The 63,327-nt window shown below is 34.7% G+C and overlaps 5 protein-coding genes and 1 long non-coding RNA gene across 13 annotated transcripts in view; 4 read left to right on the top strand and 2 right to left on the bottom strand.

The window, feature by feature from the left end:
- Window positions 1-7,066: 7,066 nt before the first annotated feature.
- ccpg1 (cell cycle progression 1) lies at window positions 7,067-23,397 on the top strand. Of its 5 annotated transcripts, none has more exons than XM_058751205.1 (12): window positions 7,067-7,219; window positions 8,656-8,743; window positions 9,252-9,336; window positions 9,503-9,591; window positions 9,679-9,874; window positions 12,544-12,624; window positions 14,362-14,528; window positions 15,871-16,006; window positions 17,079-17,176; window positions 18,207-18,332; window positions 19,905-21,199; window positions 22,455-23,397. In XM_058751205.1, exons 2-12 carry the CDS (start codon window positions 8,684-8,686, stop codon window positions 22,645-22,647), a joined length of 2,526 nt encoding a protein of 841 aa, XP_058607188.1. In that variant the 5' UTR covers window positions 7,067-7,219; window positions 8,656-8,683; the 3' UTR covers window positions 22,648-23,397. The 5 variants fall into 5 exon arrangements, with proteins under 5 accessions (XP_058607188.1, XP_058607189.1, XP_058607187.1 ...); XM_058751206.1 differs by having other exon boundaries at window positions 12,541-12,624; window positions 17,079-17,167; XM_058751204.1 differs by having other exon boundaries at window positions 12,541-12,624.
- A 65-nt stretch (window positions 23,398-23,462) lies between these two features.
- pigb (phosphatidylinositol glycan anchor biosynthesis, class B) lies at window positions 23,463-31,460 on the bottom strand. The gene is made up of 12 exons (XM_058751209.1): window positions 31,190-31,460; window positions 30,135-30,264; window positions 29,931-30,048; window positions 29,757-29,861; window positions 28,913-29,043; window positions 28,147-28,287; window positions 27,993-28,044; window positions 26,606-26,817; window positions 26,031-26,095; window positions 25,741-25,957; window positions 23,802-23,982; window positions 23,463-23,646 (listed from the first exon to the last, which is right to left on the bottom strand). Exons 1-12 carry the CDS (start codon window positions 31,302-31,304, stop codon window positions 23,515-23,517), a joined length of 1,599 nt encoding a protein of 532 aa, XP_058607192.1. The 5' UTR covers window positions 31,305-31,460; the 3' UTR covers window positions 23,463-23,514.
- LOC131524260 (uncharacterized) lies at window positions 30,147-32,379 on the top strand. Of its 3 annotated transcripts, none has more exons than XM_058751212.1 (2): window positions 30,147-30,280; window positions 32,007-32,379. In XM_058751212.1, the coding sequence occupies exon 2, from the start codon at window positions 32,039-32,041 to the stop codon at window positions 32,243-32,245; it is 207 nt and encodes a 68-aa protein (XP_058607195.1). In that variant the 5' UTR covers window positions 30,147-30,280; window positions 32,007-32,038; the 3' UTR covers window positions 32,246-32,379. The 3 variants fall into 3 exon arrangements, with proteins under 3 accessions (XP_058607195.1, XP_058607193.1, XP_058607194.1); XM_058751210.1 differs by lacking the exon at window positions 30,147-30,280 and adding an exon at window positions 31,609-31,723; XM_058751211.1 differs by lacking the exon at window positions 30,147-30,280 and adding an exon at window positions 31,735-31,908.
- A 1,129-nt stretch (window positions 32,380-33,508) lies between these two features.
- On the top strand, window positions 33,509-49,195 carry rab27a (RAB27A, member RAS oncogene family). Its single transcript, XM_058752433.1, has 6 exons — window positions 33,509-33,666; window positions 42,003-42,175; window positions 44,249-44,334; window positions 44,687-44,790; window positions 45,776-45,899; window positions 48,033-49,195. Exons 2-6 carry the CDS (start codon window positions 42,023-42,025, stop codon window positions 48,232-48,234), a joined length of 669 nt encoding a protein of 222 aa, XP_058608416.1. The 5' UTR covers window positions 33,509-33,666; window positions 42,003-42,022; the 3' UTR covers window positions 48,235-49,195.
- Window positions 49,196-50,944: 1,749 nt separating this feature from the next.
- Window positions 50,945-55,957, bottom strand: LOC131523938 (potassium/sodium hyperpolarization-activated cyclic nucleotide-gated channel 1). 2 transcript variants are annotated; one of them, XM_058750599.1, is made up of 11 exons: window positions 55,539-55,957; window positions 54,783-54,978; window positions 54,568-54,669; window positions 54,332-54,469; window positions 53,804-53,965; window positions 53,626-53,719; window positions 53,167-53,294; window positions 52,923-53,054; window positions 52,488-52,725; window positions 51,490-51,657; window positions 50,945-51,277 (listed from the first exon to the last, which is right to left on the bottom strand). In XM_058750599.1, exons 1-11 carry the CDS (start codon window positions 55,742-55,744, stop codon window positions 51,195-51,197), a joined length of 1,647 nt encoding a protein of 548 aa, XP_058606582.1. In that variant the 5' UTR covers window positions 55,745-55,957; the 3' UTR covers window positions 50,945-51,194. The 2 variants fall into 2 exon arrangements, with proteins under 2 accessions (XP_058606582.1, XP_058606583.1); XM_058750600.1 differs by having other exon boundaries at window positions 53,167-53,207.
- The window catches only part of LOC131523939 (uncharacterized), a 65,690-nt gene continuing 58,220 nt past the window's right edge, over window positions 55,858-63,327 (top strand). The window contains exons 1-3 of the long non-coding RNA XR_009266885.1: window positions 55,858-55,993; window positions 58,235-58,411; window positions 59,055-59,173. This is a non-coding gene — a long non-coding RNA (uncharacterized LOC131523939). The remainder of the gene's footprint in view (window positions 55,994-58,234; window positions 58,412-59,054; window positions 59,174-63,327) is intronic.

Below are 63,327 nucleotides of genomic sequence, written 5' to 3'. Positions count from 1 at the left end.
TGGAAATTTGCAAAGGGGTTGGATTGTAAATTGATATACAAACTATTAAAGTTTCTTAGGACACTAATATGTTTCATAGGTATCGACATGCAATATTCACTCTCAATTAGATCATCCGAAGACGAATTGATAGAGACCAGACATGGCATGAGTTAAAGTGATATTAATAAGTGATCTATCATAAGCATGCATAAAAATATACAAGAACAGTAATAATATACACAATGACCTGAATGATATGTGTCTTCGTTCAAAGAAAGGTTTTTCTATGAATTAATTAGAGAAGAGTCCATTTTTATGGCATAATGTCTTTCCTATAGGAAAACGTTAGTGAGTTGCTCTGCATTTGCATTCCTTTGAGCAATAAAGCTGGTGTCATCTGATGGGTTGCCATGGAACCAGGGGCCTGAAGTCCTTGACATACCTACTGGCACCGAGTATGTGTATTGGGTGAGGGGTCTGTGACTATTTGTTAATCTAATAACTAATTGATTTGTTAAATCAAATGCAAAATTGTGTGTCTGATTGGTCCAAATGCTACATGTGCCTGTAATTCTTCTTGTTTGTCAAGACCTCTATTCTCACGGCTTCTGCAAACGCAGAATAATCATTGACCAGTGACAGGGTCAACCTGACATTTCCATCCCGTAACTGTCCCATTACAGAGGACAACACCACTGATGAGACTTGAAATAATGCAGTTTGCATAGTCAAATATGTGTTTTTGTTTAAATAACAGTCCGTGTGGTTCTGTTGTGTAGTTATTTCTGTCCTGTAGCTGTTTGAGAGATGTCCGACAGCTCCAGTGACACGGAGTCGTCCTGCGGATGGACAGTCATTAGTAATGAGGTGATCATGTTTGATTGCTTGATGTATATTTTTGCTGTTCAAATTCAGTCTTGCCAAAGGCAGTTAACACATTTTATTTATGCCATACAGCAGAACAAAAATGTTCATTACAGTATAAAAATAAATTATTTTTTAATAAAAGTTTATCAAAAATAATTCAAGACAACAGCTTTAAAGCATTCTGGGTTATTTGGCCGTTGTTTGTAATCTAAAATTTACACATTAATCGATTCTGCATTCTTGTTGCTACAAATGTAATTCAAATTCAGGATTTAAATAGGAATTTTAAAGACATTGTCATTTGATTTCTGAATGCCACACAACTCTGGTTCTCTTTGTAACTTCCTGAAATACAGGAATTATTTCACAATATCAGTCTGATGATTTTTTTTTAGGTCTTCACGACTATCAGGCGGCTCCAGAAATCGACCCACACAACGCAGCCCTGCGAGCTGATGCAGACAAGATTCGTGAGATCATACAAGGCACAGCATGACCATATATCTCCTGAAAAGCTATGATCACGGTTGCACCTGTAATCAGTGCAGAAATGTACACGAGCGCACATGAACATGTTGTGTTTAACACTGGTTCCTAATATGAAACCACACATAAAGACTGGTTACGCTGGAGAAATGTTTTGATCATATTCTTCTTAACAGTATTTATTTTCCCAATAAAACCACATTTGCCTTTTTGAATGGATGTTTATTGCGGTCACATGCACAATACTGGAAGTACATCAGTTGCCTCATGTAATTGCAGATACAACAAAACAAGTCCTTGATCTTGAGTTAATGATGAGAATTGATCATTATATGGACTCAGTTCTATGTTGCAGAACATTTACTCAGTCTGAAGACTCAAACGGGACAAACACTTTTGAAAGCATTCAATAGTCTCTAATAGATGCAAATGAGAATGTAAATGATTAACTATAAATGATTAATTGATGGATATAGTAATATGAATAATAAAAGGAAAAGTCATAATAAAAACACCCATCCCATTCTGTAGAGGTTCTTTCAAAGTTATGAACAAACGTTCTTTCAGTAACATTATCATTAATATTGTTCAGCCTCTATTGAATGGTTTAGGGCTGCCGTCCTCGTTATATATCAGGTCAGTAATCTGGTTTATAGCGCCCTTGTCATGCCGGTTCAGATCCTCAGGTTCAGTATCAGAACTAGTCCCACGTAACTTCTTCCAATCACCCCACTCCATACACCTGTTTCTTGAAATCACCACCAAAATTGCCTTTTTAGAAACACCACGGAATATCCCAGTTGGAGGAACATGTGTTTCACAGCTGAATCCATAATCATTCCATGTATTGCCACTCAGATAGTTAGCAACATTATTCATAGTCGTTCTCATTGGATTGCTTTCAAGAAACAGTTTATATGCCAACTCCCACCACGCTTCATCCACTTTATCCAGGGTCCCCCAACTTGACATCTGTTGAGAAAACAAAAATTAAAATAAGTGTGTTCCGTTAAAGGTGGGGCTGTTTTTCTCAAGATGCCTTAAGGCCTTAAGGAGTATGGAAGCATATGGATAGCAAAATTCAATTTGAAATGTAATATGCAAAACGGCAATGCAATATGTAAAATGGCAATGTATTTCTGTATTTAAATTTACATTTTCCCATACATATGTACAACATTTAGTGCAAAATGAAAATTCAATTATATAATTTAAATTTGCCATTTTTTTATATTGCAATTTTCATTGTTTTAATATGCAAATTAGAAACCTATTTTAATGCTTTATAAATTGCTAAATTAAAATGTATCACCCAAATTGATTAGATATGTTTAACATGTCCAATGTTAAAAAGTAACTAAGTAATTTTTACTCTTGAGTAAATTTTAAATGAGCTACTTTTTACTTTTACTTGAGTAGATTTTTAGACTGGTGCATTTACTTGTACTTCAGTAAAATTTCAATAATTTAATGGTACTTTTACTTGAGTAAAATATTTTCGTACTCTTTCCACCTCTGCCTATAGCACGTCAATACCATGGTATAAAAATTAACTAGGCCTACATGGTTCTAGGTATTTGTATGAAGAACAGTGGTCTAATACGTTTAATAAAACTCTGTAGTAAAGTCAAGTTTTTAATCAGTTAAGGCTTTTATCTAAAGTTAAGACTTTTTGTCATTTAATTGTTTTTGAAAGGCTTATAAAGTACATGTTTTTATTTAATCTCGTTTAGACTATTGTAACGCCCTCTATGTTGATGTGAACCAGGCCTCTCTCTCACGCTTTCAGTTAGTGCTAATGTGAATGCTGCAGCTCAACTTTTAACTCGAATGCGTAAACGGGAACATATTTCCCCCATATTGGCTCCCGGTCTGTTTAAGAATTGATTTTAAGGTTTTAGTGCTTGCTTATAAATCCTTAAATGGCCTAGCCCCAACCTACATTTCTGATCTTATACAACTCCACGTTCCATCCAGGTCTCTGAGGTCTGCTGACCTTATGTTGCTGGCAGTCCCAAGAGTACGACTGAAACACAGGGGAGATCGTGCCTAAACTGTCCCAGCGAGGATGGCCCAACTCTGTCTGCTTTTAAAACTAGTCTTAAAATGCATTTTTTTTTCATTGGCATTTAATTCAGTTTGAGAGCTGTGGTTTTTCTTTTTGTCTTTGCTGTTTTTAAAAAAAAAAATGTATCTGTAATGTACAATACTATGTACAGTACCTTATTGTTGTTTGTTTTAAAACCCTTTATGTACAGCACTTTGGTCAACTACTGTAGTTTTTAAATGTGCTCTAGACATAAATTAAACTTGAAACTTTGGAAGGAAAATTAGAGTCAGTTATCAAAAGTTGCTAAACGTTGCCAAATACATTTTTTTTAAAAATTGCTAAATTTGTTGCTAGGTGCTTTTGGAAGAAAAAGTTGCTAGGGTAGTCTGAAAAGCAACAAAATTGCTAAGTTGGCAACACTGAGTCATTGAATATTGATCTACTGTGCATCCTGTTGCTGAGCCCCGCCTGAATTTTGCTACCCATATGCTTCCATAAAAGGAGATACCAATGATGATCATAACGGATGTCTATCACATATGCAGACTGATATGTAAAACTGATGATACACAGGGCAACTTTTTGAGCAATGTTGCCGGGCAACTTTGGTTAATGTTGCCATCAACGGGCAACCAGGTGAGACACAGGCCCACAACCAATTTAAAGCAGTGGTTTCAATCCTGGTCCTGGGGACCCACTGCTCTGCACATTTTGTGTGTCTCCCTTATTTAACACACATGATTCAGATCATTAGGAGGGAGATCCATGTAGCTACTGATTGTGTCAGATAACAGAGACATACAAAATGTGCAGAGCAGTGGGTCCCCAGGACCAGGATTGAAAACCACTGATCTAAAGTATCCAGATAGAAATGTGTTACTCATTCTCAGTGAGGAATGTGCTCAAAACGGTGCCCCGTGTATCATCAGCCTTAACATTTGAATATTAAAACTGAATAAAACGCCAACAATAACAACAACTAGCTAGGTTAGCTGATTACCTTAAAAGTCAACCCTATTTCTGTTTTCTCTAGTTGTGTAAACGAGATTTAACCAAAAAAATAAAAAATACCATGTAGGCTATTAAAACTCCATCTTATCAGAATTCAATTCTTCATTAGTTTTATTTTAAAGAGTGCATGGCTAGGTATGTTTAAAAACTTACTGTTTGTATGATGTCCTGTGATTCCTGTAAAAGATGAGCGTTGATGAAGAGCTGCTGCAGTTGTGTTTTATGAAAAGAACAGTTGTGTGTAGAGTATGGGCGGTATAAAATTGCCACGCCCTGTAGACTTTTTGTTTATCTTTTCGTGTCATATTCAAGTATGAGAAATATCGCACAAAGTACAGTCTGGCAACTTACAGGCTTTTATGTACAGGGCTTGCGTGTTCATCCCATGATATGAGTTTTTGGCTCAAGGTCTGCATTTAAAGTCACACCAGAGATGTTCAGCTGGGTTTCTGCAGACCAGTCAAGTTCTTCTAAAATTAGAAGCACACAATTCCCTAGAATATCATTATATGCTTAAACATTAAGATTTGTACTCATGGAAATTACTAAAGTAGTCAAACCTGTTCATTAGAAGGGGTGCCAATACTTTTGGCAATATAGTGTATTTTAATTGTTAAGAGTGTGTGCTGTTGCTGCAGGAACAAAACTAGTAGAAGTCTGCCAGTTGGACTGCAAATCCACTCATGCATTATTAAATGTTCACCACTAGATGCTACTATTGGACAAACCACAGCATAATTTCATGCTACTCTTATCCTGAATCTTCAAGTAAAGATGTCCAGAGGACAAATCAGTTTTGGATTGCTTGTGGATTATCGTGATGTTTTTATCAGCTGTTTGGACTCTCATTCTGACGGCACCCATTCACTGCAGAGCATCTAATGAGACAGTGATGCAATGCTACATTTATCCAAATCTGATGAAGAAACAAACTCATCTACATTCTGGATGGCCTGATGGTGAAGACATTTTCAGCAAATTTTAATTTTTGGGTGAACTATTCCTTTAAATCAACTACAACTCTATCAACTTTAACATCAGAGCTCATGTTAACTACTCCAAAAGGACATTAAACGGCCCTTTGTAACATAAAACACATGTTCTGTTAACACATCAAGCACATATTTTATTGGATAAGGTTATTGTTACATCTGGTACAGTCAGTTTCAGGTGCCGTATCCATCAAACATACACAATACTAGACGTACATCAAGGTTAAAAAGACCAATTACAGTAACAACAACACAAGACTATCTTGAGTGAATGATCAGTAGAAGTTCTCAAATAAGGGATGCAAAAGTGTTTGGTCACTCTCCCTTAAACTGTGTATTGTAATTTGGGATATACACATAGCGGTGGTCCAAGCTGGTATTAAAGGAATTGTCCTGGAACATGCCGCACAATCCAAGGTGCTGAGAGAAGCTCTGTGATATGGGGTGATAGGAACAGGGCGAGGACTCAAACGTGGGTGATCGAGCGCCGTAGTCACTGGATGTCGTCTTATACATCAGGTCCTGAGATCTGGCCAGCGCTGGATCTTCAGACGACGTGTGAGATGCTGGTTTGATCATGCAGGAGAAAACAGGATTTCCAGGATTAGCACACGGAACCCCTCGCTCCGGATTCGACATTATGACTGCAGGCTGAAAGGAAATCAACTGTAATTAATTTTTATTAAAGTAACCAAAGCCAGTTAATCATTTTAGGAACTTTTGTTTTATTGACCATTGCTTAATTCAATTTTATTTCCTTAGTTTTTCTGTTATTAAAAAGTATGATTTTAAGAACATAATAAATGCAATTCACAGTGGTAAAATGCAGAAAATATAACCCTATAAACTCTGAATCTCTGGTAAATAGTCTCTCTAATATTTATTTATTAATTTATTTGGATATGCAAATGATTTAAACTAAATTTTTTAACTGTAAAGTATTTAACTTTTTTTTTATTTGTACAATAAATTGTATAATAATTGTATACTGTATTATTTATATATTTAAATCACATTTATGTATTTATTTTAATGAATGCATTTATTATTTTATATTTATTTAAATATATTTTTAAATATATTTATTTCAATCAAATGTTGATTATTTATTATTATTTGATCCAAATTAGATTTATTAATCAAAGATATATCTTAATTTTACAGTTTTTATTATTATTTATTTTCATTTGTACATTTCTACACAGGTTTTCTCTGAACGTTTGCACTTTTTTTAACTCCGCAGATGTATTTAACACTTTATTTTTAATTGTTATTTACTAAAATGTAATTTATTCATACTGTTTTTAGCGCAATTGCAATATTACATAACGATGAAAAAAGATAAGTTTTATCTTGTAAAGTGTAAATATAAGAAATGCAGCTTACCAGTTTTACTGCGAGAGTGTTGTAAGGACGTCTCTATGGCAATGACCGGTTACGTCAACTGCGCCTGCGCGTAAACAAAACATCATAAAAACTAATATTTCAACCTACGATCAACTAGATTTATTAGGAAATTAAATATAAACGTCGGAATATCCGTTAAATAGATTAAACCGATCAGCAACCACGCAAACAGAGACGCTTCAAAAATTCCGAGTCACTCACAGGATACGGGAATCATGGGAAATGTAGTTTAAGCGTTAAAGGATGTTAAAGGAGGATTACGTGTAAAACTACAACTCCCATGCATCTTCCTCTCGGCAGCCACCGCCGTGTTGCGATGTTGATGTTTTGGCTCAGATGAAGAGGCGTGACGTTTTAATGGTAGATTTGCACAGAGGACGTTTGCTTTCTTCTTTTCTCCCGCTGCAGTTTACCTCAAAAACAGGTAAGGACAACATATAATGCACTCGATGCAGTTTAAAGCCATCTTTAGCAGGACTGACAGATCAAAGAGACTCATTGATATTCTGCTGTGTGTTTGTTAGAGTCAGTGTTTGTCATTTTGTCTGTTAATCTCCAAAGTACAACAGTTCAGTTCACGTAATTTACTGAATCAGATGTTGAGTTTAGGACCTTATAAATCTAACTAGATTATGGGAGTCTCCTGCCTCGATTTTATTTGTAAGAACAAGATAAAACGAGATGTATTCTGCAATAGTAATCGCTCACAGTTGTCGTGTTTATGTAGTATCTATTTTTTTTTTTTTTTTTCCCAGTTTAAACCATATTGTCATGTTTTTTTTTTTTTAGGAAAAACAACAATAGTTTTTGCATCATTCATCAACCCATAACAGTGGAGTTTAATTTTTTTAGACGTTACTCCTAAATATGATTATCTTCGTCTGAGAGACCCCCCCATCCTAAAATGTACTGTTAGATGTGTTATTTATTTATTTAAGTAACATTTTTTATTAAATTTTTAGCCATTTATTTATTTAAAACTAATTTATTTTTATTATATTTTTAATTTAATAGATTATTTATTTTAATCACATTTTTATTTTTAATTTAAATATATATATACATTTACTTATTTTAATCAAATTTAGTTAGTTAGATTTAATCTTATATATTTATTTATTAATTACATTTTTTCACATTTCCATGGACCTTCTAGCACTCCTTTGTGCTCGGTTTGAAAACCCCTGATCTATAACACAAAAAAGCACCTAAATATCACGAATCGGATGCTTTTGCACTCGTTAAGATCTGTTGAAGTGTTTCCGTGTTCAGTGATTTTGTTTGGATGATGATATGTGTGTAATTGCTCTGTTCATATGCTTTTTTGGATGGTTAACAAAACCAGAGTGTGTTATTTCTGAATCCTCTTCCTGAAAAACAAACCAACGAAACAACCAGATGGTAGTTTTGACTCAGATCTGTGGTTTTTAAAGAAAGTTCACCTCGAAATGAAAGTTCTGACATTATTTATTTAGCCAATCCTGCATGTTGTTACAGACTTTTCATGAACTCTTGCATCTTGAAAATGCAATAGTTTATGCGTTTAAAAAGGTTTTGCATGAAGATACACCAGACTGCATCAGATTTCACCGTAACTGTCAGATGTGTAATGAGAAGTTTCTTTATTTGTGCCTGTAATTCTTCTTGTTTATCAAGACCTCTATTCTCACGGCTTCTGCAAACGCAGAATAATCATTGACCAGTGACAGGGTCAACCTGACATTTCCATCCCGTAAATGAGCGTTCAGGTGGACGTCATTACAGAGGACAACACCACTGATGAGACTTGAAATAATGCAGTTTGTATAGTCAAATATGTGTTTTTGTTTAAATAACAGTCCGTGTGGTTCTGTTGTGTAGTTATTTCTGTCCTGTAGCTGTTTGAGAGATGTCCGACAGCTCCAGTGACACGGAGTCGTCCTGCGGATGGACAGTCATTAGTAATGAGGTGATCATGTTTTATTGCTTTGAATGTTACCCAAAAATGCTTTTTGAGAGTTATTCTTTTACAGTCCTCTGCTCGGTGAAGAGCACATCTAATAATAAATTATATTTTGCATGAAGAAAAATAAGCTTATTTTATTTAGCATTTTTGCATTATTTTCATGACAATAAAGCACATTTCCATATTTTTGATTGATTCATTTTTGGCACATTTTTGATATTCATTAGATACTCTTTTTTTAAATTTTTTATTTTGGGGTGAAATATGAGCCATGCTTTTTTTTTGAGACTAACTTATAAACTTATATGCATCTATCGACACACACACTGTATAGAAATATAAAACAAAATATAAAAATGTAATTTTTGACTTTAATATCACTGCTACTTTTTTCATCCATGCTCAAAAACCAGTAAAGCTGATTTTTAGACTGTTTATTAAGCAAAAACTTACTTTCAAAAGCTTAACACTTCTAAAGATAAGCCAAAGTGACTGTGTGTGTGTGTTACAGGGTTCGGATATTGAGACGCTGGGGCCGGATAACGCCGGAGAGTGTGAGGATGGAGCGGTTAGCTGTGCTCCAGATGTACCTGATGGTGAGGATGTCATTCACAATGAATAAAGACCAACTATTTATGTTGCTTTAGAGGTCAGGTTTTGTGGCATGCATGTGTGTCAGCTCACAAATGCAAAAGGATGAGTGTAATGTGCAAATCCAGAAGTGGTCAAACAAGTTTGAAATATTTGAGCTTGTTTTTTCAGCCAAGAGGGGTGAGGAGAGTTTGGGAGAGTCTTTAGTAGATTTCACACTGAGAGATGAGGTGGCGGCGGAGGCGGAACCGGCCCGAGAGGTGCGATTAAACCTGAAAATGATGTCCTGGCATGCGTTATTCTCCAGTAATTCGGCTTAAAGGAGTGGCATTTATGCTTTCTTGCAGGCGCGTGGAGAAGAACATGTGATTCTTTGCTCCTCCAGTGAGAACTCTGACATCGTCACGCTGGCGGACTCTCGGGAGGCGGAGACTGACTCGTGGGAGGAGCCTGTTGCTAAGGAGACGGAGGAAGCAGGAAGTGAGGAGCTCTATCTTGGAAGCTCGTCAAGCAGCCAGTACACGTTTAGAGAGTTGGAGACGAGTGAGTGGAAAACGTGTTTTTATGCATATTAACACCACTGCAATGTCGTAATTAGCCGTGGGATTTTTTTCAAGTCTGACTTTACAAATTAAAGAAAAGAATCATTTTGGAAGTTATTTGTGACCCTGGACCACAAAATCAGTCATAAGGGTCAATTTTTCGAAATTGAGATTTATACATCATCTGAAAGCTGAATAAGTTAGCTTTCCATTGATTTGTTATGATAGGACAATATTTGGCTGAGATGAAACTATTTGAAAATCTGGAATCTGAGGGTGCAAAAAAATCTAAATATTGAGAAAATCGCCTTTAAAGTTGTCCAAATGAAGTTCTTAGCAATGCATATTACTAAACAAAAATTAAGTTTTGATATATTTACAGTAGGAAATGTACAAAATATCTTCATGGAACATGATTTTTACTTAATGGCCTAATGATTTTTGGCATAAAGGAAAAATCAATCATTTTTTGCTATTGCTACAAATAAACCCCAGCGACTTAAGACTGGTTTTGTGGTCCAGGGTCACATTTGGTATTGATCACAGTTGCGTTTTAATTGTGAATGTTGATGGCAGAGTCTGGTTTTTATTCATTTTGTTTGTTTCTGAGAAAGATAGCGTGCAAAACTAGAGCTATGTGATCAATCAAAATAAAACACAAAATCACAATAAAGCTTAGTGCAGTTATCAAATCGCAAAGTCTGCGATATATTTAAATAAATATACTGTATGTGCAGCATTTTTCAGACTATGGCACCGTGTTCTTTTATACTCAAGCAGTTTATGTTTCGGTGTCTAATATTTGTTTAACATTTTTATGTAGCAATTAATAATAACAATGAATAATAATAATACTGATTATTATTAATGATATCAAAATCAAAAACACAATTTTTATTAAAAACAAAACAAAAATTGCATCAAGCTTGTGACAAAACTACACTTCCCATGATTCTCTTTGGTAGTAAGATAAAATATGCATTGATTACTCAATTATTATTATTATTATTATTATTATTTAGTCATTTAGCAGACGCTTTTATCCAAAGCGACTTACAAATTAAGACATTAGAAGCAATCAAAATATCATAAATTTGTCAATAAGTGAAAAAGAGAGCAAGAAATTTAAAATTGCACAATGCATTTATTTTTTCCTGACCAAAAATCACTTGAATGCACATTACGATTTTCAAAGTTTGGAAAGAGGAGGTTTCCATGTGAACTTGAAGGTGCTAATACATCTGTCATTTGCAATTAGCCTGAAAATACTAGGTGAATTCCCAAGCAGTTGGGAAAGGGTGTTGGGAAAGTTTCCGAATTTCCTGGAAACGTGCCCTAGAATTCCCAGTGTTTTCATTTTATGGATGCATCTCATGAAGAAACGTTTGGCTCGTATTCCACCATATTTCAGAAATTACATTTTGTAATTAGGGATGCTCCAAAATTAATATTCTAGGCCGAAACCGAAACTGAAAATTCTGGATGCACTTGGCTGAAAACCGAAACCGAAAATGCTATAAAGTCATTTTGTAAGACTTTAATTTAACTCGATAATTTGAATTATATTGAATCTAAAGTTATTATCAGAGCATGTGAGCAGAGCATAGCATCATGAGAGGGTAGCGTCATGTTACAGCACAGTAGCAGTTCGGACTTTTTGCAAGATATTGCGAGATATAAACTCACAATTATATATGGATATAAAAAAATTCAGACTTGTGAGATGTTAACTTGCAAATTCATAATTCTGAGAAGAAAAGTCTGAATTGTGAGATATAAGCTCCCAGTCGTGAGAAATTATCAAGCTTGTTTCTGTCAAGGAATAAAAAATGTAAAAGGTAATTTCAACTTTCTCACAATTCTGACTTTTTTCCTCGCAATTGCAAGTTTAAATCTCACAATTCTGACGATTCTTTTCAGATCTATAAATTAATATCTTTCAATTCTTAGAAAAAATGCCAGAATTCTGAGAAATATAAGTCTGAATTGCAAGATGTTAATTTGGAAACTCATAATTAAATTCAAGTTTATTTGTAAAGCACTTTTCACGATGCAAATCGTTGCAAAGCAGCTTTACAGAAAATTGTAAGTTTCTACATTATATTTAGGAGTGGGTTATCAGTCGTGACTATAGCAGAAATATACAGTAAGAATCATGCAGTTAGTTACAAATTACACGTAATCAAACAGATGGTGAACACTATTAACTGCAATGATTATATGTTGCGATTAAAGTTTGTGATTTGTTGTTAATTCGGGGGGGGAAAAAAGGCAGAATTGTGAGAGATAAAGTCACTTTTTCTCGCAATTGTGTCTCACAATTCAGACTTTCTTATGATTTCAGTTTGTATCTCACAATTCTCAGAAAGTCAGAATTGTGAGATAAAAAATTGCAATTAGCTTTTTAAGTTTTTTTTTATTCTGTGGCTGAAATAAGTTGCCATACATTTCTACATATAATTCTTAATAATAATACTACATTTTATTGAAAAAAAAAAAAAAAAGCTAAATATCTTAATTGTCCTAAATAGGCATGCTTTTTTATTGCAAAATATAATTTCTTTTGATTTTGCGGTTGAATATGACCCACACGTTTGAATCAGTTTTCATGACATTGGCCCTGATAACACACAAAGTCATGTTGGTCTCTCTCTCCCGGAGCGGCAGCAGACTGGTGTTGGAGCGGATGGGGATTTTCCAGGACGCTGTGGGAATACGGCAGCCATCTGCACAGCTCTCTCTCTCTCTCAGGTGCTCTGACAGGGGAGTGTGAGCGTGTTGTTGTGATAAGCATGCTGATAAAGCTCTGAGGAGCGCCAGTGTGTTTGTGAGCGATGTGGTGAAAATAGGTTCTGCCACATTAGCCTGGCTGATGAAACGCCCAGCCAATGGCTGTCAGAAGAAATAACACGTGTAAAGTGTGTGAAAAAGCCACGGTGATGTGTTTGTTTGACCTACATTACTGTGTGCTGTCAAATGTGTCGTAAATCCACATCTCGACTAGACTGTGAGCTAATAAGTGTTGGGTAATTCTGTCAGCTCAACCAGAGGTCCCTGCTTTTTGATTTTGTTCATATTTTTTCTGGAGTAATCCACTTATTTGTAAAAATGACAGTTTTCACCTGAGATTTGGAGCTAGATTGTGTTAGAAAGATGACAGCATCATGTCATTTTTACATAGATATTGATAGGTCTCTAATAAAATATTTAGAAAACTTTCTTGCATTATATGCCAATGGTGACAGTTTAAAAAATTAAATATTTATTAAATGCATCTTAATATTCTTTTATATTTTAGTTCTTAGCTAACTTTTCTTTTGGTATCTTAATTATAATAATAATAATAATAATAACAGAGCTTAATTATAATAGAGGTTTACTATTTTATAAACCTCTACAAAATAGTGGATTACTCAATAGATAAACATACAGATGACATTTAATATGTTGGCTTTCATCACTATTTATGTTTGTCTTTCTTCAGAAAACATATTATTTAAACATATAAATTTTAGCCAGGTAACTTTCTGAAATTTGGTTTATTTGACACAGAGTGACCCTTAACCTCTAGTGTAATATATATGTTATATATAACACACACACACACCTATATTGACTTATCTGATATTCATCTGTGATTATAGGATCTTGGTTCCTTCAGGTGTGTTTCCAGTATGCTTAAGTCATTTCCTCTCTCTGTATGAAGTATATCCTTTAGCGCTGACACAGTAGCTTAACACAGAATACAAAGCAGACATTCACCAAGCTTTAGGCCTGCAGCTGTGTTTTTGGAGCAGTCATGTGCTGGTTTAGTCGATTAGCTTGTTACGCTTGCGTAAACAGGTCTGTTTTCCTGTGCTGCATCGTGGCATGCGAGATGTGTTGTGTCTGCAAGCGTGTGTGTGTGTGTGTGTGTGTGTGTGTGTGTGTGTGCAGATTTTGCACTTTGGTGCCTAAAAGTAAGTAAAACCTCACTAACCTACATTGCAGATCTTTTGGTGAGTCCCTGTGATGAGTTTGGCTTTGTAAAGGGACTAAATAATGTCTTGAAATCTAAGCCTGTGACAACACAACCCTTATAGTTCAGTTCAGTTCAATTCAATTCTATCTATCTATCTATCTATCTATCTATCTATCTATCTATCTATCTATCTATCTATCTATCTATCTATCTATCTATCTATCTATCTATCTATCTATCTATCTATCTATCTATCTGTCTGTCTGTCTGTCTGTCTGTGGCTATTTATTTTTTATTAAAATATTGTGATATATTTTTATTAACTTATTGCTATTTATTTGTTTACTTATTGCTATTTTTACTGTTTATTTATTTATTGATATTGCTGTTTTTATTTATTTATTTCACAATGGCGGTAATTATAATTGGCTTAATATAAGAACAGCAGACGTCAATGGGACATCATCCTCATGTATGTGTGTGTGTGTGTGCATTAATTCCTCTGGGTTGTGTGTGTTTTTATTCAGTTTTCCCGGCGGATCAGCCTGTGCAGCGAGACAGCAGTAACAGCAGCAGTGAGGATGAGGAGGGTGAGGTGAAGGCCAGTCCTGTGGTGAGGAGGCGCAGAGTGAGGAAGAGCACCGCCGGCTCAGAGCCTGGAGACCCCCAGGAGCCCCACAGGAGACAGGAGGAGGTGCTGCGTCTCAAAACAACTCATCACTACAGCATTTACTCAATACAAATCAGACAAATATGAGATATGAGTACAATACAAAAAAAGTTTAGTTTTAAAAAAAAAATTATTTTCTATTTTTATATCAAACAAATACTTTAGTTATTTGAATTTGCAACAATAGCTGGAAATTATACAACTAATAATGTTACTACATGACAGATATAATTTCATAAACATGCTTTCACTGGAAAATAAATTCATTAATTTCAAATCTAGGTATTATAATTGTTTTTATAAATATTTTTTATTTTCATTGTAATTGTAGTTTTCAGCTTAGTTTTAGTTATACTTAAGGTTTAATTACATTTTAGTGAAATTGTTACATTTTTTGCAATATTTATTTTGTTGTTGTTTAAAAAAAATTGGTATATATATATATATATATACAGAGAGAGAGAGAGAGAGAGAGAGCTTTAGTTATTTTAATGCATCAAGTGAGACTAAATGAAAATGATAAATATTCCCTAGCTACCTTTATTTTATTTTATCAAATGACAAAAATCCTATTTATGATTTTAGTTTTAGTTAACTGTAATAACCTTGTTTACACCTTGGTTATTTATTGAAATTATGTTAAACATATTTTAGTGTACTGCACGTTTTTAATGTTAAATAGATAGCATTTTTATTCAAAGATATAATGATAATATCAATAAATATAATTTCCAAATTTATGATAAGTAAAGATACTTTTGCTGGAAAACGATGGACATATGTGACCCTGGACCACAAAACCAGTCTTAAGTGTAATTTTTTAAATTGAGATTTATACATCATCTGAAAGCTGAATAAATAATCTTTCCATTGATGTATGGTTTGTTAGGATCGGACAATATTTGTCTGAGATACAACTATTTGAAAATCTGGAATCTGAGGGTGCAAAAAAATCTAAATATTGAGAAAATCACCTTTAAAGTTGTCCAAATGAAGTTCTTAGCAATGCATATTACTAATCAAACATTAAGTTTTGATATATTTACGGTAAGAAATTTACAAAATATCTTCATGGAACATGATCTTTACTTAATATCCTAATGATTTTTGGCATAAAAGACAAATTGATAATTTTGACCCATACAATGTATTGTTGGCTATTGCTACAAATATACCCCAGCGACTTAAGACTGGTTTTGTGGTCCAGGGTCACATATGCGATACAAAACATTACTGATTTGTTTATAAAGAACCTATTCTTTCTGATGCAACCGAGATATGAAACCCTCATTAATGTATCCAGCTATTGCAACTCCAGCATTAATTGTGCATGTTCTGAAATCCTGCACGTGTGTTTCTACATCAGGTGGTCGAGGAGATAGGAGCTCATCTGGAGGGCCGCGCTGCTCGGCAGGATCAGGGTCCCGTCAGCGGCACCCTGAACAAATGCATTTTACTAGCGCTGCTCATCGCCATCAGCATGGGCTTCGGACACTTCTACGGTGAGCAGAAACATCACGTCCGTCTTAGTCACATGCTCTTCTTATTAACCCTCATAATGCATTTGGGTCTGTTTTGAGCTGCAAGAGATGATACATACTAATTTAAATTAATAGTTTTTAGTTATGGTACAAAACTTTTCAAGTGTTTCAAGATACTAAAATACAAATTTATTTATTTTATTAAGAGATATAACCATTTAATTATTTATTTGGGTCATTTTGATACATATAGAGTACCATTAGGACTAGGAGTCAAAAAAATATTTTGTTAAATTTCTGTGAATTTAAATTAGTGTCAAAAAACCTATGTAAAATACAGGATATTTAGCCTTTTCCCAGTTTTGAATTTTGTTGATAAACATTACATGTATGCCTATTGACGAACCATATATGTGACCCTGGACCACACAACCAAATATACATTGTATGGGTCAAAATGATCCATTTTTATTTTATGCCAAAAATCATTGGGATATTAAGTAAAGATCATGTTCCATGAAGATATTTAGTGAATTTCCTACCGTAAACATATAAAAACTTCATTTTTGATTAGTAATATGCATTGCTAAGAACTTCATTTGAACAACTTTAAAGGCGTTTTTCTCAATATTTTGATTTTTTTGCACCCTCAGATTCCAGATTTTCAAATAGTTGTATTTCAGCCAAATATTGTCTGATCCTAACAAACCATACATCAATGGAAAGATGATTTATTCATGATGTAGAAATCTCAATTTTGAAAAATTGACACTTATGACTGGTTTTGTGGTCCAGGGTCACATATTAAGTTGTGATCATTTTATAAAGCAACGATTCTTCTGCGAAAATCTTCTACAGATTTTGAATGCATTATGAGGGTTAAATGATTAAAGTTAAACTTTTAGGATGAGTATCCTTGCAATTATTACTGTGCAAGTAAATAAAGCTTTATTTACATAGCACTTCCTAAAATAAAGGTATGTACAGAAAACAAAAAGGTATGTGTTTTCTCTGTTATCAGATAGGAAACTGCACATCAAGATTGTAATTTTTCCTATGTGTGTGTGTGTGTGTGTGTGTGTGTGTGTTCCAGGCACAGTCCAGATTCAGGAGAGGCAGAAGATCGTGGAAAAGAGTCGCATGAATGAGCTGGAAGCGCCGTGTAAGAGAGAGCTGGACGTTGTAAGTAAGGTCCGTCTATCACAAACCGCTCGCTGAGCTTTACTGCGGATAGAAATGCTTGGTTGCTTGGATTCAAACAGGGATAAAATGAGCATTCAACTAAATTTTGAATCCAGTTTCCTACAAATAGCTCTCTGTTCTTTTTGGTTTTACCTGTTTTTTAATTGGTGAACTTTGCTTCAGCTTTCATTGTCTTGTACACTGTAAAAAAAAAAAAAAGTTGAGCCAACTTAAAATTTTAAGGCAACCAGCTTCAGCAGATTTTTGAGTTTGCTCAACTTATTTTTTAGTGGGAGATTCTCACATTTTTGTTGTATAAACTTAAAACGACAAGTTGAGAAAACTCAAAAATCTGCTGAAGCTGGTTGCCTTAATTTTAAGTTGGCTCAACTTTTTTTTTTTTTACAGCGTAGTTGCTGATCATTTTCTCTCAGATTCAGCTTTAGATGCTATGATTTTTGTGTCCTTTATCTTTTTTTTGTACTCGTTTATCCTTCCACTGATACATTTACATTTTTTTCTAAATCTTACCTAGTTTTATGTTGTTTGTTAAGGATGCATTAAATTGATCAAAAGTGACAGTAAAGACATTTATAATGTTACAAAAGATCTCTATTTCAAATAAATGCTTTTCTTTTGAATTTTCTGTTCATCAAAGAATCCTGAAAAATCAAATGTATCACCCTTTCCACAAAAATATTGGGGAGTTTTCAACATTGATAATAATCAGAAATGTTTCTTGAGCAGCAAATCAGCGTATTAGAATTATTTCTGAAGATCATGTGACACTGAAGACTGGAGTAATGATGCTGAAAATTCAGCTTTGATCACAGAAATAAATTACATTTTCAACATATTCACATAGAAAATAGTGATTTTATATTGTAATAATATTTCACAATTTTACTGTATTTTTGATCAAATAAATGCAGCCTTGGTGACTTCTTTCAAAAACATAAAAATCTTACTGACTCCAAACTCTGAACAGCAGAGTAGCTCTTCATGGGCATTGTTCTCATGTCAGCCTCCATGCGTTTAGGAAGTGGTTGAGAATCTCAAGGAAGACTTGGAGGAAAAGCAAGACATGGTGATGTCCCTCATGAACGTCATGGATAAGATAACTAAAGAAAACCAGCATCTCAGAGTCAAACAGGAAGAGTTACAGGTAACCTGACTGCATTATTGTTTCCTCCCAATATCTCTCTTTATATATATATATATATTTAGAATTGGTGCACATTCTGTTTTCATTTTAGTTAAAGTTTTAGTCATTGTTAAGTGTTTTTGTCAATTTTATTAGTTTTTTAAAAAATCTATTAATTTAATTTATTACAATTTTTAATTCATTTTAATTAAAACTACTCGAATATGTGTTGCTTGGACAAATTGCTGAAATCAGGGTTATTATAGTTAACTAAAACTAAAACCATAAAAACATTTTTGTTCGTTTAAATAAAATAAACATGAACTTAATTAAAACAATCAAAATTAATTTAAAATTAAAAATTTCAATTAAAATGAAAATTGAAAAAATAAAAACATGAATAAAAGCATTATATATATATATATATATATATATATATATATATGATCTCAGTTATACTAAAACAAAACTGGCTGAAGTAAAACTAAAAATTTATTTTATTTCAAGTAATAAAAATGGTTGTATTCACCTTATTTTTAATGATAAGTGTAGGCACAATTTGAATATGTGCAGCTTGCGTTTATTTCACTTGCACACAAACAGTACATTACGCTGCTTTATCATGTTATTCTTTTAGTTATTTATCTAAAGCAGCTAATGAATTGGAAGTTATGCACATAATATGAGAAAATAACCTCATAGATGCAAACTCCTCACCTTTCAGTGACAACTCACATTTTTCAAAAACTTCAAAAACTATGTCTAAAAGGGTAATATTTGATGTATTTGAGGTCTGAGATGTGGGAACGGTAAAGAGAGAGAGGGCAAACATTTAGCTTTTTAGGTCAGCATTGCTGTCTAATCAACCAATATTGTCTTAAATAGCCTGCATAGCACTTCATCTTTTATAACATGGGATTTTGACCAAATATATTCAATCTTGATTTTTTTTAAATGTTGCAACAAGATGTTTGTTTTTTTTTTTTTTTTTTTTTTTTATACAGTTTTGGACATATGTGACCCTGGACCACAAAAGCAGTCATAAGTAGCACAGTTATATTTTGTAGCAATAACCAAAAAATATAATGTATTGGTCAAAATGATCCATTTTTCTTTTATGCCAAAAATCATTAGGATATTAAGTAAAGATCATGTTCCATGAAGATATTTTGCAAATTTCCTACCGTAAATATATCAAAACTTAATTTTTGATTAGTAATATGCATTGCTAAGAACTTCATTTGAACAACTTTAAAGGCGATTTTCTCAATATTTAGATTTTTTTTGCACCCTCAGATTCCAGATTTTCAAATAGTTGTATCTCAGCCAAATATTGATCCTTATGACTGGTTTTGTGGTCCAGGGTTACATATAAGGTAATAAAAAATACCTTAAAGTAACTACAAATGAGCATGTAAAGCAAATATCTTTAAAAGCATGCCCCCGATCCGCGCAATGTTCTTCTCACCTTTTTTCCCCCCTTCACCTGTTTGCATCTCTGAACTTACTTCTGCATTCAGAACTAAGGTGGATAGTTGAAAGTGCATGTGAACTGGCCACGTTAACCGTTTGACTTTCTGTTTGAAAACACAGGCCCAAAGACAAGATTTATACGTGCAACTGACGCAAACCAAAAGCCAAATGACGTCTCAGCAGAACGACCTGACCACGGAGAACCAGCACCTTAAAGTCACTCTGGAGCGAGGAGAGGCGTCTCTGTCGGCCCTTCAGGAGGAGCTGCGGCATCTACGGGGACAGATACGAGAGCTGGAGGAGCGAAGAGCCGGGGCCGACTCCATCGTGTCCGAGAACCAGCGACTGAAGGGCCACTTACAGGAGGAGAAACAGAAAGTGCGCAGCTTCATGAGCCAAAGAGAAGCGCTGATGGTCGAAGCCCAGGAGCTGCGGAAGGAGCTCGATAAAGAGCGCAAGGTGACCGACAAGCTTAAGGAGGAGCTGGAGGAAATGAGAAAAGAAGACGACGTCGAAGGCAAGACGGATCCTGAAACCGAAGAACTGCAGACACGACTTCAGGAGCTCGAGAATAAGCTGAAGTTTGAGCAGCAGCGCTCCGATCTTTGGGAGAGACTGTATGTGGAATCGAAGGAGGAGAGAGCGAAGGGCGACCGGGACGTGAAGACCAAGATTCCCAAAGACGGGATGCTGGGAAAAGTGAAGGAAACCTTCGACGCAGTGAAGAACTCCACTAAGGAGTTTGTGCACCATCACAAGGAGCAGATCAAGAAAGCCAAGGAGGCGGTGAAGGAAAACCTCCGGAAGTTTTCCGACTCTGTTAAATCGACATTCAGGCATTTTAAAAACTCTGCTACGAATGTCTTCCATCATCAAAAGAGGTTTCACGACGCCAAACCCGAGCATCGCTCGTTCCAGCAGGAGCAAGGAAACAAACGCGCCGAAGACTGGCAGCCGCAGAGACCTTTACACCGACATCCTCGCAAATCCACCCTCGACTCCTTTCACGCCGATCGCAACACGCGCAAACCCGGCGCTCAGAGGCAGAAAACGCCACCCAAAGGCTGCTCTGGAGTGTTCGACTGCGCCTATCAGGAGTCCATGAGTCTGTTCAACAAGGCCATGGATCCCATCCGCGCAGACGAGTTTAACGAGCTCCTGCGCAGCTATTTGCAGAAAGAAGTGGGGCATTTCCACCACTGGAGGGAGCTGGAGAGCTTCATCGAAAAATTCTTCCATAACGGCGTCTTCATTCACGACCAGATGCTGTTTACGGACTTCGTCAGCGGCGTTGAGGATTACCTCGAGGAAATGGACGAATATCACAGCCTCAGCGACGACGTGTTTGAGGATCTGGACGACTACATATACCGCCACATATTTGGAGATACATATTTAAAATACTTTGGGCCGAGGTAAGATGTTTTGTGGTGTTGAAATAATCTCGACATGAGCCTGTTTTACTTCCATAATTTACTCGACTTGATTTGATCCATCAGGGATTGGCAATTTGTTAAACCCCGCCCCCGTTTAACATTGCATGCTTAATTAATTTTACTAAAGACATTGTTAAATTATGCAGTAATGTGTTTGTAATATTTCTACAATGCATTCACTATAGTTTGGCAAATGTAAATGTTCTTACTAATGTTATAATTGTTTATTTGGGAACAGTTTAATCCACTTGATTAAACTGTATTTATTGTTATTACAGTATTTATTAATATTTTGAATCAGCATTTATTTTTATAATTTCTGTTTTCATTTTAAGTAACTTTGTGCTTTTAAGTGCCCCATATTTTTATTTAATTTTTTTTAATTAAATGTAATTAAAATAATTTTTATTTTATATATTTCTATTTTATTAATTAGTTTTATTTTTAGTAAATTTATTTCTTCAACTTAAACTTAAGTTTATTTCAGTTAGTCGCCATGGCAAAACTTCAAACTTTTGTTTAAGCTTTTTAAGTTACATTTTTCATCTAACATTTATATTTTATTTCATTTCAGCTTTATTTTAATGACTGAAAATGATTTTAAACAGTTGTAGTATTTGTTAATTTTAATAACACTGCCACAGGCATTTGAAAACAACATTTAAACATTAAAAAAAAATACTGTTCGTGTCCTCTATGAAAACCATGTGTTACTACTATAAGAGTACATTTATTGTATTTTGTTCAAAACTATTAAAACACAAATCATTCATATATATTTATATGGAAATATAATACTTGTATTAACATGTAAAAGCTTGAATGTAAGGATGTATATTTGATAAAAATCATTTGGAAAAAATACTGTGTCCTCCATGGATACCATTATAAGAGCAACATTTATTGTATTTTTGAAATAGTTCTTTAAAATTCTGTTCAAAACTATTAAAACCATTCATAAAGATTTAGACATAGACCTGTATTAAAATGCAAAAGCTTGTCTGATAGCATGACTAATGTCAGCAGTTGCTGAGCTAGGATTGGTCAGTAATGTTTTCTTATTGTCTGTAATCATTTACATTCAGGTTGCATGTTCATAACCTTATCTGTGTCTGTTGCTTCTCTGTCTGTAGGTCTGAGAAACAGTAGAGTCTGCATGTACACACGCAATGAGTCAACCACGCATGAGGCTTTGTGGCAAACCCTAAACACTGTCCTGTTTGTAAATTTGCAGTCGACCCTTCGAAGGGCCGGGGTCGAAGGGCAAGGCGTGGCGTCACTGCCAGCGGCAGCAGAGGAAGCAGCAGCAGCCTCGTCCTCGCCCTCAGAGAGCCAAGAAATGGAGCCAATCGGGACGCGACCCCAACCGACAGTTCGCAGACGTCAAAATAGAGCTGGGTCCCATGCCCTTCGATCCCAAATATTAGAAGAAACATTTCAGTGCTTCTCAAGATTGCTCCCGTTTTGTTTGTTTTGCACTCGTTTTGTCTTGGAGAAGGTTCAAGAAGGCTTTGGGTTCACTTTTTCTGTAAATTTTTTTTTTTTGCACAGTGTAAATGTTCGAATGCTGGTTGAATGATTTCTAGCGTGTTTCTCTTTTCTGCACTTTTAAGCAGCTTAGAATTAATATTAGGTATTTTTGAGGCACATTTGTTCCCATTCCCTGAAGTTATGGAAAAAGTATTGTAAATTATTATAACAAATGTGCAAATTATTTTGGATTACTAACTAAAAAGGCACTTTGTTTTGTTGCGTTTTAATTCATTATGAATGTTTTCTAAACAAAAAAACACTAGATCAGAACAGAAATGTATGTTTAATTTTGCTTAGGACCAAAAAAAACAATAAAATATATTATATTGAAATTATTTTCATCTCAAAAGTTCAGTAGGATAATGAGCTCTTAATTATAAAGTTCACTTTGAGGTAATCTGGTTTCTGCCGTATGTCACCGGTTTTATTTGAACATGCAAATCAGTAGAAGCTATTATTTAAGATTTAGTTTCAATCTGCACTTGTTAGCACACTATTTTCCCCTCTTTTTCTTGTCTGTGTGGTTATCGGCTAAATTACATTCCTTGTTTGGAAATGGCTGTAATGTAATTGAACACAAATGCACTTAAACTGCTTAATGTTGCACTTAAAACTTTAGAATAAAAGTCTTTCACTGCTTCCTTGATGATTGTCCTCCTGCTTTGAGCAGAAAGAGATCTGGAGTGTGAAATGATTGAAAGAGACGGTGTAAGAAAACAAAACTCTTTATATAGGTTTGCAATGAGTTAAAAAAATAAAGCTTAATTAGTCATCAGTGCAGATCCTCTCGTGTATATTAATATGTTCCTTCCCACTCGACCTTCAGGAAAGTGCGTGTGGAATATTTCAGCTTGTTTGGCGAATCGGTTTTCCTCCAGGAATGATGAAATCTCCTGAAAGAGAACTCGGTATATGAAAGCATAATCAAATTATTTTGATTATTTGTGATTTTTGATTTTCTGCTGTGGCAACTTTTGCAGGCAAGTACCATCTAGGTGTTGATAAGTGATTGTAAACATTTAGTGATGTGATTTGACCGCTCTTCTACCTTCTCCAGGGAGTCGAACAGCACTATATGTGAAGGTAGCGTGGACTGAGATGGGAAGGATGTTTGGAGCCAGTGAAGAGGGTTGGAGAAGAACACGTCTGCTTCATCCACGTACTCCTTATTTCCCGTGAGATCTGGTGGACACTCCAGGAACCGCAGTTTGAGGGGACAGTGCAGGTGACTGCAAAACATAAACAGAACAAGCCTTTTATTGCACATTTCTAAGGCCTCTAACATTAACAAAGCTGCTGTCACACAATCTACTCCATGCTTTCTGTTGACTGATCAGGAAGTAAAAGCTCTTTTAGTGTAATTGTACAAATCTTTATTGATTTTTATCAAGTAGACATAATAATAACTGTAGTAATATTTCCAGATGAACACTTACTGGACTGAAGCAGCTCGGCTTTTCTGATTCTCCATCAATCACAAATCAGCGAGTCTCAAATCTGATCATCAGGCTTTTGAGGAACGCTTGTTTATTCATCTCTCAATAATTGCGTTGCATTATATGTTTTGAAACTACAGAGCTGTGGTACTACTTCACTTGAAGCCTTCATATTTAATGCATTTGTAATGCATACGGTTATAATACATTATAATTCTTATCTATTCACTATCATGTCTTATAAGTATCATGCATTGAAACACATGACAAACAACCAATTTCAGATGTAACGAAGAATCTGCAAATATTAACTTTGGATAAAATTATTTATGAAAAGATATAATGCATTATACATTATGAATACCTTTATAATGCACCAACTTAGCATTTAAATCTCATCTTACTAAGCCATATTATTGGAGATAAAGTGACGACTGATATTTTTTATAATTTATGTAAGTATCTGCTATACTATACTGTAAATCTCATTGATTTACAAGCTATCTTAATTTTACCACATAAATATCAGCATCTGCACCACATTGCATATTTTTGTTCAGTTTAGGCCTATTGATCTGTTTTTTTCCTACATATTATCACTATTATAATATACAAGCCATCAAAGCCTGATAGATCAAATATGATACTCACAAAAAACACGTGCAGTCTTGTTTTTTTTATTACATTTTTAAACCCCCTTAAGTGTCACCCAATGGCGCTCTTTTTTTCATTGTCTTTATTCTCTATTACATATTTTGATATATCATTTGAAAGCTTAACACCTCAGAATTCCATTTTTAAATCAGACATTGCGTTACCATGGAAATGGTACTTTAAAATCTTTTAGGGGTCTCCTCCCCTTAGTGGGTGGAGTCAAGTGTCAAATTACAAAAAGTATTACGGTCGATAAGAATCAATTTTTTATAATCTTGACAAAATACATATTGTCGGAAAGGTCTGAGTCTCAAGATTCTCAAGGTTATTTTTTGATCTAAGTAATATTGAGAGAGAAACTGAGATATTTGTGACAGAAAAATGCAATGGAGTTTTGATGGCACCCGGTGGCTGTTTGTGGTATAACGCCCTAAATAAAATTCAATTTTTTTAAATATCAACTTCAAATTTGGAACATAACTTATACAGACATAAGGCTTTAATTTTATAGCAATTTTGTGTTCAAAAATATTTTGTAAAATATTTCATATGAAATAAAAAAATGGTACAGTGTATATTTTTACAGTAACTTCTATAACTTTTTGATACTTTATTTTTAAATGATTCCACTTAATCTGCAGATTGTCTTTTTTTAAAAAGAGTCCAACCTTAGATCTGTATTCCAAAGTGTTCATGAATTATAACAATTTAAGTTTGGATAGTGCACTTTCACGACACTTAAGGGTTTAAAAAGTATTTTGTCTAAAGTTTGAATAAACTGTTGCATTTCATAAAATATTTTTTTTTCTGACTTTTATTTAATATGTTATGCTTTGCAGGGTTAATGCACTAAGGTATTTCTGAAGTACTTCAAAGAATACAGATGTAGAAGGTTACCTGTAGAGCGGTGTGGAGTGACAGGGCATGAGGAACAGCAGCTCAGGTGAGCTCTGAGAGTCGCTGGGGTCACACAGTTCCCGCAGGTCATGCATGACGTCCAGAGATCCACGCTGGTGAATCAAACCCGTATATAACGCAGGAATCAGATTGAAGAGCAGCAGGGCAGCAGCAGCAGCAGGTTTCCTCCACGCTTGCAGCTTCGCTAGAGACATACCTGTGAGCAAGAGCATGAAGATCTTCAGGACGCTTTCATAGCTACACAAACAGCTAAATGTTCAGAAACTCACCGCTAAATATCATACAGAACGGCAGCACTGGATAAACAAACCGGAACTCCTTGTGTGCGAGCAAACTGCAAAAAACATATTTAATGAGCTAATTAAAATAGATTTTTGGTTTTCTACATATAAAACAACTACTGTATTCTTTGAAGTACTTCAGAAATGCCATAGTGCATCAACCCTGTAAAGCATAATATATTAAATAATAGTCAGAAAAAAATATTTTATGAAATGGAAGAGTTTATTCAAACTTCAGACAAAATCATTTTTAAAAATGTAATAAAAAAACAAGACTGCACATGTTTTTGGTGAGTATCATATTTGATCTAACAGGCTTTTATGGCTTGTATATTATAATATAGTGATGATATGTAGGAAAAAACAGATACATTTTATTCAAAGGCCTAAAAAAATATGCAATGTGGTGCAGATGCTGATATTTATGTGGTAAAATTATGATTGCTTGTAAATCGATGAGATCTTTATAACAGTATACTAGAAGATACTTACACGGTCATCTATGCAAAAGTTGCTGATATAATGCTCTCTCTGTATGTGGTATGTTAAAAGCAGATGTGCACCTGTAAACAGCTGTAGTCCAGAAGATGGTTATTAGCAGGATTCTGTGCTTTCTGGTGGCCAGTGAACATCCGTGCAGGAAGAGAGGAAGGTGTGGGCCGATCACGACCGGCAGACCCTGAGTGAAGTACCAGTGCCACGGATGAGATCCGTAAAACTCCGCCACGTTGTGCAGCACATTAAACTTCAGGAAGTTCCACTGGACCAGGATCCACTTCAGAAATACAGACGATGAGACATGATTCAATCTAAGCCTGAAAGCTTCTAAAAGCATCACAGGAAGACTGTCAAGAACATGACGGGTCATATTTCACCACAAAATCAACTATTGTTTTTTGAATAACGACAATTAAGCAAATTCTCCTCCCTATTTCTTTTTTTATCATAATGCATCCAGATGTTTTACTTTTCAGTTTGTTATTCTCATTATTCTCAAAGTGATTCACATTACATACTCATTACTGCTTTTTTTAATTAAAAAATCCTACATTTAATTCAGTGCAAGAAACACGCATGTATATATATATATACTTTAGTGCTTTCAAATGATTAATCATGATTAATTGCATCCAAAATAAAGGTTTTTGTTTACATTATATATGTGTGTGTACTGTGCATATTTATATATATATATAAATAAATAAATACACACACATAGTATATATTTTCAATATGTTTATACATTTATATATTCATATTCTTATGTTTTATATGCTATATATATATATATATTCATTATATAAACATAAAATTTTTCTTAAATATATACATGCATGTGTTTGTATTTATATATACACCATAAACATACACATTATACACACATATTATGTAAACAAAACTTTTATTTTGGATGCAATTAATCGCAATTAATCGCTTGACAGCACTTATATATATATATATATATATATATATATATATATATATAGACACACACAATGTATATTTTAATTTATATATTTACATATTAAAAATGAAGCCAAAATGGGGAAAAAAGATCAATATTAGATTAAACAATTTTTCAAATTAGATATTAGAATATGTTTTAGTTGAAGTGCTAAAACTGCTAAAACAAACAAACAAAAAAAGATAAACAAATATAAAAAATTTAAGCTAAACGGAAATATTTTAAGAAACTAATAAAAATTTAAAAAGCTCATAAGAAAATTACTAAAACAAACTAAAAAGAAAACTGAAAATGTTTACATACACACACACACAATAATAGTATATAAAAATAAAATAACACTGGTTTATGTCTTTTTGGGTTGAAACTCACTCATTCATAAAAATCAATAAATTTGTTGCTTTAGGCATTTTGCTCAATAGAGCTATTCACATTTATATTTTAATTTCTGTAATCCCAAAGTGTGTGAATAAAATTAAAACTACCTTTCCATAGAACACAGAGTCTATCAGTGTCGAGACGGCCAATGCGAGAGCCCTGCGCAAATGATGAAAACATTCGTAAACATACAGAAGACTAACAGAGATTATCACCAATGTCCAAACTATAAACTACAAGTGAAACAAATGCAATATTTACGCAATGGGAAAGCATCGCTGTGTGATGAGCTTCAGCTTGTTCTGTTCCGCACAGAAATTATAAAAGAGCAGAGGAAGCCAGACGATCAGAGCTGTGGGACGGACAACGACGGCCAACGACACCAGAGACAAATACTTCCAGCTGAAGAGGAGAGAGCAGAAAAAGAGTCTGTAACAGGTCCGTGCACTCACTGGTGTGTAGTTATGACACTAAGTAATGCTGAAAATATGTATGTTTTAACAATTTACTCCTGGAGCCATATTAAAATTCCAATATCTCTAGAACCGAACCATATAGGGCCTTAAAACTTAAGATGCCAAAAGGAAAGTTTGTTGAGACCCAATATCTAAAAAGGTCATTAAATATATTTAATGCTTCTTAAAATTACAGGCATGCAAACCTTGGAGAAATAACTTGAAAAGTGCTGTTTCCCCATTTTTGAATGGTCACCATCAGCACATAATGCAACAAAAACAGCTAAAGTCAACAGATTTCACTAACAGACCTACCAATCTCTGTGTAAAAATAACATTATGATGCTGCCATCTTTCTGAAGTCATTTTTAACCCCCTGTAATTTGACTCTGAATCTCAGGTGAAAATTGCCAATTTCACCCCCTCTACAAAATAGTGGATCACTCAGTAAATATTCATCAATGGCATTTAATATTTTGGCTTTCATCACTATACATGTTTATCTTTCTTCAGAAATCAAATCAAAAATTTGAGCTGGGGACCTCTGGTTGAGTTGACACGGAATGACCCACCTGTTGTGCGTTTTGGAGCCGGGTAAAGGGTAAAAGCAAAGCGCCAGGGTGGTCAGAACCGTTTCCATAGTGTTGGTCAGAGTCCGGCTGCAGCAGAACCAGGTGAACCATGAACACAGCTGACAGAAATACTGAGAAAACACAGCACAAAAGCATTCAAATTAATGTTTGTGTATCTGCATAATATCATAAAAGGAACAGTTCATCCAAAAATGTAAATCTGCTGAAAACGTGCTCACTCTCAGGCCATACAAGATTAGGATGAGTTTGTTTCTTCATCAGATTTGGAGAAATGTAGCATTGCATCAGTGTCTCAGCAATGGATGCTCTGCAGTGAATGGGTGCCGTCAGAATGAGAGTCTAAACGGCTGATAAAAACATCACAATAATCCACAACACTCCAGTCCTTGAGAAGACAAAAGCTGAAAGAAATCCATCATTAAGTCTTCATTAACTATAATAGAGTCTATAATATTTTTTATACAATGAAAAAGGTCTGAATAAGGAAAGAAATCTGCATAGATCAAGTGCCGTTTAAAGTCAAAAACAGCTCTAAACAAATATGTGGCTGGATTTTGATGTGAAAGACAACAGGAGATGCACTTTTCTTTTTTTTTAAATGGAGGAAGTGTTATTATGGATTATGGACTTGTATTTTAGTTAAAAACGTCTTGATGGATGCATTTATCAGCTGTTTGGACTCTCATTCTGACGGCACCCATTCACTGCAGAGCATCCATTGGTGAGCAAGTGATGCAATGCTACATTTCTCCAAATCTGATGAAGAAACAAACAGCCGATTTTCATTTGTGGGTGAACTATTCCTTTAAGATTGTCGTCTTACTGTCCATTTGGCCACATCTGGAGTTTCCCACTGCAGGACGAGGTTATACAGCTTCACGTCTGCATACGCAGCCAGCAGTGCCTGGAAAACACGCGGCACAAACACCTGCAGGAACCGGGATTCATGTTAGAGAACAATCAGACCTGCTGTCTATATAATACACTGAAGTCTTACCAATAAATAAACCGTGTCATAGTTGATCAGATGCAGGAGTTTGTACATCAGAGCGAACAGGAGAGGATAAGAATATCCCCGGATGCCTTCCTTCCATTCCCACGTCTCATAGCCATAAGTGAGAAATATGTTAAGGATCTCATTTGCACATTTTTCCAGAGTATTATATTCAAACTAAACAGCTCAGTGCATAAACGAGGATATCTGAAGACCATTCGATGGGAAATCTCCAGCGACTGCCAGTACTCATCCGGGACGAAGCTGGTCTGGACCAGAACGCAGTTGAGCAGGCGGAATACGACCGAGAAGACTGTGATGCTGATGCCAAAGAATTCTGCAGAAATCACACAGTTAGCACACATTTCTAATCTTTGCATGTATAGATAGTAGTGATTAATGTGTTTTAATGACTGATGGCAAAATCATCAAAGCAAGGTGGCTGATGACCAATATAATGCTGATTAATATAATTTTTGTTTTGGTTAAATTCACCAAATTCTCATTAATAGCATATTAAATTCATTGCAAGGTACACTATCATCATCATAATCATTGCTAACTACTTTTTAAATACAATTCAATGCAATAAATATATGGTAAGTAGAATTTAAATAAATATATTTTCGTTTACACGGTAATGAGAATTTAGGGGAAAAATTGAATTAATTCTCATGAAAATAATGTCAAAATGCAAAATAATAATATAAATGATAAGTTAATTATAGCATTCATTACAGCCTTTTGATTAAAAGTAAAAATATTATTAATAAATTATAATTGAAATAATTTTTAGCAGACTGAAATGAGAATTTTAAATCCACTTAATTGTCATAATAATAAAGTCACAATGCAAAAAAAAAAAAAAAAAAAAAATAGCCCTTAATAATAATAAAAAAAAAAATGCATTTATCTTTATATTTACAATTTTATTGATCGTCTCGTGTCTATTGATTTTGGGTTAAATATGACCTAAACATGATGTTTGTGAGCAGCACTGTCTGTTTAATTTCTATTTCATGATTAATATAATGTAATAATGCAAAGAAAGATCTACACAAACTTTCTTAAGATCTTTACTTTTTTGATAACCTAATATTACATTACGCAAAGAAATCTGAATATTCATGCAACTTACTAGTAATGCTAATTCTACTTTTTGTTAGTGCTATTTAAAGATGACTAAATACTACTTTTGTCTTCTCATTAAAACACGTTCAGCTGTAAAATAAGTGTAATAATGTGAGTTTGAGAAGTCTCACTGAGTGTTTGAGGTGTTTTGATGTCTGTGCGGTACAGAAAGGAGCTCCTCTTCCTCAGTTTCACTGATTCACGCGAGGGCTTGTTCTGTGTGAAGCGCTCTCGAATCTTCTCCATGTCTCCACATGAGCCTCAGATGGGGTTTAAACTTCAGCATTTTAACTCCGACTGTATGTGTTCATTTTGAGGCGCTTTTACTGAGAGCTGCTGTGACTTGAATGTGGAAACGAGGCTTATTTCCGTGTTTGGCTGGTGACGTCACGCGTGACCTCATGAATATGTAATAAGGATATAATAACAAACGTTAACCGCTAAAAATTTAATGTTTATAATAATTTTAAATTCATTAATACGTGTTTCGTGATTCTTGTCAATGGGTTCCGACACATATTATTATAAATATATGTTGAAAAAAATTTGAAATGCGAAAACGTACGTCGCATTTGTCCTGCGCGAGATGCCGTAGTCGCTCTTTCGTCCTTGTCTGCTTGTGTTGTAATGCACACTTTTCACACTCCTCAGTTTTGACTGAAAGGGTGAGTGAGGGAACTATTAATTACAAATTTAAGATATACATGTGCTTATGACGTTCCTCGCTCATTTAAGTGAATATAGTCGTCACCAAAGTCTTTGGTTCATAATACACGCCGTAATGTACATATAGTAGGCTATTTGTGCAGTGCACTTGATTTATGCATACTTAAAATTCTGTAAACAGCAGGTATACAACACTAATATCTGATATACAAAATGCAATGACTCCAGAATAGGTTGGTAGTATCTCATAAGTTTTCTTTCTGCTTTCTGTTTTCTTTTCAGTGGGATGTTTTGTGTTTTCATAACATAAGATCATGTTTAGAAGACGGATTCCCTTTAATCAGATTGGAGTTGCTACTCTGGTTGGAGTGGTGGGAGGTGTGTATATATACAAGCCTATATTTGACCCACCCAGAAAACCTCCATCTGCACCAGATCAAGACCTCAAGTCTGACCCAGATGAACAGAGAGCGGAAACTACCCAACATTCACAGCAAAATGCATTTGCAGCCAAAGACTGACGTCAAACAAGATTCCGTGGGAGAGTCTGAATGTGCCTCAGTGTTAAATGTTGTTTATTCCCATGCACTTTGTAAATGGTGTTACTAAAAGATCCTTAATAATTAACACTGCAAATAAACAAAAAGATTCTACACCATTTGATTCATTTATTTAAAAAAATTAAATGAAAATAACAACAAAATCTAAAAATGTATAAAACAAAATTATTAATTTAAGCTTGCACCCTCCTTTTAGAATCTGCAAGATGTTTATCGGTTTAAAATAAATAAATAGTGTACAAATAATAAACTAATGTGAAAAATACAATGATAAAAAATTATTTAACATTTAAAAATACAAATTAAGCTTGTATCATTTCAGAATATGTAAGATGTTTATCATTTACAAGCAAATAAATAAAAATGTTAAAATAATAAAATAAGTAATGGTAATAAAATGTAAACAAAAAGCAAAATAAAAATGATTAAATTACATTGAAATATTAAGCTTGCATCCTTGTAGAACCTGCAAGTTGTTTATTATATAAAAACAATAAATAAAGAATAAAATAAATAATTTAGCTAAAATGAAAAAGTTATATATATATATATATATATATATATATATACATACATATGAAATATAAAAATAATTATACATATAATTATACAAATAAAATTAATAAAGATTTTCTCAACAGTGTCTTTATGATGCTTGAGATCCAGATTGGGACTCATTATCTCTTACATAAAATGCAAACATTCATGAATGCTCAAGAAGGCAACACAGTATATTAAGAACCAAAGAGACTGAAACTTTTCAACAGTACTTGTTTATAACAATGTACCTTTGACATTTTACACCACCAGATGTCACCACACACACACTTACAGTTTTGAAAGAGGTCGAGAGCCTGTTGCACAATTTGTACATATTTTAAACATTATTTTAGATGCAGAAACCAAAGCTTGCTACTAATTAAATTAATTTAAAGCTTTTTCGTGCGTTCTGAACAGAAGAGCTGGCGCGAGCGAACTCATCCTACTATGGCGAAGGCTTAGCTCATGAATATTAAGCACGCAACTTGACGTTCGCCGGATAGTTCTTTCCGATTGGCTAAAAAGCCGGATAATTTGCATTCTGGATAATAATAATAATAATATTAATTACGCTACTTGCGCGGTGGTCTCTCTAGGAAGGTCTCTAAGCAGCGTCAGCACTACCTAATTAATATTAATGAGCTAAGCCAGGGCCGCGTAGGATTGGCGCTGCGGCAGCACCGGAAGTGTTGCGTCACAGCATGTAGGTGTGGGAGCAACTTTAGGAAACAAAGTGTCCATCGCTTCAAAAGTACCACACACTTAAACTTGTCCTCAGTCCGTTTGATATTTTCGAAAAAGAAAACCCAAAGAGATCAGCAGACGTTCAGATCACTGACTTGGTAAGTGCGAATGTTACTGTAAAGCTTTTCACGACGTAAAACTCTTCAAAAGGTGTTGTTAACTGTTTGAAAACCTCTTGTCAACGCGTTTATTTAATTAAGACTTACATTTTGGCGTAGTGTATTCACGTATAAATATTCAATGTGTAACACTGACCTCACATGCGTCTTGTATATGTTGCATATACTATATGTATATGTAGTGTAGTTATGTTAGTCATAATAATGCGCGTTTAGTGATAAACAGCTGCTGTTCATGGGTTTGTGTATCTGAACACACACGTGGCTCAATCTCAATATAGGCCTAATTGTGACCTGAATCTGATCAAAAAAGAAACGGGGAAAGTTGCTTTTAAAAGTAATGCATTACAATATTGCGTTACTCCCTAAAAAAAAAAAAGTAATTAATTACATTAGTTACTTTTTATGGAAAGTAAAGCGTTACGCTACTTTTGAGTTACTTTTAAAATCTGGGCAGGGCTTGCTTGTTTGTTTTTAATATAAAAAAGTTATTTTACAAATATAAAAGCCCTTTCACACCAAAAGTGAAATGAATACACTTCGCGTCTGTACAGTGCACAGCGCAAACTAATCACATGAAGAATATGTCGCAGGAGAAGAAAGTTCAACACTATTCAGCAATAACTAAAATTAAACACAAATGTGTCATTTTTGCTTATTAGTATGGTTGAATTGGATCATCGAAGGTCAGTAGCAAAGATATTGTTTAATAAAATGGGATTAAATACATAAATGATATGTCTTATTTAACATATTTAATTATTGCAGGTTTGCATTTGACTGTTTTTATTCATTTTGAGGAATGCCAAATCTATTTTTGTGCGGGTGAGATGATTAAATACATGTTCATATTTAGTCTATACTCGAACTACAGTAACATCATGTTCACACAGCGAACACTAATCACGATTTCTCTCAACATGGCAACACCAGAGCTGTCAGTCAATACATGAGAAACACAATAACTGGCGTTACTTATTTTAAAAAGTAACTTCGATATTTCCTTCTAAATTAAAATGTAATGCATTACTTTACTAGTTACTTTAAAAAAGTAATCTGATTATGTAACTCATGTTACCCCCGACACTGGGAAGAAGTTACCTGGGAATTCACCAGCCTCACCTGAGGAAATACACTGCTTCACTCCCAGATCAGGTTACCTGTCAGGAATGTCTGGTTTTGGGATCTTTTCCCTTCCGAATGATCAAATTTCCATTCTTTCTTGCTTAACTGGGGAAACACTGTAAGTAGCGTGTAAGACGCTGAAGTAGCGTGAATCGATTTACCATGATCACAATGGTATTTTGAATTTGACACCTTTTGTAAAAGTTTGACTGAAGTTTGAGACTTGTTGTTGTCATTTTCTCACCTCATGTCATTCCGAACCTGTTATTTCTTTCTTCCTTTCTTCCTGCAAAATATCCATGTTTTTCCATGCAATTGATTTTATCAGGTTTCTTTAACATCAAACTTCAATGATGTTTGGTCACTTTAGCCAAAAATATTTAATGTCACTTAGATCAAACTTGAGACATGTCTTAATGCACCATATTTGAATGTCTGCAAATTTGAGAGTGCTTTTTAAAGCCTTGTTATATTGACTTGAATATCAGTCAGTTTCACATGCAAACCTGTCATATAACTTAAGAAGACTTGGAATATACTGCACAAGTGTGTGTTTTATGAGCTTTACAGCCCCGTTCGCTTTCATTGCATGCGAAGCAAAAGAACATTCTGCACATTTGTGATTTTGTGTCGCATGGAAAAACATTTGGAATTTGGAACATGAGTAAGAAATGTTTGTTTAAATAATTCCTTAAATCTGTCCTGAGAAGAATTTTCCACAAATCTCAGATCATTTAAATGGGCTTATTGGTCTTTTCTGCCTGTTCTAGAGAAAGCAAATGAAATGAACATAGACTCAAGTCAAGTGTGTGTGTGTGTGTGTGTGTGTGTGTGCGCGTTTTAAGTAGGGTCTTGGCAGGGCTGGGAATCAAGGGTCACATGACAGGATGCCAAGAGCACATGAGCACCAGCTGATGGTTATTAGATGAGCCTGATGTTAAATCTTATGGTCCATATCCTTCAGAAAGCCCAAAAAGAGCCTTTATATAAGCTGTCAGTGGGACTGGAGTGTGAATGACAAGAATCACTGTGACGCTTTAATGCGAGAATATTTTTGGCCCATTGGACAGTGATTAATTTTGCATATTTCCATTGGTCAGGATGAAATCTTAACAGTATAATTTGCATCACTATTGCTATGGCTTAAGACTTTGAACCTCTCTCACTGTACGACACATTAAAATTAAAGCATTAAATTATTATTATCTGAATTTCTGAATTGATATGAACTCAGAATTGTGAGATATGAACAGTTCAGAAGAAAAGTCTGCATTGTGAGATACACCTGACTTTTCAGTTCAGGCAGTTCAGACTTTTCTGCTCACAAATATGAGTTTGAGAGTTAACGTCTCACAATTTGGACTTTTTTTATTTCAGTTCATATTTCGCAATTTTGTTTCTCAGAATTGCAAGATAGAAATTGCAATACATTTTATTTTAACTTGCAACAGTCAGAATTGTGAGAGAAAATGTTACAATTACCTTTTTTATTTAATTTTTGTGACAGAAAAAGAACAATTGTGAGATCAGCTTTTTTTTTTTTTTTCAGTTTAAGGTGCATTTGCATTTTATATTATATGTACTGTGTATGTATGTATATATATATATATATATATATCGAAACTGATCAGTCATATTTTGTGCATGCAAATGAGTTATTTTAAATAAAATTACATTTTAAAATAAGTAATGAATTACTTTTAACAAATTTACTGTCAATGCAGTTGCTGCATCCATTGCATCTGCTTTGTTTTCTCACTCGCACGCCCTCAGCTCCAAAATCCAACGTTTCCCAACTCATTATTGTGACTTTATGGTAAATGCTTGGAAATATGATCTTTCTGACATGACTTCAGCGCACAAGTATCTACAGACCATAGACTCTTTTCTGGCTAGACAGAAAGAAACTATCCTAGATTCAGCTAGTTTAAGTTTTTGTTGTTGTTTGTTTTTTGTAGCATGCATCATTCATGCTACACTGAAAGATTATAGCTAAAATGTGAATATCCAAGAGGCCAAAGAAATCCTCTTGTTATGTTTCTCACATCAGGTCAAAGGTTATGAGGTTTTTTAGGTCTGCACGGCAGTTTTGTCTTTCACACTTATAGCTTGAGAAGAGGGAAGCGGACAAAGAAAAAAACCCAGCTTGTCAGAGCTTGACTGTCAGTGTGAAATGCAGAAATGCTCTTGAATCTGCTAGCTCTGGCGCGTCGCCCAGGGTGGTGCTCTTCTGGGAATGTTTGATAAAAGCCTGCGTCTCCATCAGGGCTGTTTTGGTTGGACAGGAAGCTGAACTCAAAGCTCAGGCATTTCGGTGATATCTTGCACAAGGCCGATGATTGTTGAAGCACATTTCACTGGATGTGTAGATGCGTCTGACTGAAATGAAGGCATCAGCCGGTCTTCAGAAGTTCACGTAGTATCAAATGACCATCAAATGATGCAGCCGAACACTCACCGCTTGTGTCTAACGCTGGGATTGGGTTCATGCTTATAGAGCGTATAAAGACGAGGTTGTTTTCGCAAATCGGTGCACTTTCCAGAAAGTGAAAACTCTTTCTGAGCATCTAATTTCTCGTAATTATCCTGTAGCTGTAATAAATTTCATTATTTATGGAAAAACACAAAAGGAAAAGTCACATTTAGGAGTTGCATGTCTTGAAATGACCCTTTTACAATAAGAGTCTTAAAGTTGAGCAGATTTCAGTGTGATTTCGTGCTTGTTTACAATTACATTTGTCCATTTTGAGGTTATATCATGATGCATTGGTTTTTAATATACCTGTATAGATCTTCTCATTAGTCTTCTAATTGATCTCAGTTGCTCGGCTGGTGCATTAATTTTGTGATAGCAGTTGTCTCTTTGTCGACGTGGTAATTTCAGACTACCAGCAAATGAATGTTAATGGATAATACACATTTTTAGTGAAATAAGTAAATGGTGTGTGCATATTATTTGCTACCATTGACTTGTTTTGTATATACACTACCGTTCAAAACTTTTGGGTCTATTTAATATTTTTGAAAGAAGTCTCTTCTGCTCACCAAGACTGCATTTATTTGATCAATAATACAGTAAAAACAATTACAATTTTAAAATAGCTCTTTTCTTTGAGAATATATTTTAAAATGTAATTTTCAGCATCATTACTCCAGTCTTCAGTGTCACATGATCCTTCAGAAATCATTCTAATATGCTGATTTGCTGCTCAACAAACATTTCTGATTATTATCAATGCTGAAAACAGTTGTGCTGCTTCATATTTTTATGGAAACTGGGATACATTTTATTTTTCAGGATTCACAGATGAATAGAAAGTTCAAAAGAACAGCATTTTTTAAAATGGAAATCATCTGTAACATTATAAATGTTTTTACTGTCACTTCTGATCAATTTAATGCATCATTCTTTCCAACCCCAAATGTTTCAACCAATGGAAAATCATATTTTAGATGACCACTAGACAAGCTCATATACATGCTGTTAGTTTGTTAAATGCATTTCTAACTAGTTTGTGATCCTTTAGTTACATATCATGACAACTAGAAGCTTTGCTGTGTGTATGATGGCAGTAGTGTGCAAATCTTCTAGATAAACAGTTTCACTGAACGTTTCCTCCAAGACGCACCATAATGAAGTGACTGATTTCAACTGTGATAAACACTGAAATGCATTCTGGGTAATCTTGTTGCTGAGACCAATGCACTAATGTCAGTGGTAAGATTTACTGCAATACTTGTAACAAGAAAAACTGTTATTAAAATAGCTGTCAGGCCTGGGGTGATGCAATGCGGTCTTTCCAGTGTATATATATATAAATAAATAATATATATGTAAAATGAGTTCTGAAGAATCATGGGACACTGAAGACTGGAGTAATGATGCTGAAAATTCGGCATTGCATCTTAACATATATTCACATAGAAAAGTTATTTTAAATTGTAATGATATTATTTCAAAATTTTACTATTTTCGATTTAAAAAAAAAGCAGGTATATATATATATTACACACATGCATGCAGCGGGTAAAATGAGTATTGAACACGTCACCATTTTTCTTTGTAAATCTATTTCTAAAGGTGCTGTTGACTTGAAATTTTCACCAGATGTTGGTAATAACCCAAGTAATCCATACAAAGAAAACAAAACAAACAAGGTCAGAAATGAAGTTGTGTGTAATAAAATGGAATGAGACCGAAAAAGTATTGAACTACTAAAATTTATTTAATACTTAGTACAAAAGCCTTTGTTGGTAGTGACAGCTTCAAGACGTCTCCTGTAGGAGAAGCTAGTCACATGCATTGCTCAGGTGTGATTTTGGCCCATTCTTCCACAGAGTCTTCAAATCGTGAAGGTTCTGTGAACTCTGATCTTTAGTTCTTATTTTCTATTGGATTCAAGTCAGATGATTGTCTGGCCGTTCTAGCAGCTTTATTTTCTTTTTCCGAATCCAATTGAGAGTTTCCTTGGCTGTGTTTGGGATCATTGTCTTGCTGAAATGTCCACCCTTGTTTAATCTTCATCATCCTGGTACTGTAAGTGTTGGAACTGAACCAGCTAATATTAATTTCCACTGACGAGGGGCAGGATTGCTTTCTAATTACTGATAGATTTCAGCTGGTGTCTTGGCTTTTTGCACCTCCCTTTCTTCATGTGTTCAATACTTTTTCTCTGTGTCCTTTCATTTTATTACACACAACTTCATTTCTGACCTTGTTTGTTTTGTTTTCTTTGTTTGTATGGATTACTTGGGTTATTACCAACATCTGGTGAAAATTTCAAGTCAGCAGCACCTTTAGAAATATTTTTATTGAGAAAAATGTTTAGCAGCTATATGTGTGTGTGTGTATACACATGCATGTGTATATTCATGAAAAATGTTTGTTAAATATATTTATATATAATATAAAATAAGAATATAAATATATGCATGTAAATATTTACTTTGTATTTATATTTACGTAATAAATATACACAGTAAACATACATATTATGTAAACACACTTTTATTTTGGATGCGATTAATCGCGATTAATTGTTTGACAGCACTAATATGTGTACACACACACACACACACACACACACGTATATGTATATGAGATAAGATTAGATTTATTATTTTTTAGATTAACTCAAGAAAAGTCTCTGGATCGATCCGGGTGCTTGGGTCGATCCCAGACGTTAAGCTGCTTATGGTCAGGATGGTGTTTAGGGCTGTTGCGTGAAAGAATGTGGCCGTTTGTTCAAGTTTTTATGCTCTTTCTGCAGTCATATGATCAGCTTTAATACGGTCTGAGAACCCAGCCATAGACAGACGCTTTCCTCTCCCTGATTCTGAGAACGTGTCAAGACAAGATGTGTATTAAGACCTGATGAAATCATAGTGCAGGTTTAGAAGCGCTCATACTATAGCCTACATTTTAGTTAAACTTGCACATAACTTCATCTCAGAAAGGAAGAGCCTTCATCAAGGAACTTTCATTGATATTGTGAGATGTGCTGTCAAAACTTACTGTAATTTTCAGGGCTTAAAACTTCCTTTTGCATAACTTTGAGACAATACGTTGACTTCTTCACAATATGAGAGCAGAAACAAAAAAAAAAGATACATGGTGCTGACTTAACAAGCTCTCGTCACAGGATGTCTTGAAATAATACTTCAGCACCAAGCATTACAATATTGTACTGACAGATAAAAAATAGAGCATGACAACATTTTAAAGCCTACAATGACTGATAATGATTGTCTCTAGTGCAACCTCCGAGTTAAATATTATAGGTTACGAAACACTTAATTTTTAACTGAATGTCTCTGTATTGTCGTCTTAAGCTACCGTGAAAAGAAACTTGAGTTGACAAATGTGAGTGGAAATAAAAGCCATTGTGTCGATGCATTCAAGTATGAAAAGCTGCTTTTTCAAAGTCTGTTTCCTCATTTAGGCTCTAGGATTTATGGACTCCCATGATCAATAACAAAAAAAGAGGTTTCAGAAGCATATTTACTTTTCTGGGATAGAAATGTAACACTTCAGCTCTCGAATTCTTCTTTTTGTTTCCTGTTACTGAATCAGCACTGTTGCATCAATGCAAAACCTCTCTTTCTTTATTTTAACTGAAATGCTTTTACAAAATGATGGATTGTATAGACTAATGGGTTCATTTTGGGTAGTTTTTTAAAGTCAGCATGAACCTTGTTAATTATCCTGCCATGCTATGGAAGTTAATTTGTGATAGAAAGTTTCATGTCGACTTATACTTCTCGAGTTACTGTTAGTGTTTTGTTTGTATGAGTTCACAAATGTCTGTGTCAGGGTTATTATCATTAACTTAAACTACAAAAAAATATTCATCGTTACTTGAAACGAAATAAATTTTAGCTGAAATAAAATATAGTATCAAAAACTTAAACTTATTCTATTTCAGCAAGTTGCCAAGACAGCATTTCTCATTTTTGTTTAGTTTAAAATGAAGTACTAAAATAAACTAAAACTTAATAAAAACTGTATAGACATATAAAAAAACAAAAACACAAGATTACTACAATTTTCAAATTAAAATGAAAAGCACGTAAATTTGTTTCCGTCACAGGATTTTTAAAGAAAGAAATTTAATAACAAATCAATGAAAGTTATTTGAAGATTTTTATCCAACAATTTTATCCAGAGAGTTTTTTGCCTCTTGATTCCAAGTTTGTTTCACAATTATTATTATTTTTATGCCATGGAGTAAAAAAATTAAATAAAAAGGTAATTGCAACTTTTTATCAAGTCTTTTTATCTTAGTATCTCACAATTCAGACTTTTTATAAACTTAGCTTTGTTAGAACTGTGAGATAAAAAGTTGCAATTACTTTTTCAGTTTTTATATTCCATGGCCAAAAGAAACATCAACAATTGTGTGAGATGAACTCTAAATTCAGAGAGAGGGAAAAATATGAGAATTGCGAGATATAAACTCAAAATTACAAGAGAATTATTATTATTATTATTATTTTTTTTTTCTTTATATCTTGGAATTTTTCATTTTTATTTTTAATTTTTTCCCATTGCATGAAAAAAGTCACCCCTCCACCCCCATAGGTGGAAACAAGCTTCTATAGAAATCAGAAATTATACAAATCAAATCAAAACGCTAAAATAGTATATCATTGACACTAAGATAACAGTGCTTTGTGTTTGTCCATCACAGGTCCTCGTTCAGCTCTCAGTATGTCCGATGGGGACTATGATTACCTCATCAAGTTCCTTGCGCTGGGGGACTCTGGGGTGGGAAAGACCAGCTTCCTATATCAGTACACAGACGCCAAATTCAACTCCAAATTCATCACCACAGTGGGAATAGACTTCCGAGAAAAACGACTGGTGAGTGTTTTTAATACCGGCACAAGTTCATGAATTTTATTGATATTTTACATTCAGCAGAAATCCATGCATTGGTTTTTAAATGCTGACATTTTAAACTGTTTATTAATGAGTGTTAAACACCGCTGGAGTATTTATAGTGCTATGCAAGGGTGCTGTTCTCACAGTCTCCTTGGTTCAGATGTTTCCTGCTTGATTTGTAATGGAGGTTTATTGTTGTGGAGTCCCGCTCGGGGTTTACCGGACTGTAAAATCCCATGCTCCTGTTTAGCTTAGTTTGTAATTGCACATGGAAACTTGCCCAGAGGTCAAGAGCAGTCATTCATGTGTAGATCGCAACCTCAGATGCAGGGAGATATACACGCACTCGTCTGAACACGGTCATGAATACTAGATGCAGGAAAAACACATGCAGAATGCTACGTCCCTGCGAAAGCAAACAGACACGCACAGGGTAATTATACTTTTCCTGAATGCAATTTGATGCCTAAGGCTGCTTAATTTGTTGGGAACAGGCTTCAGCAAGAGAGAGTCGACATAATGCACATAATACACACCTTACGATAGAACGATAGGTAGACAGACAGATATACAGATAGATAGACAGACAGACGGATGGATAGATATTCAGACAGACAGACAGATAGATATTCAGATAGACAGACGGATAGATATTCAGATAGATAGATAGATATTCAGACAGATAGATATTCAGAAAGATAGACAGACAGACAGATAGACCAATAGATGGACAGATAGATATACAGACCGATAGATATTCAGATAGATAGACAGACAGACAGAGATAGATAGATAGATAGATAGATAGATAGATAGATAGATAGATAGATAGATAGATAGATAGATAGATAGATAGATATTCAGATAGATAGATAGATAGATAGATATTCAGATAGATAGATAGATAGATAGATATTCAGATAGATAGATAGATAGATAGATATTCAGATAGATAGATAGATAGATAGATATTCAGATAGATAGATAGATAGATATTCAGATAGATATTCAGACAGATAGATATTCAGAAAGATAGACAGACAGATAGATATTCAGACAGACACAGATAGATAGATATTCAGACAGATAGATATTCAGAAAGATAGATATTCAGAAAGATAGATATTCAGACAGATAGATATTCAGACAGATAGATATTTAGAAAGATAGATATTCAGAAAGATAGATATTCAGAAAGATAGATATTCAAACAGATAGACAGACAGAGATAGATAGTCAGTGTATAATACGCGGTTTGCTAATAAAATGTTTGCATATTTGCAGATCAATACATATTAAATATCTGCACTGTTTCTTATTAATTAGATTATTAAATAATAAACATGATTTATCGATCAGTATTATTTACTTACAATACTTAAGTATATTAAAAATCAAGTACTTTTGTACTTTCAAATTGTAATATTTGTAAAATTCATAAAATTTGATGTGTGCTTATACTGTTACTGGAGTAATGTTTTATCAGGGCATCTGCACTTTCACTCAGTTTCTTGATTTGTGTACTTCGTCTCACACTGAATACTGTATAATAATAACAGTTCCCATGGTAACAAAAACTGACTGAACATTTGCTTTGAGGAAACTGCATTGGCAGGTAGAGTCACGGAAGTGTGTGTGCGTGTGTGTGTTTTAGGGGAAAGATGAATGCAGGATCATATGGCCTTAAAGAGCAGGGATCCCTCCTTAAGAACAAACACTTGAGCACTTAAGACATCAAACAAACTCTGATGTTTTAGAGTCACACAATCAGGAGTCGCAGCGCTAATGAGATTTCCCGCTCTCAGTCATCAAGTGTGCGTTACACGACCGTGTTTGACTGTGTGAAAAGTAAATTCAGGTTTCCTGGAACTGCATACTAAACCACCTTAGCAACCGCATAGCAACACCCTGGCAACCATCACAACAGGGTAACATTGTGGTGGCACGTTTTGCACGGGCAAACCTCACACTGCCTGCAGAGAATGGCAGGATATTCATTACAATCTCATGCAGTGTATAGAGTCTCAGAAATATCTGCTTCTGTCCTGTAAGGTGTACAAATCCAGCGGTCCTGATGGGACGGCCGGGAGAGGACAGAGGATTCACATCCAGCTGTGGGACACGGCCGGTCAGGAGAGGTCAGACACTCACCAGCACTGCTTTATAATAGTGCTGTCAAACGATTAATCATGTATAATATATGTGTGTGTACGGTGTATATTTATTATGCATATATAAATACACTCACATGCATGTGTATATATTTAAGAAAAATGTTGTTTATATATTAAATATATTTATGTGAATGTAAATATATACATGTAAATATTTTCAAATTATGATAAATATACACAGTACACACACATTATGCAAACAAAACCTTTTATTTTGGATGCGATTAATCGTTTGACAGCACTGCTTTATAACATGCTGAGATGAGTCTGAGGGTTTCACGTGATGCTTTTTCTCGGTTTTCTCCTCTGAATGCAGGTTTCGGAGTTTGACCACAGCGTTCTTCAGGGACGCCATGGGCTTCCTGTTGCTCTTTGACCTCACTAATGAGCAGAGCTTCCTTAACGTGCGGAACTGGATGAGTAAGTCCAGACTCACTGTACAAGTGTGCACACCGCAGATCTACTTTGGTTTTAATACAAAAACTATTAATTATTAGAGTTTCTCTGTTTCCAGCTACTTTCATATTCTTCAGAAATTGTTTGTTTGTTCTTGGCATAAATTTTCCTCCCACAAATTATTTTTGTATTAATTTTATTTTTAACTATCAGCTTAGAGCGGTTGCCCATATTATTATTATTATTATTATTATTATTATTATTATTATTATTATTATATAATTCTTTTTTATATTACATTTTATTTTTAACTAGCAGGTTACCTATCATCTTATACTACTAGAACTAAAGCAAAATGAAAATAGTTTTTATTATTTTAATCTTTACCTAGCAGCTTAGAGTATTTGTCCAACTGCTACTACGAATAATAATCTTTACTTATTTTTAATTTAATATTATTTGTAATTAATTTTTAACTAGCAACTTAGAGTGGTTGCCTAATCTACTACTGCTACAAAAAAAAGTAAATATTTTTTTAATAATTTAATTTTTACCTAACAGCTTGGAGCGATCGCCCAAATACTAGTACCACAACTACTACTACTAAGTAAATATTTTTTTTATTAATTAAATTTTTACCTTGCAGCTTGGAATGATTGCCCAAATACTACTACTACAACTACTACTAATAATACATGAAATATTTAATATTATTTTTATTCATTTTATGTGTAACTAGCAGTTTAGAGTGGTTGTCTATCTAAAAATAGATAAATAATAAAATTAACTTTTTTTTTTTTTTAATAAATTTAATAAAAAAATTTTTTTTAAACTAAGCAGTTTGGAGTGGTTGCTGTTAAAAAAAATAATATTAACAACAACAAAATAATAAATTGTTATTATTAATAGATAGACCACTCTAAGCTGCTTGTTGTTGTAGTTACATTATCATGAATAATTTTTTAAAATAATAATATATAATGGTTAATTGGTGTGATGTCTCGTGCAGGTCAGCTGCAGACGCATGCGTACTGCGAGAATCCAGACGTCGTCTTGTGCGGAAACAAATCAGACCTGGAGGACCAGCGCGCGGTGAAAACGGAGAATGCACGAGAACTGGCCGAGAAATACGGGTGAGAAACCAGACTCGTCCTGTTTCTGAATGTGACCTCGACTGCCTCCGATCAATGCACTTCAGGACAGAAATGCCTCACTATCCATTCAAAGTTGTTTGAGCAGCTTATTCCAAGTTAGTTGTGATATCATCACATGACAATGATTTAGCACAGATGCAAACAGGTAAGGGGGGATTTCTTTTAAAGAGATTTGCTTTACATGCTCATTTGTTGTTACTTTAAGGTATTCTTTTAATGTTTTTTGTATGTCCAAAACTAATTTTTCATAAAACAAACATTTTTAAAAATCTTGTTGCAACATTTTAGATTGAATACATTTGGTCAAGATCCCATGTTATAAAAGATGAAGTGCTATGCAGGCTATTTAAAGACATTATTGGCTGATTAGACAGCAATGCTGACCTAAAATGCTAAATGCTTGCCCTCTCTCTCTCTCTCTCTCTCTCTTCATCGTTCCCACATCTCAGACCTCAAATATTACCCTTTTTAGACAGATTTTGAATTAAAGAGTAATGAAAATACTCTACAACAACCAGTTCTTTATTTACCCTTGCAACACTTTCTCATTGGATCTAAGCAAATCTCATAGGTGACCTATTTTGATCTCAAAAAGGTGAGTTGTCAGTGAAAGTTTGAGAGTTTGCATCCATGAAAAAAAATATCAGTATATTTACACGAAACACTGGTTTGTGTGATAGAGTTGTAGTGTAATGTCTCGCGTGAGGTGATTGGCTGATGCAGCTCTGGGTCCGGGCGACTCTGAGGATATTTGTTTTGAGGGCTATGTCTGTAGCGTGTTTGCCTAAGATGAGGGCAGCTCTCGTTAAATGTGACTCGTTATGTGATGGCGGTATACCGAAAGGCTAATATTGACCGTGTTCATGTGAGTCTTCAGTTTAGACAAGCACTCACGTCTTTAGAGGAGGTTTCTGTCTCTCAGTATGATTTCATGAAAATTCTCTGCTCGAATCTTATGAATTATATGATCGGTGCTCCTATAAAGCAGGTCCAACTGTTAAAATATTAAAATATTTGACTTTTAAAAAAAAAAAATTTATTGTCAGTAATGTTGACTGCGTTTGGTTCTAGTTCTCATCAGCGTTCAGTGAGTTTGCTGTGACTCATCTGTTGAGTGTCATTCATGTTCTGTTGACTGATCCTCACATCTAAACTCATCCAGGTGTGTCCTTGTACAAACACTGATAATAAATTGATGATATCAGCATATTAGAATGACTTCTGAAGGATCATGTGACGCTGAAGACTGGAGTAATGATGCTGAAAATACAGCTTTGATCACAGAAATAAATTTCATTTTAACAGATATTTACATAGAAAACAGTTGTTTTAAATTGTAGTAATATTTATATTTTTACTGTATTTTTATCAAATAAATGCAGGATTGGTGAGCATATGAGACTTACTTCAAAACATTAAAAAATGTTAATTCTAAACTTTTTCTAAACTTTCAATGTGGTAGTGAAGGTAGAACTTTTTTTTAATTTTTTTTATTGTTTTATTTTCAACTTTCAGCCCCGAGTTGTTGCCCATCTAATAATACTTGTTGTTGTTGTTATACATAATTCAAGACTAATAAAAAATGAATTATTTGTAAGAATTTATTTGTATTTTGATTTGTTTTTAACTGCCAGTTTAGATTGGATATCTATCTAATAATACTAATAGCAATAATAATAATGCATCTTACAGCTAGCTATGGTTTTGCATTATAAGAGCTTGTGTTTTTCAGTTGTCATGCTGAGTGTTCATGTGATCATATATCACACAGACAGGAAAAGAGTCATGAGGAAAGAACATAAAATTTTGTGCATTTAAGTTTGTTTATGAAGCTGATTTATTTCTCAATCCTAGTGAGCTGCCTATGTTTTTAATTTTAAGGGCTCATTAACATGCTCTCAATGCAAAGGCTGTTCTGAAAATTAGGCAGCAAAACAATGCTGTGTTCTATCACATGCATCCTTCACAGACAAGACAATTCCGCCATGCATTTCAAAAAATCCCTCTAAGATCATAATAATGCATAATAATATACCTTACTTTGACGACTAAATTAAATATCAATAAAAGTGGTTTGTGCTCTGATGCATTTTATTTTTTGTCTTTTCGCAGTGTCCCGTACTTCGAGACGAGCGCTGCGAACGGCGAGAACGTGAGTAATGCCGTGGAGGTTCTGCTGGATCTGATCATGAAGCGCATGGAGAGATGTGTGGACAAATCCTGGATCCCTGACGGGATGGTTCGCACCAACGGCCACAGCACCAGCAACCTGGCAGAGCCACACGACGCCGAGCAGAGCAAGTGCGGCTGCTAATGCCGTAAGAATCCTTCCAGCCGAGGCTCTCTGATCCTCTTCATTAGCACTGGTATACATCACGGGTGAATTGAGCGGATGTCGAGGATCAGAGACCCTGCGCTGCGTTAAAGCTGGGGACGCCACATCCTCACTTGGTTTTTTCTCAGAATGGATGGACTAAAGCCTCCTAGATTCAAGTCTTCACGTTTTGAGAGCACTTTACACCAAATCCTGCGTTCAGAAGCCTTAATGCATCAGATTCGATGTGTTTCAAGGTCTCCTCTCACTGTGTGTTTCACTGTTAGTGCACATCTGCTGTTAAAACCTGACGTGCATCAGTGCATTTCTCTGATCCTGACACAGTTGTGTTGATTTTGTAAATGAAAACCCCACACTCAATCACTGAAAATCAAAAAAAAAAAAAAAAAAAAAGCATGTTAAAAAATAATTTTTAATATATATATTTATGTAATGCACAACCTGTGTCACTTTTTTTCAAAAATTAAGAAAAGCATCATATGGACTTGAAATGGTGTGAGAGATAAATATATGGCCCTGGACCATAAAACCAGTCATAAGGGTCAATTTTTTTAAAATTGAGATTTCTATATAAACTGTAAGCAGAATAAATAATCTTTCCATTGATGTATGGTATGGTTTGTTATGATAGGACAATATTTGCCTGAATGCAACTATTTGAAAATCTGGAATCTGAGGGTGCAAAAACATCTAAATATTGAGAAAACTTTAAAGAAGTCCTTAGCAATGCATATTCCTAATCAAAAATGAAGTTTTGATATATTTACAGTAGCAAATTTAAAAAATATCTTCATGGAACATAATGGAACTTAATATCCTAATGATTTTTTGCATTAAATAAAGATGGATCATTTTGACCCATACAATGTATTGTTGGCTATTGCTACAAATATACTTATGCTACTTATGACTGCTTTTGTGCTCCAGGGTCATATATATATATATATATATATATATATATATATATATATATATATATATATATATATATATATATATATATATATATATATATATATATATAATATAATGAAAATTAAGAAAAGCATCATATGGACTTGAAATGGTATGAAGGCTAGTAAATGATGAGAGTGGTCTTTTTCTTTTGGTGATCTGTTCCTGTAATTTGTGCTGTTGTCCCTCTCTAGTGGACTGATGGTGAAAAGCACTCACTTCTATGCCACTTTTTCACAAGTTTCAACACTTTTAAATGTGTTACTATGTTATCTGTAGTCATGTAGATGTCAGAGACCAATTAAATAAGTATTTAGCTGTTACTGTATTCATATGTAGGTTAGTGGTTGATTTGTATTGTACATTTGTGTAGACATTCACCAGCTGGTGTTGGTTGTGGTTTTTCTGTATTTCTGGTCGCTGGTTCATGTAAATTTCCTGCCATTTAATTTAATCACGGGATTTGGAATGAGGTTTAGATGAAATGTCCACAACGATACTGTAAATTGTGGTCCTATTTCTCAAAAATGGTTGCAAAATGCTATTAGATGCGTTCATTTCCTCTTCTTTACAGCCCCTCAATTTCAGCAACGCAAACAAATTCTGAGTGAATGTTTGTAATCTGTGGACATTTCGGTTTCGTTTACAGAATCATTTCTAAAGTGCTTTATTCTACTGTAGTGCCTGTAACACTGCCAAACACGGTCTTTTGTGCCAAATACTGAAACTCTATTTGAAAAAAATAAATATATTTTATTATTTATTATGATGTTGTCATATGCACTTTTTAAGATGTGTGTTGAAATACTGCTAATCTGCATGCATGTCTGATGAAATGTGAAATTGCAGCACAGACTCACAAATTACCCCGTCTGTGTGGTGCATGATTGCATAACGCATCCATTGCCTCACAAAGAGCTTCTGTTCTCAGTTTAGCAATGCATTTACAATCTTTATCCGTCTGTAGAAAGACAGCCAAAAAAAAACATTGCTACTTCCTCTGTTTACTTGATTAATAATAATAATGCATTTACGTAGTTCTTTTTAAAGAACTGAAACATGTAAATAAATGCGTTAACGAAAGTAAATTACAAAACTGACAATTTTTAGTACAATTTAATAATTGCATTGTCACGTGGTACCTGTTACTTTTCTCAACGCTGATGAGAATCATAGACACTGAATACGGTATATTCAAACTATTTTACAGATTATTTGGGCTGATTTCGGTCCTTTGCAATGAATATACTGAACATATTATACATTTTAGTGTACAAAAAACATGCTGAGATTAAAATGAGGTTCTAAAGGGGATTTATCTATTCGAGCTGCGCCCCCTGGTGGAAACAGAGACCCACAGGCCTCCTCTCGTGCTTGACGGTGGAAAAAAAGGTTATTCTAATCAAGATATTTCTGTTTATTTCAACTTCAACTTTTTTTTTTAATGATAATAGGCAGGCAGTTCAGTTCCGGAAAGACACTCTCACTTGCCTTTGGCCTTTTTGTCACACTTAAGCCCTTATATTAAAAAAAATCTTACACTTTAAATGGATCAAACAGTGTAATAATATTTTAGCTCTATGACTTCCATTCACATTGTTTATATATGTTTTGGAGAATCTTTTTTGTCCTTTATGGAGCTTGACAGATTTGGTCGATGTGGTTATTTACTCATGTGTTCTCTGACTGGACCTCTGTGTCATGATGTCTGCATGCATATAATAAAGAGACCGAATACAACAGTGCTCAGATCATTTATTTTAATAATACAGAAATTACAAGTAAATAACAAATGTGAACATGCACAGTAACTTTATTTTATTGTATTATGCATCACCAAGTACATTAATGATTATTCAAAAAGAAATTACAGAATTAAAATCACCTTAAGCATCTAACCTATACATAAAAATATATAAACCTAGTTTAAATTGGTATTTATTTTAAAATTGTAAAACAAGAAAATAATCTTTTTCAATAGATGACTAATTGACTAAAACAAAAGTTCCTGATGTGTCGTCGTCCACACTCTTCGAAGCTGATGTAACTTGACATTCCAGCTCAACACCTTTAATAAACAAAAGTCTTTTACAAATAATATGTACCATATTTACTTAGTCTTTGTAATTCTTTCAAGTCACATCCTGCATTTTTTCTCTATTAAAATTCTGTTTCTCTTGGAAATATGTAACATTACAGAAGTAAAATCGTGAACGGCATGTTATGTTGACTTCATTCAGAGCGAGACTCCATCATCTATACTCATAATGTCAGTCTTACCCTCGAGATCATCTTTGAGCTGTTGAGCCACTGTCCTCAGTTCCTTCACAACATGTGGAAACTCTTCCTCAATCTCCTCAAAATGTTTTAATGACAGGGAGAAAAGGCTGCAGGCGGTCAGAGCAGTTACTGTGGCCAGCTGCCATCCACCAAACAGGAAGCTGATCTCTGCAGAAACACACAACGTCTTAAAACACTGAGTATGAGGCTGGCTGCACCATATCTTTACTGATGTTTCAGAGATCATCTCAGTGACCACCATTTGGTTAGAACTGCAGACCTTGGTATATCTCAATAATAAAATCACCTTTGAACTAATCACTGGCTCTGGGTCCAAATTTACCTACTTCCCTTCTGTACAGAGGGCGAAAAGAGTTGTATGTCGGAAATAATAGTATTAAAATATAAATATATATATATAGACTTGTCATAGCACTTGTATATAATTGTTCTTTTGTTGGTTTTGATTGCTTCTATTGTCATCATTTGTACGTCGCTTCGGATAAAAGCGTCTGCTAAATGACTAAATGTAAATATATACAAATATAAAACTACTCAAATGACCGACAAGTTTCAGAGAGAAACTGTTGCACGCATTGGTGGACACTTCACAACATAGCGGATGTGTTATTTTTAATCCCTAACACACACACACACACACACACACACACACACACTGGTCACAAAATAATTACTTGTTCTCTTTGGACGCAGCCTAGATTTGTCAGGTAAATGGCATCAAAAGAAAGAAGAACGGTTTTGTTTGTAAGCGTTTACGAACCATGAGTGAATTTCTGATTATCATCATCATCATTTGATTTTTTTCCTCACAACAATCTAATATTGTTCTGTTATCGCTTTCAGACAAAACCATCCCTAAATGGCACATCAAACAGTCACTTTATGTTCTATCGAACGGTTCAAGACTAGAACTGCAATGTTGGACCAGGCTTTACTTCTCATCTGAATCATGCTACAGCAGGTTTCTCATGCATCACCTCCAAAGTGGTCTCCATCGGACAGCTCCACTTCGAAAACTTTGTTCTTCATGAGTACTTGTCCATGCTCGATGAAGAACATGTGGCTAGCTTTAGCGCCCTGATGAATGATGATGTCTTCTGGTTGGAATAACTCGTACTCCAACTTCACCAAGATTGCTTCGGTGAATTCTCTATCATGCTTTATGAACACGGAGCCTTTGTTCAGAAGGTTGGGACACATATCAGCCATAATATCCTTTGAAAGAGAGAACATAGCACTATTGAAATTAGTTATATAGATAATATAGATTATATAGATAATTTTGTTCTAACTCTGCACTTTTTAAACAGGACACTGTGATTGGCTCCAGTGTGAGCGTGACACTGAGGTACGTGCATGTTATCTGCACTGACCTTTGCTTATTTCTATGTTCATATGAATGAATCAGAAACCTTTCTCAGCCGTTTTGACACCAGATCAAGGATGTTCTTCTTGTCGTACTGCCACTTGTACTGGGCAGTGGTGCGTTGGCGCAGAGCCCTGGGCAGCTTCTTGAACATTTTGGAGGATTGCAGCTGGCTGATCTGTAATATTTATATGTCATGCTTTTAATTCATGTATTTATTTGATGAATACATTTCAGCTTTACTTTTAAACTCTTTAAAAATAAAAATAAAAAAAATCACTTGAGAGCACCTTTTTCTTGTATTCGTTGCCAGTCGCAGACATGCTCCCGACTGTTGAGATCAAGCAGGTGACAAGAGCAAAACACATTAGAGATCCAACCACCATGCTCACTACAGCCGTCCACCGTTCTGCAATACCTGAAATCATTTTATCTCATTGTAAACTACATTTTTGCATCTTATTCAGGGGTGTTTGCTCATGCAAAACCTGATGCCACAATGCTAAAGTACAAGGCCATCTGTTGCTATTTTCTTTTCATCTGGCATATGAAAATCGTAAGTTCGGTCACTTCAAAGTTTAATACTTTGGGCCACAGGTTTTGAAAAATCCCTAATCCTGGTAGTAAAGATGGTGCTTGCCTTAGCAAATGCCACAATTACAGTTTTTCATAAGTTGTTTCTCTGCACCAAAAAACAACAAACAATCTTTTCTCAAAATTGCTGAGTGTCGAAAGAATGTGTGATGTACGTGTTGGTGACTGAATAGATTTAGTTGAAATCCAGGCCAGTTGAGAGAAAGCTCTGAAGGAAGAATAGGAGTATTTTTCCCCGATCGTCGTATTCTGCAAAACATAAAAGAAAATAGGAACAAATGGCAAGCGTCACATCAATAAATGCCTGCATACGCGATACAAATCGAGACATACCTTGATATTCTCTTGCATGACCCAGCAGTCGTCAGGAAACTCCTCCAGTAGAGATATGAAGTACTGAACACACGTGTTCCAGTGCCAAACGAGGATTATCAACACGAACATGAAAAAAATCCTGAAAAACCTCTTGGCTTCTTCAAGCTGAATGTCAGAGACCTAGAATGACCGATAACATAAACAATGTCAGAACAGAAAGTCTCATTAGAACTGTACAACATACAACCTGGTGCTTGTTGGTTCACTGGAAAAAATGTACTGTAAATCTACTGTATTGAACTACAAGATTGTCAACTAGAGTGAAGTCAAAAATCCTTTCACTGAATATTTAAATATCTTCGAAAATCACAGACTGTCATCTTATTAAAAGCCGTAGGATTTTTGGAGAAGTTTTTGATATTTATTTTCATTGGTTTGGTTTCAGGGATTCCTTAAATCATCAGACCATAGATGACTTTCAGAAAAACAGTATTGCCATTGATAATTTCCTGCATAAACATGACCGTGAGTGAAACTGAAACTTACGTTTTCCAATTCAAAGCAGAATCTCAGAAGCTTCGGCACACGGAGTAAACGGATCATACTGAAAATCCTGGCAAACATGAGAATCCGCACCAGCTTCGAAGCCATCAGTACATCAGTGTCAGCGTGATAATAGTACTCCTGTGACAAATTAGACATGCTTTCATTGTGAGAAGATAAATAAAGGATCTTTACAATTTGATCAGTGTGAGAGATTTTAACTTTATTAATAAGCTTACCACAATAATAATGATAATGTCAACCGGAAAGGCAGCCACCATATCAGGAGTAAACCAACTTTTGAAATAATCGTTTCTTATTAATTTTCGATCCAGGATGGCCTAGACATAAACAAGACTGTGTTGTATTCATTTTTAAGAGTCGACAATATTTTAGAATGGGAACACATTAAATATATTACACTATAAAAAAGACGATGAGGACACATTCTTACCTGACCGTCCTCACTGAATATACCCATCTGAAAATTAAGGCCAACATCAAGGCAAAACATGACGTCTGAGAATACATTGAAGACCACCCAGTATTTGTGGGAGCTACCTTGCATATCTTCAGAAAATGCCATGTCTAGAGGAATCGTGATAAGGTTCACGAATGTTAAGATCACCATAAACATCAGATAGTAATGCCTGTAAGACAGAAAAAAAAAAAAAAAAGCGAAAGCATTTTTACAGATTACTGTGATGGCATTAATAAAACACTGGCATACATGGTATTTATTCATTTATTTGTGATAATACCATACCATGCAAATAGCACATGAATCATTTAGTAGCCTACCATATATAAAAGTATCATTAGTAGCAATTGTAACATTTGGCCAGTATTTATATACACATTATAAAAGTATTAATTTCAATTGCAAGTGTAACATTTTAAATTTTATCGTAACATTTTACATTATTTACCCTTAAATTGAATTACACTTATTAAAAATACAAACGTAACATGTATTTAAACTGCAATTTTATTCTGATATTACAAAAATATTTGTTCAGTGCTAGCGTTATGTTATGAATGCTAACTGTTATAAAAACAGACGTTTTTTTGACAGCCTACCAAGAACAAGATCACACTTCTAATTAGCACATATGCTAAATAATCTGAAAGTGATTTGAGTTTTATTAAGAGGTGAAGTGAACACGATACTAGTTTACACCAGGAAGACTAGCTGTGTGTTATTATTTACCTGACGCGACTCCGGGGGTGAATCACCCATCTGTAGGTTTCAACTTCCTTTTGCTCTTCGCTTACTACAACTTGCCATATATTTGCGTTTTCTTCAGGATACACCGTTAATGTTAGCTTTCCCGATAGGACATCTTTAAGGCCCGAAAATCGTGTTTTTCCCGGGGCACTTGAGCTATTTCCACTCATCTCGACTGAGCGACTCATCGGCAGACCGCAGATACGGTTATTTCGTTATATTCGTTATTTATGTTCAAATGTTTGCGAATCGCGTGTGACAGTTGAGCGGTCAGTTAGTTTACTTTTTAACTTCTTCATGTGTTCATTTGATATTTGGACCGATTAAAATGTTGCTGTATTTATGAAGACATTGTAAAGACATGAAACTATAATAGTTGAAACTACAAGAGGCGTTTGTGTGGACAGATTTCACTCATTTAACTTAACCACAGACACGTAAGTAAAATGGCGATTTGAAAATAAATAAATATTTATATGAATGATCCTAGGCCTAATGTGTTTATTATTGTGTTTTGTTTTGTTTTTTAAAGTTATTTTTAAAGTTTTAATAAATATTTACATTTCCCCCCTCAGGCTAGCGCCATATTTAATTTCTAAATTGAATAAAAACAAGGCTGATTGTTCACCTGACGAAATATCTTACTAAAATGAACTTTTAGTAGATCAAATAAAACCGTTAATAAAACCATTTAAAGAGTCCGTAAAACAGTTTTGAAAATTGAAAATTTTGTGAAATAGGACATTCAGTGGGTGCCATTGTAAAGACTTTGTTTATCCCTCACAGTCCTCGTTTTTAGATTAAATGTGACCTTGGACGACAAAACCAGTTTTAAGTGTCTGTATAAATTGAGATTTATACATCATCTGAAATCTGAATAAATAATGTTTCCATTGATGTATGGTTTGTTATGATAGGACAATATTTGGCTGAGATGCAACTATTTGAAAATCTGGAATCTGAGGGTGCAAAAAAATCTAAATATTGAGAAAATCACCTTTAAAGTTGTCCAAATGAAATTCTTAGCAATGCATATTACTAATCAAAAATGAAGTTTTGATAAATTTACAAAATATCTTCATGGAACATGATCTTTACGTAATATCCTAATGATTTTTGGCATGAAAGAAAAATTGATAATTTTGACCCATACAGTGTATTTTTGGCTGTTGCTACAAATATACCCCAGCGACTTAAGACTGCTTTTGTGCTCCAGGGTCACATATATGATATGGCAAGTCGTTTTAGCATAAAATGTTCCTTGCGTTAACTTACTTGTCCTAATTGCATTTTAACTTGTAAGAATTAAATTACAGAGCTCTACAATTCAGTTCTTACTAGTAAAGTTTACAATTAGAGCGCTCTCTAATTCAATTCTTACTAACAGTTCCAATTCAAGAGCTCTTTAATTAGCATTGTCACTAGTAAGAATTTAATTGTAGAGCTCTCTAATTGAATTGTTACTAGAAAAAATGAAATTATGACGAAGGCCAGTTTACACCAAAGACTATAATCACTTCCAGAATTGTTATTATTTTTTTTTTTTCAGCTGATGAATAATAAAAACTTTGACACCCAATCAGAATTAATCCTGCTATAACAAGCTTAATAAATTAAAGGGGCAGACGTGTGTGCACTTATAATAAACAGACAATATCATCCACTGGTTTGGACAGTAATATAGTTATCTTTAAAGTTATTGTTCTTTGTGTGAATTGGCTTTAATGCTGGTAATATTTTGACAGCTTGCCATAATATGACGTCTAACCTGACAAAAGGTCTATTCCCTCTGATGATTTCTTTATGCACACACACATACTCATGCAGGTCTATCAGATCCACTATTCTGTCATCTTCTGTAAGAGAAAGACAACACATTGTCAAAGCCTAACGACTAATATAGGCTCTAATGTTTGAGTTTCTAAAGTGTTCTGCTCATGAATATGATCAACGATGCTGCTGTTTCTCCTCCATGCTTTTCAAGCCGAACGAATAATGATATTCTGCGGTAGTTTGATCCTGTAACTGTACCACAGGGATCATTTGTCATTGTCAGTTTAAAGGCATCAGGAGTCATAACGGAAAACTCCCAATCCCAATAATCAATCATGACTGTGTAATGGTCTGTGATAGACAAATGAGAGCATCCCATCTGCTGGAAAGACATGTGTAGAAGGACATAATCTAAATTTTAGGCCCCTGATACAATTTTTAAATAGACCATAAAAATGATTTCAGATCAGGCTTGAAATGCAACTACTTCGTGTGATTTTCTGAAGTTGTACTGAGTGTTTTTTTACAGGCATCATCCAAATCACCGCAAATCTTAAAGGAATAGTTCACCCCAAAATAAAAAATATACAGTGAAAAGTGGTGTGTTTGTAAGAAACAAATCTGTCATTATGACATTTAACTTCAAATCATTGTCCATAATCTACAATAACGCTTCCTCCAGTGAAAAAGTCCATCTTCTGTTGTCTCTTACATCAAAATCCAGCCACGTATTTGTTTAAAGCTGTTTTGGCTTGTAGACGCTGCTTGATCTGTGCAGATCTCTCTCCTGATTCAGACAAGATGACTTTTTCACTGGAAAAAGCAAGAGGGGACTTTAGCCATGAGTATTTTAGCCAGAAACAATGGTTTGAAGTTAAAAAGACTTAATGATGGATTTGTTTCAGCTTTTGTCTTCTCCAGATGTTAATTAATGGACAGGAGTGGTGTGGACTATTGTGATGTTTTTATCAGCTGTTTGGACTCTCATTCTGACGGCACCCATTCACTGCAGAGCATCCATTGCTGAGACACTGATGCAATGCTACATATCTAATGAAGAAACAAACTTTGGTCTACATGAGGTGAGTAAATTTTCATTTTTGGGTGATCTTAAGTACTATCAATAATTATGCATATCTGTAAAACATTTAGTGCAGGATGACTTTAATGCTAAGGTGTACTCATATTTGGAGGTTCATTAACCTAAAGCATAAGGAATAGTCATGCTTTCCTTTGCAAGCACCACTAACAAATACATTTGAGTTGAAAGTGTTTAGAGTAGCCAGCAGATGATGCCATTGAGCCGTTTTGCTATGTGGGTGTGGCAGTGACTAATGGAGAGCATCTTTCTATTAATGTTGCTCCATAGACAGAAAAAAAAACTAATTGGGAATGATTATGCAAAATCAACAAACAAGGAAATGAATAACAATTAACAAAGACCTTGCAAGATGCATTAATTAGCATCAAGCTTGCAGACAAAGAAAAACTGAAAACAGCAATGGGGAATATTTTAACTCCAAAGATATGATTTAATTTAGCATTTAATTAAAAGCTCAAATTTAGTTTTATTCTTGCCTGCTCTTCGAACATAGTATTGCTGCACTACTTGTGGGCTCCTGTGTTTATGGTTTTGTTTATGATTTCCTAAGTCATTTTAGACAAAAGCATCTGCATAATGAATGATATGTGCAAGCTGATTATTATTTTGTCTTGTTCAAACAGCACATATGGCCTGTTCACGCTGGACTGGAGTGAGGACAGAAGCAATAACGAGCACGGTTTATCTCTGGAGTGAAGGATGGACGCGCTCTGAAAATGTGATCTGGGATTTCATATCAGAGGTAGAGAACATGAAGTCGAGTGCTGATCTGATCTGAAAGTCAGCAGGTTCACGCCGCTGCCTTCACGCACTTAGAATATAAAACACAACCCGGATCCACAGCGACTCAAAAAACACATTCAGCTTTAATGCAGCATGTTTTTAGGGGGTTATTTTGTGCCTTTGGATGATGTGTATGATTTCCTGAAAATAAAAACATATATGACATGCTCTAAACAACATCAGTGGTCATAAGTCATATAAAATGCATAAGCTGTTTCACATAAATATGTCGCATTATGCAGGTATAATGGGTTGCAAATGGCATTTCATGTTGACTTTATAGTGATGGAAGAAAGAAAGCTTTTCGAAACTTTTAATCAATTGAACCAGTTACACAATGATTTTTCAAAGTGCTTGAAATGCCACACTGGTGACCTGCTGTTCAAAAAGGTGTAAATGCAACAAAAAAAATCAGCTGAAACATGCATAAAAATGTCTTTTCTAAATGTCTTCCTTTTTTTATGTACAAATGTGTAGTTAAAAATGCCTAAGTAATCCGCGATTAGGTAAAAACCATATATGTACTGGTTCATGAGTTCACACAGATCACACAATAGCAGTGAACCATTGAAATTTCAAAACAGTTATGACGTAATGAAGCCTCAAATCACATGACTTTGGTAGTTTAATATGCGCTCTTAATTACGAAACGAATGGTTTCAAACCTTCACAAAGCAATATTTCACTACTTAAAGGTTAATGTCTCTGATTATGAAGTTTTGATGCAGGAGAATGGACTTTTGAATGCTGTGTATTTCGCTTTTTCCTGAAACGATCCAGGCATTTCTAATACCTTAAACTCTTATGTGTACAGCAGCGTGTGATTGCATTTGTAGACTGTATTGAGTGTTCAGGATTAGATGACCCTGCTGAGACGGATAGAGGGAACATTGTGAACTCTGCTAGGAATCTACTTGCCAAATCAACGACAGCTGCCTGGCTGCACCTTCAGCTGATAACACTCAGTCAGTGTTTCACTGTGACACCAACATTACAAAAATATAAGTGGTGCTGCAGTGTAAGTCTGACAATGTTTTCCAGCACCACTAATGAATGTAAGTTAATTGCATGACTGATAACTGGATAATGGTAACAGAAAAGCTTGCATTTTAAATTTCTGGATGTCTTGAGCCGTTGATTGTTTCCCAGCAGCCTCGGTTCATATATACAGGTGTGAGATGGGCATTAGGTTCTTGTCCAGACTGTGAGATTGTGTTTTTCTCTTCTACATCAACTGCTCGCATTCGATTCCTTCATCCAATCACAGTCTCTAAGCTCTGAGTTTCAGGGGACAAAATTTACTCTCTTAAAATGTCAATTCCAGTATTCTTGGATGCATCTGGTTTACTCTTGTTTGACCTTCAGGGATGCCGCTGGCTTTTTTAAAGTTTTTAAATATCTGATTCTGTGCTGACATTTTCCTCCAGCATTACGTTCCCTCTGGCGCTGATGTGGTTTACTGATCTCTCTCAGTGTAGACTGACAAACCACTGGAAGAAAATTTCCATAATTTTGCTCTTTAAGGGAGCAGTTCACTCAAATACATTTACTCAACGTCATGTAAAACCTGTACGACTTCCAAGCTTTCCAGAACTGACAAAAGTATCTTGATTTTTGAGTGCAGCTGACAGAAAACAAGAATCCTATAACTAAAGTGGCTGATTTAACCAAGAAAACCCAAAGACTTAAACCTGAACTTATTTAAAATTTAAACACTATCTTTAATGCTTTGCAAGCACTTTTATTTCCTTTGGGAAATGCAGATATAGTTGGAGCGGGCCTCCCTTGTTGGGTTTCTGGACAGTTTCTTGGCTCTGTTATTTTCTCTTCCACCTGCTGTAGCGAGTTTTATTGAATTTGGCTTACAGAAGAGCAAAAAAGAACATTATTAGCCTCTCTCATTTGTTACTCCAGGACCTCTCATTCTGGCTCATTCATCATCGTTGAAATCCAAAACTGATATTTGGCAGGAGAGCCGAGCCGTCTGAAGAGTTTACTTGTTGGCTGTTATTTAACAGAAGCTTTTCATCACGAAAAAGAGGAGTTCTCTGTTTCATCGTCTTGCTTAAGAGCACAATGGGTTCAGATAATCAGATTACAGGTGCATGATGAAATTGGGAAACATTTTAGACTCACTTATGCTCATCACATCATGCATCTTATGTGTTTTTATCTTGAGTCAAGGCCTGATGATATATTATTCTTATTCTAGTGTAGCCAAACCTTTGACTTTGGGTCCAGCTTTTGACTGTAATGCAAAAAAACGCTGTTTTGTTTTCAAGCGCTGTTTAGGAGCAGATTTATCTGAAATGCCATTATAGCAGACCGGTGTGGAAAATCAAATATAGATGCGGTAGTTTTGGTCCACAAATAGCTATATAAAAAGCTCAAACACAATTGTGAAAAATATTTCCAAATTTGATATATATTTTCCTATCCAAAATGAATATGCTTCCACTAAATAATAAGAGGTAACATCCAAAAGTCGATCTGTGTGGAGCGCCCTCCACTGGAATAGGTCATGAGGTGAGAGGGTCGCTTCTTAAAAAAGCTGTTAGCGATGGCAAAGTCATGTGCCTCGGCGCAGTCTAAGATGAGGCATCCATCGTCATTTCGGGTTCCAAAACCCTGCCCTCCGTGATACTGCTCGTATCCATCCCTTGCTGAGCCTACATGCCCATTTAAATCCCCGCCGATCAGGACATGATCATCTGGTCCCAGTGTTCAGAGGTGGGCATCGAGGGATTCCCAGAATTCATCCTTCACATCCTCTGGACTGCCAGTTTGGGTGGCATAGCATGATATAATAAAAATATGTGGTTAAACGCATGATTATCTTAACTGAGATATTATCAACCTCAACGACATTGTCCCGGAATTGTTGGCTGATGACCACAGCTATACCATTTTGGGTCGTCTTGGTGCCATAGTAGATGATTAGTAATATGCATTGCTAAGAATTCATTTGGACTACTTTAAAGGCGATTTTCTCAAGATATTGATTTTTTTGCACCCTCAGATTCCAGATTTTCATATAGTTGTATCTCAGCCAAATATTGTCCGATCCTAACAAACCACACATCAATGGAAAGATTATTTATTCAGCTTTCAGATGATGTATAAATCTCAATTTTGAAAAAATTGACACTTAAGACTAGTTTTGTGGTCCAGGGTCACATATGTTATTTATATGTGCTGTAAATATATTAAACACATTTATATGTATTTATATATTTAAAAAAAAATTATTTTATACTTTTAGAGTTTTAAATAGTTAGTATAACTTGTTTTGATCGATTTTTCCCCTCGTAATGAACCCAAACACAGCATCTCATCCCTGTTGTGCTCTTTCCCGTGTGGATTTTGTCTCTCTCAGGAATCAGCGCTGTTCTCTAGCATTAGTTCCACCTGTTTAGAGTTGCATCTGAAGCATAACGCCCTGTATTTTCTCTTCTAAAAACTCACTCTCATAAATAATTGCCTTCAACAGGGATGTTTTCACTGGGATGGAAAGGATTGCCTGTTTTGCACTGGAAAATGGAATCACGGCATTCTTATTTTTATATAGTCTATAAGCACGGTATAAAAGTCATCCTAGATAAATATTTCTAAGAGCGAATGTGATTCATAAGGCATCTGCGCTTCATGTATATCGTGACAGACATTTAATGAACTTAATATCACACTAACTTGTCATATATCTGAAGTGAGCTGGCAAACACATCACAACACCTGCTATTTCTCAACTTCCAGCTCGTATACGCCATTATGATGACCGTATGGCCGAAATTTCTGTGTCCATTTGCTAAATGCATTCATAGTTATTAAATGAGCTCCAGATACATTAATTTTTACTGCTATAGAGTTCAGTTAAATTTACTGGGCATCATTATTTTTATTCGTGGTGCTTGCAGGTTCCTCACAGACTAATTATTCATCTGTATTTCTCAGGACTATTGCCGCTGCTGTTTTTAAAAGAATAATTTGATGTCTTTTGTGTTTGATAATTATGTACTAATGATCTTTCAGATTGAAGAGAACAGTCTGGTAGTTTGAGCTCATAAGCCAGTGGTTGAATAATAGCTTCTAAACCTCTCAGGACAGGCTTCATTT

Source organism: Onychostoma macrolepis, chromosome 18 (genome assembly GCF_012432095.1).
Source record: "Onychostoma macrolepis isolate SWU-2019 chromosome 18, ASM1243209v1, whole genome shotgun sequence".
Lineage (NCBI taxonomy): Eukaryota > Metazoa > Chordata > Actinopteri > Cypriniformes > Cyprinidae > Onychostoma > Onychostoma macrolepis.
Note: the sequence above shows the minus strand (reverse complement) of the source record. Positions and strands in the feature narration are given on the sequence as shown.

Bases quoted from the DNA above. Each gene is read 5' to 3' on its own strand.
- rab27a (XM_058752433.1), top strand. From the start codon at position 42,023: ATGTCCGATGGGGACTATGATTACCTCATCAAGTTCCTTGCGCTGGGG. The intron at 42,176-44,248 runs GTGAGTGTTTTT...CTGTCCTGTAAG, and splicing joins ACTTCCGAGAAAAACGACTG to GTGTACAAATCCAGCGGTCC. The intron at 44,791-45,775 runs GTAAGTCCAGAC...TGTCTCGTGCAG, and splicing joins TAACGTGCGGAACTGGATGA to GTCAGCTGCAGACGCATGCG.
- LOC131523938 (XM_058750599.1), bottom strand. From the start codon at position 55,744: ATGAGTCGCTCAGTCGAGATGAGTGGAAATAGCTCAAGTGCCCCGGGA. The intron at 51,658-52,487 runs GTGATGCATGAG...GTGTTTCTGCAG, and splicing joins CGATGGAGACCACTTTGGAG to AGATCAGCTTCCTGTTTGGT. The intron at 51,278-51,489 runs GTAAGACTGACA...TGTTTATTAAAG, and splicing joins GCTCAAAGATGATCTCGAGG to GTGTTGAGCTGGAATGTCAA.
- ccpg1 (XM_058751204.1), top strand. From the start codon at position 8,684: ATGTCCGACAGCTCCAGTGACACGGAGTCGTCCTGCGGATGGACAGTC. The intron at 9,337-9,502 runs GTGAGGATGTCA...TTGTTTTTTCAG, and splicing joins TGCTCCAGATGTACCTGATG to CCAAGAGGGGTGAGGAGAGT. The intron at 12,625-14,361 runs GTGCTCTGACAG...GTTTTTATTCAG, and splicing joins CAGCTCTCTCTCTCTCTCAG to TTTTCCCGGCGGATCAGCCT.
- LOC131524260 (XM_058751212.1), top strand. From the start codon at position 32,039: ATGTTTAGAAGACGGATTCCCTTTAATCAGATTGGAGTTGCTACTCTG.
- pigb (XM_058751209.1), bottom strand. From the start codon at position 31,304: ATGGAGAAGATTCGAGAGCGCTTCACACAGAACAAGCCCTCGCGTGAA. The intron at 29,862-29,930 runs GTAAGACTTCAG...CGGTTCCTGCAG, and splicing joins ATGACACGGTTTATTTATTG to GTGTTTGTGCCGCGTGTTTT. The intron at 29,044-29,756 runs GTAAGACGACAA...GTGTTTTCTCAG, and splicing joins CAGATGTGGCCAAATGGACA to TATTTCTGTCAGCTGTGTTC.